At 31.6% G+C, this 72089-nt stretch overlaps 3 protein-coding genes across 3 annotated transcripts in view; all 3 read left to right on the top strand.

Annotated features, from left to right (window-relative positions):
* LOC145324544 (mechanosensitive cation channel TMEM63B-like) overlaps positions 1–23418 on the top strand; it is a 126412-nt gene extending 102994 nt beyond the window's left edge. The window contains exons 21-27 of the mRNA XM_080167128.1: positions 15940–15973; positions 16465–16518; positions 16894–16953; positions 18156–18209; positions 19353–19403; positions 19485–19562; positions 23359–23418. Of these exons, the coding sequence (XP_080023254.1) occupies positions 15940–15973; positions 16465–16518; positions 16894–16953; positions 18156–18209; positions 19353–19403; positions 19485–19562; positions 23359–23418 (391 nt within the window). The remainder of the gene's footprint in view (positions 1–15939; positions 15974–16464; positions 16519–16893; positions 16954–18155; positions 18210–19352; positions 19404–19484; positions 19563–23358) is intronic.
* A 15084-nt stretch (positions 23419–38502) lies between these two features.
* On the top strand, positions 38503–40695 carry LOC145324314 (uncharacterized). The gene is made up of 5 exons (XM_080166931.1): positions 38503–38576; positions 38899–38950; positions 39439–39481; positions 39845–39908; positions 40568–40695. Exons 1-5 carry the CDS (start codon positions 38506–38508, stop codon positions 40641–40643), a joined length of 306 nt encoding a protein of 101 aa, XP_080023057.1. The 5' UTR covers positions 38503–38505; the 3' UTR covers positions 40644–40695.
* Positions 40696–41167: 472 nt separating this feature from the next.
* On the top strand, positions 41168–43122 carry LOC145324313 (uncharacterized). Its single transcript, XM_080166930.1, has 4 exons — positions 41168–41248; positions 41886–41958; positions 42317–42384; positions 42841–43122. Exons 1-4 carry the CDS (start codon positions 41181–41183, stop codon positions 42938–42940), a joined length of 309 nt encoding a protein of 102 aa, XP_080023056.1. The 5' UTR covers positions 41168–41180; the 3' UTR covers positions 42941–43122.
* The last annotated feature ends 28967 nt before the right edge of the window (positions 43123–72089 follow it).

Here is a 72089-nt window from a genome sequence, read left to right as displayed (position 1 = left end):
AATTTTAAATGCAGTTTTAAACTACATTTGTTAATGTTTTAATATTTGTACCAATTGCCCCTTCCTTTGATATGTTCACCTTCGCTTTTGTGGATGTTGTCATCCTTGTCTTTTTGTTCTAATTATTGTAACGGTCAATGAACTAGGTCTTTGGAGAAGAAACATTTGTTTCAAATCATAATTAAATCTAGGCATGATAAAATTTCAATGAGGTTAAACTTAAATGAATATAAAATTTATTAAATTTGTTGGAACGGATATAGAATATATATGGATTTATATATTCTATATATATTTATATATAGCTATAATCCAGAACCAATGAGATTCTACACTGTAAAGGACAACCATATCAGCGGTTAACTTTATGAAATCGTTTAGTACAGACAGATAAAGATCATGTTACTTTTATATAAGGATGGCATAATTTATTAAAAGGGTGTTTTCAATAGCCACTAGAGGCCAAAGTTCAAAGTTCTAAAAGAGTAGGTATGCTAGAAAAAAAATAACTTGCTTACAATATTTAATAAATATGTAGATGTGAATGTGACCAAATATTATTTGTATTCTTTAAAGAAGTTGTATCAACTTTTTTTTTTATAGCTAGCCGGTTCTTTTAGTAAGTAGTAGATGTAAAATTTTTCATAGAATTCAGATATGCAATCGGTTTTTTTGTAGACCTCTTATTTTTAAAGTAATTTAAGTTTTTTAAAAAAATAATTAAGTCGGTTTTAAGGTACTAAAACGCAACAAAATAAAAGAAGAAAATGGCCAGTAAGAACAAAAATAGTAAGACCTTTAATTTGACACCTTACTTTTAAAATTCTGTTGAGTAATTATTGAAAAAATCTATTTTTTTAACCTCGGTATAATAAAAACTTTAGACCTAAATATTTTCTCAAACAGACATAAAAAACATGGGTTCATATATACCTTCAGAATCAGAAAAATATTACGAATCCATTGTAAGCAAAATTGAAAAAAATTAAAAAATTAAAAAATTAAAGAAATGGCCAATGATTTTTTTTGTTCAGACAACACTATTGTCTTCCCTTTTTTACCCCCTCTTTACCCCCTCTTTACCCCTTTCCCATTTTTATACTCAATTGAAGAATTAAGACGTTGCCTGTACAATATAATATGATATTTTCATATAATTCCTTTTATTGTAGTTTATATACTATATTGTAAACTTTTTTTTTCAATTTTGCTTACAATGGATTCGTAATATTTTTCTGATTCTGAAGGTATATATGAACCCATATTTTTTTATTTGTGAAATAATAAAATTAAGTTCAAAGTTTTTATTCTCGTGGGTTAAAAAAAATCGATTTTTTCAATAATTACCTGACAGAATTGAAAAAGTAAGGTGTCAAATTAAAGATCTTACTATTTTTGTTCATAATGACCATTTTCTTTCTTTTTTTTGTTGCATTTTAGTACCTTAAAATCGACTTAATTTTTTTTTTTTTAAACTTAAATTACTTAAAAAATAAGAGGTCTACAAAAAAACCGATTGCATATCTGAATTCTATGAAAAATTTTACATCTACTACTTACTAAAAGAACCGGCTAGCTATAAAAAAAATAGTTGATACACCTTCTTTGCCAAAATTTCACCTGTTTTATATAAATTAAACAAATTTTAAAACTAATTTTATAATAGTTGTTTATCGCATCGCATTATAGACAGCTTTCCTTGAATATTTAAATGAAATTTATAAGATTTAAACTAGTACCTGTAGATCCTTGGGTCCGTCCGTCCGTCTGTCTGTCTGTCCCTTAAGATCTCGGTAACCACTGAACCGATCGGATTCTACTCTTCAGGGTATATACCTATTGGTCCTGTGGTGGTTTTTAGCTATTTTCTTGGGGGGTGGGACACCCCCAACCCCCAAAAAACAAAAAAATTCCCCCCCCATTTTTTTTTTTTTTTTTGCTGAAGATTTCCTTGGTCCTTTAACGAATTTCGCCTTAATTTTTTTTATCACCTCTTGGGGCAAAGCCCCAAGAGGCTAGGGGCGAAGCCGCTAGTATTAATATAAAGTATAAAATTATAAAGTTAATAAAGATAGACATTGTAGACAGAAATGTATAGATATGTATATATTTTAATGGATGGATACAAAGATTTCTTTAAAGTCCCTAAAAAGATAGATAGAGAACATAATATGGAATTGGAAATACAATTATGCTTTATCCATTCATCTGTCAGTCTAGAGGCACATGAGGGTTGGGTTGAAATAGAAATAGACCCTCCAAAGGGTGTCCCATAGTGTAGTGGTTAGCGCACTACGCTGTGGTTGGGAGAAACCGAGTTCAAGTCCCCACATAGACTTTGCACTTGGTTGACAAATGCTGTCGCAATTTGTCAGATTATGATCACGCAACCTTCCCTAAGATGCCCTAGGGTTGTAAGGGGGGAGATTTGTAGTAAGTTAGGATTCTACAAATCAAGCAGCTCTAACCATGCTTTCCCTCATCCATGCTCCTCGTATGAAAGTGCCATTTATTAGGGTGGCTTAATATGGAACACCTGCCAAAACTCTAGGCCAGGGTGATGTAATAATTGAGTAGCTTCCCCGAGAATTGCGGGTCAGCTTGTAATGTAACATAGAATACAATCAGCTGTGCGCGAAGCTTACTTATCTAAGATTGGCCAAAGGATTCTCACTTCCAGTCTCCGTATGCATCTGAGTCCTAACTTCAGAGAATCATGGCTACAACAACAACAACAAATAGACCCTCCTCCACTTTCAATAGGGTTAGTTTAATTTAATATTAGGGCGAGGAGTAAATTAAAGTGGCACCAAAAAAATGACGTCATATGATAAAATAACCAATGAGAGGCAGATATAAACTTTACCAATGTTCAGTCAACTTTATTGTATGACGTCATTTTTTTGGTGCCACTTTACCAGGGAGTAAGGGAGGGGACAATGGGCAATTAATTCAATTTAAGAGTTTTTGAAGAAAGGCCATGAAAACCAGAATAATCCCGAAAATATGGTGGAAATTGTAAAGTGATTGTTGATTAAATCTAGAAAACCATAAACTAAGAAAAAAGTTCCAAGAAAAAAAGCAATCATTTGAAAATAAGATTACCAGTATTACAGACTGATTTAACCATTCTGTAATTAATTACTAGAAATATCTCCCTGGATCTCTTCAGATGACAGGAAAAGAGAAAAGAGATTTGGGGGCAAGTGATGTGAACATGGAAAAAAGGGGCAGGCAGGCGTGTAGCTGGATGGGCAAGTATAATACCCGCACGCCTTCCTGCCCCTTTTTATCCTGTTTATTTCCCCCACCTCCCTTCTCCATTTCCCTTTCTCATCTACTTTTAAAAAGGAGGTGGGGATGAAGGGAGTGAAATATAGTATGGGAGGGGGGCCGTGTATTTATATTTGAACTACTCTCTGTCTGCAAAACTATATATATTCAAAACTAACATAGCGAGTAACGGCGTTTCTTGCGCAAGTCCCCAAACTCAGTCAGAAATGGCTAAATTCTTGCACATTCCCTTTAAGCCAGTCCCCAAAGTCTGAGACTCCTAAAGATTGAATATTCGATCCATTGTCCCCTCCCTTACTCCCTGCACTTTACGCTGTCTCACTATTTACTTTTATATAATTGTCTACCTAATGACTAAGCTTGTTTTTTTTTATATACAAATATCAAAACGAGGCTAATACTTCACAAAATATTTCATTTTTAATGAAACGCAGAAATGTCTAATTTCAAATTAACAAAGCCTTTCATGATTAAAATATAGTTGACATAATATTAGATATTTTTTGTAGATAGAATACTTAGGGATATAAAGAGATAAGACAATTACCGTTAAATTGATGTGTATCCCCAATTATGGTACACAAATTCGGGATTAAAACGTTTATAAACTTAAAGAACCAACCAATCAACACAAATAAAAGTCCCCCAAAGTTGTTAAGTTAAAGAAAAAGAAAACGTTATCATATCACTTTGGGAATTAGTGTAGAAAACATCCCAATGTCACCATTTCCTCCCTGAAAATATTCATTTCTATACAAGTTTCAAAGGTACTTTGCTTAAAATGTAAAAAAATGGCGAGAACTATCAGTAGTTCTTAAATTACAGAGTTCTAACACAATCTTAGCCAATTTGACATGAAAAAGAAAGACCTGGCAAACAGCAAGAATTAAAATTAGACAGAGCCATAATGTCTCAATGTTTTTTGAGTTACAAATCTTGTTAAGGTGTCTATAGAAATGTTTTTACATGCTCCATCAAAAATTAAAATCATTATGAGGTCTATTTCCAAGATTTTAAGTATTTAAATTGGTTTAAATTGTGACCGATTGTTTTTTTTAACACCCTTTAGCTTTGGCTGTGTTATATTTAGAAAATATGTGATAGAAACACTAATTTCTACCTCCAGAGGAAGCTCCTCAAAATCTTGAGGGAAAATTTTTGCTTTGACTGTTATATAAGTATTATTCAAATATATTGAAAACTTATAAATTATTTTAGTTAATAATGAAATATAATTTAGTTCAAAACTTATTTATTGTTTGAAATTTGTTTCATTTTTAATAAAATTTTTGATAAACAAGGATATATTAAAAACATAGATGTAATAAAATGAAAGAAAACAAAACAGTATTATTAACATATTATATAATCTAAAACAAAATTGTCCTCAGGTTCATATTTTGTGTTTACATATTTTTGATTTAATAAAAATAAGGATGGAAACATCCATAAAAGCGAAGCACTGAAATGAAAGGACAAACTGACGTTTTTAGGATTTGATTATAGAGATGCTTCGCTTATAACTCTATACATTGTTGTAATAGGAATTAGTATTAAAAAAATCAGATGAATAGGATAATTTTAACATTAAAAAATTTGTTGTCAAAAAGTTTAAAATCAGCTTATTTTAAATGGACGTACGGACTTTCTGGTAATGATTATAGAGTTGCTGCGCTGTCTAAGTCATACCTATCTGATATAGGAATCAGCATGCAAAGTTTGAAATCAACAGGACATTTTAACCTGTTTAAATCAACGAAAAGAGCTAACTTTAACGGACGTACGGACTGATCCTAAATATAGAAAAGCTTTGCTTTTAAAAATATAATCATACGTTAATTTTAGGTACCCTATGAAATCCTTATAATAAAGTAACAGGTAGTCTGTATGTATGTATGTGTGTTTGTGTGTTAGTATGTTTGTACGTAAGGATCTCGCTAACCGCTGAACCGATCGGGTTCTCCTTAACTTTTTTTCATAAGAGATAATGACACAAGACTTTCACTTGGTGAAAATTCAGCATTGTGGGCCGCCTAGACTTTATATTTGGTGACCCTGGGGTGACGGGTTCAGTGCCCCCCACAACCACGAAGTGGGCATACTTTTGAAGATCACGTTTTTTCAGTTTTTCCCCTTAAAGGAGGGGAAAGAGTCGTTTTAGAGACTTTAAGCATCTCTTTGATGTTGAACAACTTTTTGAGGCGGACATTTCTTTATTTATGTTTCATTCGCCTCCGGCTGACCGTTTAGCCGTTATTCGCCGCCGAAGGCGTGATTTTTGGCGATTTTTGCCGTTTCCGAGGTTTTAATGAACATTTAGGAGGGGTAAGAGTTGTCCAATCAAGTTGATGATGAAGTATATTTTTGTAGGCAATTGCATTGGCTAAATTTCAAGTTAAGTAAAATTTTTTGTATGTCCAACCGGTTTTGCTCCAGCTGAATCGATTTACAGAACCCCCTAAAAACCGGAAAAACCGGGGTTTTATAAAATTCACGGCCGGTTTTGGCCGGATCCGGCTCAAATTTTGCATGGAGTCATCCTTTGATATTCCCAACAGTTGATACTTGACACAGCAAGATCCCAGAAAAGTGTGGTATATCTACCCCCCCCCCCCATTTCTCTAGCTAAGCTAAATATTGCAACCAGAATAAAATTACATACCAGATGCACATAACAATGAAACTGTTAATGCAAAAAAGTTTTAAAATCGGACCATAAACACCAAATATATGGGGAAAAATGTGAAAAATATAAAAATAGCCAAAAACCTGCAAAAAGGCAGTCTGACCACCATTGTTGTTTTTATTCAAATGACGGGAAATTTAATTTTGATATCATTATCTGAAAAAAATTTGAAAATCGGACCATAAACACCAAAGATAAGGGAAAAATTTGGAAAATATAAAAATAGCCTAAAAAGCAGTCCGACCGCCATTGATGTTTAATAGTTAATTGTGCTCCTTAGTGATTGGAATGTTGTCAAAAATTTTTAGCTCTCTATCTTTTATAGGAGCCGAGAAAATCACGTTTTCCCCAATTCATTAATTACGGACGGACGGACAGACGGACGGACGTACAGATGGACGGACGGACGGACGGACGGACAGACGGACGGACATTGTGAATTATAAAGTAGCTTCGCTACTAATAATCATTCATTAAAAAAATAGACACTACTTGGTTATACAACCATCAACCAATCAAGATATGATAAAATTACCCAACGTTTTTAAGCCAACAAATAATTTGTTTATAAATCTTTGGGTACTAGCATAAGTTTCCAATGAATATGGATTATTTACGGCTACCCAGTGCCGAGCCCTGATTAAAAGTCTGACTCCGCCCATTTATCCTATTTTAATCCTCTCTTTCACACATGTTGTTTAACATACAGGGTGTTTCAAGATAAATGTCTTTTTTTTAAAACTTGATTATGAAAGAAAAAAACAACAATTATATAATAGTTATTTCTCGCATCGCATTATGAACAGCTTATTGCGGATATAAAATGTACAATTATAAGATTAAAACCCGTGCCTTCGGCATCTCAGGGCTAAAAAAACTGGGTTTAATCCTATGATTGTACATTTTGTATTCGTAGAAAACTGGATATAATTCGATGCTAGATAGTTTTTTCTTATTGATAAGAACCGGTTACAATCCACAGGTATCGAATAAATACGAGAAAATGATTCATATTATTGGAAAACCTGTTGTGGTCCATTTATGTTTCAAATATTTGAACAAATTATGCCTTAAAAACCTTTTTTTGCCGAAATTCATCTCTGGCGAACAAATTTCTGATGAACGAATCATAGTTAGAAATCAATAGGACATTCTAACATGCCTAATTTAACGTAAAGAGCTATCCGTTATGTACGGACGGACGTATGGAACAGCCCTAATTGTAGAAAAGTTTCACTTTTATAAAATTAGCTCTCTAGCTAAACCATGATTAAAGTTTTGAACCAACGAATCGTCTTCATAAAACTTTGGAAACATGTAAAATTTAAAGTCCAATATTTTTTTTAGAATAAAATTATTTGTTGAAAAGTTTTAACACTCTTAATTTAAACCACCCAATCAAGTAATTAAAGTTTTCCAGCCAATGTAAACGATGTTGTGGTAGCCGGACAGACTGTCACTTCCTAGAGCACACTACGCTCTGGGGCTGCTGATAAAAACGCCCAGGTGGTTAATCCCCTAACCATCACATTCTTAAGCCAACCCTTTCTTCTATTGTTTGACCGCCAGAGAATGCGGTCAAAGTTTATCACCCGCCGATATGGGTAGGGAGTTGCCCCTCCCCCCCTTCATGTTCCAGATAACCTACCCTTTTCAGGGGGACGTCTACCTTACCCCCACAGGGGCCTGCCTGTCTGCTATTCACCTGGCTTGCAGCCCCCCATTTTCTCCACACCCATTTTCTACCTAACCCAATATTGTAATCTGTTTGTATATAAAGCCATTAATTTGTTATGTATAATCAGTTCTAAATAAACCTCCAAACTGTAACTACTTGAAGTACTTTATTGATAGAATCCTTAAGGCTAGGGGCTCTTTTGACCGGACTCGCTCAGTAGGGTTGAACTACTTCACCCCTACCACAATTTGGTGTCTGCGTGTTTCAATCGAGCCCCGCTAAAATAGCTGATTCTATCTCTGGCCGAGAGATTGGACCCTTTTGCAAGTAAGGGGACAGTCAACTGACAACCTGAGAAGCACTCCTGGCCGAGAGATTGGACCCTTTTCAAGCAAGGGGACAGTCAACTGACACCCAACAAGACTTCAAGAAGCCAACAAGAGAGACGGCCTTTTTAGGCAACTTTTCCATTATTTTGAACGCACAACGCAGGTATTTTTACGTGCTGCGGGTAATTTTTTGCCTGCTGAACGCACCACACGGCACCCTTAGTGACCGTCCAAGCCACTTTGCGGATTTGTCCTACACTTGCTGAACGCCTTAGCGTCTAGGCCAGCAAAGGTAGGATCCAACAGTGGGGCACTTCCGCAAATTTTGCGGGTTTTGATAAGTGTCTGACAACCTGATTCTAGGGTTTAAAGGACCAAAGGTCTAGACACAACTGTAGCTGAAAGCCTCGTCCCCAAGCAGTTACACTAGCTAACACTCCTAAAAGCTTGGAGAATGCTAGCATAGTTGTAGTCGCCTCCTGCGAGTATCGAAGGACTAAAGGTCCAGACGCAACTGTAGCTGAAAGCCTCGTTCCCGAGCAGTTACACTAGCCGACACTCCTAAAAGCAGGGAGAATGCTAGCATAGTTGCAGTCGCCTCCTGCGAGAAACAACCTAGAGGGGAGTCTTGAATAGAAACGACCACATTTGCTGCAATGTTTTGCAAATACGCTTAGGAAGGAGCATATGAACGCATTGTCGGAAGTGTGGGGCACCCTCTGCGGGTTGTAACAACTGTGCTTAGGAAGGAGCATAAGTATTGCATTACAGAGGTGTCCATCACTTGCCGCACTGTTGGGTAGTCACGATTGGGGTGATACCGCAGTGTTGGAGGTGTTGTCTATAATCAGTTCTAAATAAACCTCCAAACTGTAACTACTTGAAGTACTTTATTGATAGAATCCTTAAGGCTAGGGGCTCTTTTGACCGGACTCACTCAGTAGGGTTGAACTGCTTCACCCCTACCACAATATCACGATTTAGAAACTTTTGGTTCTGATATCTTATATTCTGAAAATATTTATGCAAATATTAACACTTTAGAGTGGCAGAAATGAATAATCAGAATATAAATGTGTACGTCTGAACAAAATTGTAAGTTAATTTGATGCCAAACTGTTTAAATGCTTAAATACAGAATATTGTTTAAGGATTTTTTTACTTTATTATAGAGATGCTTGGCTTATAACTTTGTACCTTGTTGTAATAGGAATAAGTAATAAAAAATCAGGTAAATAGGTTAATTATATCACAATAAAAAAGCGTTGCTGTTATAGGAATATCCATGCCAAGTTTGAAATCAATAGGACAATTATAAAATGTTAACATTGATGAAAACCAATTCAGACGTATAAACTGACCTACCATAATTGTAGAATAACTTAGCTTTTAAAAAAATTGGAAGAGCTCTAGCTACAACTTGATATATTAGGGGTGAATGATCTCCCCCCCCCTGATCTATCAACGCTTAACGATTTTGTAAATGGGTATGATACTTAAGTTGAGATTTTTATATCTCCCTGGCGGGCACAGGGTGCCAGTGATATGTCCACAAAAGTCCCCCTATTATCTCAGCTTCTATGAAAGTTACTGGCTAAAAAAGTTTGATAAAGAATTACCGACTGTAAGTCAGTCAAAAGCAATTTTTCTTCCTTCACCCTTTCATACAACAACCTTTGTTTTTAGGTTCTTTTCTACTTCAAATTTTAAAAAGGTGTACCTATTTGTTTTAGAAAATGTTTATATTTTGTAAATTTTATATTACAAATCTCATAAAGGCTCATTAAAAGGCTCAAGGCTAAAAATTTAAGTCTTTACACATAAAATTGCGTTCATATGAGCTATTTAAAGATTGCTGGAGACTTGGATGATCAGGGCCTGCAGGATCATATCTGGAACCTAAAACTGATTTCAACACCTATATTAGGATGTAGTTAGTATAAGTTTTGGTAAGATAAAATACTTTTTTTTAGTCAAATAATATTTCGCTCTTTACAATTACAATGTATACTGGTCTATCATTGGTTATTTGTATTGTATGTCATCATTTTTATTGGACAATATACGCTGTTTCCCTTGATGATCCAGCCAGGTTTGCCGGCATAATTGAGATATTAAACAAAATCCAAGTAGTACACATATTTAAAAATTCACTCAGTTATAGCCCTCTATCTTTTATGACCCCCCCCCCAAATCATGCCCCCCCCCCAAGCTTAGTCCTTGTGCCCACACCTTTGCTACCTTAACCCTGCCAGGCTACCCAAAACCAGGGAAAAGGGAATGATATTCTAACAAACAATTCTTAAGGAAAATTTCTTCACAACCCCCTTCACCTTTATCTTCCCTTCTTACCCACTCTCTTCAGTTACATAAAAAAACAAGGTTCTAAAGGTTTCGTGATTTTTTGTAGTATCAGTATAAGAATATCAGTGGTGTAGAAGATATTATGTGATTGTGACTAATATTTTCTACAAACACTTGTTCATGGTAATAAAAGCAAATTGAAAATTTAGAAAAATATCAGTCTCTGTTGATTATTTCAGAATAGAGGTAAGCCAATTTATATTCTACTAACTCATGTTGCTGTGATCAATAACCCCACCTCCTTAAAGGGGACTATGCACGAACAAGAGCAAGGGAATCTAAGCACCTTCCAGCATTGAACCATAGTATTTTAAAAAGGGAAGCTTTTCTTTATTTAGGGTAGGTCCGTCTGTCCGTCCATACATCCGTCCGAGACAGATAGCTTTTTTCGTTAATTTAGGCATGTTAGAATTGTCCTATCGATTTCAAACTTTGCAAAGTGATTCATGTCGTAGTTAGGTACGATTTAGAAAGCGTAGAAACTCTATAATCATTACCAGAATGTCCGTACGTCCATTTTAAACATGTTGATTTTTCTACTTTTTTAACAACAAATTTTTATATGATCTTTATGTCCGTTTGATCTGATTTTTGGTATATAGATTCCTAGGACAACAAAGTACAATATTATAAGCGAAGCAACTCTATAATCAAGTCCTAAAAATGTAAGTATATCCATAAATATTATCTTGTATCAAGCAGTTTTTCAACAAATTTACTTTTATATTCTGATTAATCAGTGTTAATTTTAGTTTGTCCTACTGTTTCAGTGCTTTGCTTTCATGTATGTTGTCATCCTTGTTTTTAGTGAATATACTAGGTTTATGTTTGATATAATTATATTGACAAAAGTTTCAACATATTTTTGTATGAAAAAAACTTTGAAATGTTAAACATTTTTTTTGGCGCAATATCATCAATTGTTTTGTTTAGTTCAAAAGACAAAATAAAATACATAGGCAAAAAATGATATGTTATAAATTGCAGAAGTACATAAATTACACTGTTTACGATATTACAAGTCACCACCAGTTTTTCTAAATAGACATTTTGCATTTAAATATTATATTTTTGTGTCAAAGCTTTTGAAACAATTGCTGATATTAAAAATATGCTTATGGTTTCAAAGATTTTCATATAAAACCATAGTTAAACTTTATTTTTTAGTCTATATAACTATATTAAGCATAAACCTAGTATATTTAATAAGAAACTACTCAGGTTCAGTGCTGGGAGATGTTAAAAATCACTTGCTCTTTTTTGTGCATAGTCCCCTTTAATCTCTAGGTGTAGCTATTTCTTTTTTAAGGGCTAAGAACCACTCCCAAAAATAAATTTAAAGAGGGATGGTTTCATCAGAAATGTCCTCCCCTTTAATTTTAGATAAATTGAAATTTTTTTTTATATAGATAATAAGGGGGGGGGGGTGTTCTGGACTTGCTAGGCACCTTGGGATAAAGCACCAAAAAAGTACCTACAAGAATTTTTATTGTAAAGTCCTTATATAAGACATGTATGTTGTGTATTTTGTTATATAATCAATTGTCATAAAATAAAAACCTTGTCATGAGTACAGAGATGTGTTCTTAAAAAAACTAGCATCACCTATTCCATCAATAACCAAATTTTATTTTGTACAAATTTATCTATAAATTTTTATAAAAGTGTTCTAAAATCATAGAAAGGTTATTAACATATGATTTTATAAAATTTTTGTAGATTTTTATATGATATTGGAGGATTTTTTACAAAAAAATCCTAATATTTTTAAAAAGAATCCACCTCAGATTTCATATAGGTATTTTTGTAATAAAACAATTTTGCAATCTATTTGCAAAGAAGTTTCAATATCAAATGTTTTTTTTTATGACAAGTAATAATTTAGTAGCTCACATATATATAAAATAGTGATCAAAAATAATGATAGTGATGCAATAATATTATAAAAACAAGTGATAATACAGGTTGTTTTAAAAGAAATTTATTTATTTTTAAACTTAATTATTCACAGAAAAAAAAACAATTTAAAAAATGCTTTTTTTAGTTGGAAGACCTGTTCTGGTCCATTTATGTTTCAAATATTTAAAATGACTATTTCAACAAATTATGCCTTAAAATCCGGGTTTTTAAAGGTCTTATTTTTGAAGATTTAGGGACCAGGAAAAATATAAAGTGCGTGCAAAAATGCATACATATTCAAAATTCAAACTGCGCAGCTTGTGTTAATATTAAAAATATTATGCATACCGTCAGAATCATCATAAGCTCTAGTTTTTGTAAATATAAGTACCATTTTTGTGCTATTTGTCATTTAGTACCTACGGCTAAAAATGTAAGAAAGGTTGAAAAAATTGTTTAAGTCAGTTAGGACATTGCACCACATAGCTTCTATACAATAAGAAGCAGATGAATGGTTCTTATAAACCCGGGAAAAAAATCTTATGAAGGTTCTATCAGTAACCATAACATTTCTAATATTAACACAAGTCGCACAGTTTGAATGTACATATTTATGCACTCACTTTAAATTTTTCATAGTCCCTCAATCTTCAAAAATAAGGCACTTCTTTTGAAATACCAGTTTTTAAGGCATGATTGGTTTAAATGGACATTTTCAAATATTTGAAAAATAGATGGACAATAACAGGTTTTCCAAATATATAAAGCATTTCTCATAATCGTTTTTTATATAAATTTTTTTTAAATACATTTCTCTTGAAACACCCTGTAGTATTTTTTTTTTATATATTTAGAGTGAGGATGAATCTAATGTTATTCTTCTTGCGAATTTTCTCCATTGGTATTACACTCGGTGTAACCAATGGACAAGGTAAATTAATATAGTTATGTCTTTTTGTAATAAATTTTAAAGTTTTACTTTATTACTATAATATTACTACAATAATTAGTTTTATGGTGGTGAAATGTTATAAAAGTTTATTATTTAAGTTTTCAGTTTTTTTTGTGCTTTTACACCAGTTTACTGATTGAGAATTTAATTATGAAAATAACATTGTTCCTTGTTGTAATAGAAAAATAGGTTTCAAATTTCCAGGAGTCATTATGCCATGTTTTCAATTGATAGGACAATTCTAATATGCCTAAATTGTGATAGGAACTATCCATTACTTACATACTTTGGGATGTATGGATAAATCAAAAATAAAATATTTAAAGAAAAAATAATGAAAAGTGTTTCCTATGATTTACCCAGTTAAACCATAATCCTTACAATAAAGTAACAGGATGTTTATTTGTTTTTCTGTGTGTCTATTTTTTTGTCTGTACTGAAGGATCTCGCAAACTGTTGAACCCATCAGGTTCTCTTTAACAGGGTAGCTTCTCATAGGTCCCAGGAAGGTTATTAACTATTTTGGGGGAGGGTAACACCACCCTCCCCAGAGAAATCGACAAAAAATTAAAAACGCTGCACTGTGGATATTTTTGCAATTAGGTAAAAACATAAATAACACCATCTATTGGTAAAAAAAATTATTAGTAAATAGCTGATTTTAAAATAGATTAAAAAGAAAAAAAATTACGTGTCCCTAGAGGCCTCTAGGAGCTAGCCGCTAGTTGTTTTATATTGTATTTCAGGATCAACATGCCCAATTTCTAAGTGAACTCCATCTGTAGTAAATAAAGTCCTGGGAAAAATCGATATAGAGGAGAAGTGTGCAAGATCCTGCAAGACCAGGACCAATTGTATATGGTGGCAATTTAAAAAGCAAACAAATGAATGCAGCATTGCCCAACTGAAAAGTAAATTCTAAAAATTAGCAAAAGATTAAATTGTAATATAATTTTTTTACTGAATACTACTTTAGATTTTTTTATACATTTTTTATTCATAATTGTTCTTTCTAGTTAATGATGACAAAAAAGTGAAATTTTCATTGAAAAATTGTGACAGCCCACCTACAACTATCTCTGGACTAGGTAGAAAAGATAAAAATTAAACTAAAAAAAGTTTATCATTAACTTTAGTTCAGCATTTGAAGTAGAAAATTTATGCCCTTGAGCAGTACAAACGAAAAACAAGTTAAAGCAGAAAAATGCTTAAAGTAAACTAGAAAATTAGAGAGAAAAAAATAGATGTTAATTTGATTTCTGTATTTAGAAAGTCTTCTGGCTGAAGTGAGAAGTATAAGTAGAGTAGTAGAAGTAAGTAGAAAAAAATATATTAAAAATTAAATAGATAACTAAGCAAAATAATGCATGAGTGCAAGAATGTGAGGGTTGATTATAGTTTTAAATACAATTGTAAAATATGACACACAGATATTTAGGCAGAGAGACATTCTATTACTTTAATTTAAGGATAAATTACTTTGTAATAATTGTTCATATTTCCTTACTTTAAAATAGCATATGTCTTCAATAAAAATATGTGGAAAAATCAAACTTTTCTAAAATTAATTTGTAATTTTCTTGCATCAAGAAACAGTTACTTTAAATACAAAATTCTAAAAGAAAATTTTTTATTTTTCAAATACAAAATTACGTTTAACAATTTTAATTATAAACTATTTCAACTTTTTAGTTACGTTTTTTTCCATTTTCAATAATTCTTGCTTTTCTTATCTTGGCTGGGGCTCAATATTTAAGATCAAAACAAACCTAGTTAATTAGGATGTTTATTTTAAATAACTTTACTGCAGCTAAATAAACTTTAGTCCTGGAACTCATATATCTTGAACAATTTGATTTTAAACTCAAAATAATATTTATATTCATTCTAGGTTCTTCAATCTGATTTGATGGAGCAAACAAACCTGACTATGGTAATTGTCTAGTGATAGAAAATTTGCCCTAAACTTTCATGCAACTTTTTTTTGGATATAGCCTATAACTTAATAATCAGTGAGATAATACTAGTTGCCACCCCCAATTAGTCCTCTAGGAGGAAACATATTAGTTGACACTCTCCATCCAATTTTAGTTACTTTGTGATAATTGTTCATATTTCCTTACTTTAAAATAGCATATGTCTTCTATAAAAATATGTGGAAAAATCAAACTTTTCTAAAATTAATTTGTAATTTTCTTTCATCAAGAAACAGTTACTGTAAATACAAAATTATAAAAGATAGTTTTTTATTTTTTAAATACAAATTTATGTTTAACAATTTTAATTATAAGCTATTTCAACTTTTTAGAATGGATTGAACAGTTTGAATGAAAAGCTGACAAATGTAGAGAATCAGAATGAGGTATTTTAATAAAAATAGTAGGATAAGATACAGAAAATTAAATTGTTCTTTCAACAATTCTTGTGTTTTAAATTCTGCATTGGTTAGCTTAAAATTACTTTAAATGTACAGGAAAAGCCAATACGTTTTTTTTTCCATTTTCAATAATTCTTCCTTTCCTTACCTTGCCTGGGGCTCAATATTTGAGATCAAAACAAACCTAGTTAATTAGGATGTTTATTTTAAACAACTTTATTGCAGCTAAATAAACTTCAGTCCTGGAACTCATATATCTTTGAACAATTTGATTTTAAACTCAAAATAATATTTTTTTTCATTCTAGGTTCTAGAATATTTGCCCAAAACTTTTTTTGAATATAGGCTAAAATTTAATACTCAGTTTGATAATGCTAGTAGCTACCTCCATATAGTTCTCTAGGAGGAAAAGTATTAGTTGACACTCTCCATCTAATTTTAGTTTCATAATCATATAGAAAAGAAATTTTCCCAAGGGCAATTTCTCTTAGAGGGTTGTGGTTCTCAAAATAATTAAAAACCTCCTATGGAACCATAAGAAGCTTCCCTTTAAGAAGAACCAAGTGGGTTGGACATATTATACTTTGATACTGACACACAGATACATAAATAAAAAGACATCTTTTTACCTTTTTATGAGAATTACCATGGAAAACATTTATCATAGATAATTTAAGATATTTCAAAAATAATTGTCTTTAGATAATTCAGCAAATCTAAACCAAACCTATAGATTTACTATTGCATATGTGTTCTATACAAAGTATTTGGATTTAACTAAACTTTTCAAATATTTGTTAGAAGAAACAGTTACTGCAAAGTTTTCATTCTTTGGTCTTAAAATATAAAATATTTTTCACAATCATAAGATATTTAACTTTTTAGAATGGATTGAACAGTTTGAATGAAAAGCTGACAAATGTAGAGAGTCAAAATCAGGTATTTATATAAAAGTAGTAAGCCAGCTGACATTATACCCATATTTGGTAATATCTTTTCGATTATCGGTAGAAATCGTTTAATTTTCCTGTAAAAAGAAATTACAAACTATTTTGGTTATTTTAATATGGATGTAACAAAAGAATTTATTTTACTCTAAATTTGCAAGTAAACTTCAACAAAAAGATCGTTATTTGTCAATTTTGATAGGTTTTAAGATATGTATAATAAAACACATAAATAAATGTTTTCAAGGGAATAAATTAATATTTTTAAAGTTTGATTTATTTTTAAATGGAAAGTATTTAAGACTTCATTTTTAAAAAAGTACTCTTAAATAACATAAATCTCTGACATATATCATATATATTCCAGCTTCTGGATGAAGTGAGAAATATAAGTAGAGCAATAGAAGATTTGAAGGAACAAAATGAGGTATATTTGATATTTGAAAAAACAATTCTAAGCTAAAATTTAATAGAAAAAGTTAACATCACAAAATGCATATGGAAAGAAAGAGGTAGTATAAGAAAGAGAGAAGAGGGTTGAATATATAAGGAAATTTCTTGTATTCATTCGAATCCAATGGATAGGAACCGGTTCTCATCCGTACAAAAAAAACTATGTCTAGCAACGTATCATATCTAGCTTTCTACGAATATAAAAATGTAAAATCATAAGATTAAAATCAGTTTTTTTAGCTGGTGCCTTCGGCACCTCAGGGCTAAAAAAGCACTTTAACTACTGAAAGACTCCACATGTAAACCCAATACCCCAAATTTTGAGCCTTCAGCTTCAATAACCAAAAAAAAGTTTATAAGCATTTCAAAATGACATTTTAGGTATATGAAAATTTAGGTATGTGAAAAGTTTTTTATTGCTCAAAATAGAAATTACAATATTAAAATACATTGCCTAAGCTTATCTTTATCAGAAACTTAAGCTGGAAATACTACAGTACTCTTGGTACAACACAAGTTAAACTAAATTTTTTTGATGATTTTGATCTTAAAAGGGGTATTTTGATTGTAAACATATATATTAAGTTACTGGCAACTTAAATTTATGACAAAAATAAGCTTCTAAATAATATTGTTTCTAGGCTACGTAATTTAATTTCTAAATTTTTATCCTAAGCAATGGAAATCTTTCAAAATTTTCATGTACATAAAATGTCATTTTGGGTATTGGGTCTACATGTGGCAGTTTGTCAGCAGTAAGAATGGTATATTTCTTGCAGGGTTCCTTTAACAGACAAACAAAAACTTCACTGCTTTAGATAATGCTTGGCTGGGTTCATAGAGTCCTCTAGGAGCACTGAAAGTAAAAGCGGAGGGGGGAGGGGAAGTTATATTGTCCATCTCTTTACAATTTTAGTTTTCAATAGAATAGTAAAAAATGATACACTGATACATAGACAGAGAGACATTCTATTACTTTAATTTAAGGATAATTTGATTTGTAATAATTGTTCATATATAGAACAATCCTTACTTTAAAATGGCATATATCTTCTATACAAATATATGGAATAATTAAACTTTTATAATATTAGTTTGTGATTTTCTTTATTTAAATACAAGAAAGGATAATTTTATGTTTAATAATTTTAATTATAAGATATTTTAATTTTTCAGAATGAATTGAACAGTTTGAATGAAAAGCTGAAAAATGTAGAAAGTCAAAATCAGGTATTTTTATAAGAGTAGTAAGCTAAGAAATAAGAAAAAAGATTGTTTTTCCAACAATTTATGTGATTTCAATTCTGCCTTGGTTAGCGTATAAATACTTAAAATGCACAGGAAAAGCCAATAAGTTTTGGCACTTATATATATCTTTGAACAATTTGATTTCGAACTCAAATTAATGTTTTTCATTCTAGGTTCTTCAATCGGATTTTATGGAGCAAACAAACCTAACCATGGTAATTGACTTGTTATATTTACTATTTAATTCGGGTATATTTAGTTGGTTTCATGACATCTTTGCATCTTTATTTATAAAGCCCCTTTAAGGTTGATGTTACTGATTTTTATCATATGGGGGATGTACAAGCCCCTTTAAAGTGGGGTTCATATTGCCTCTTGCAATAAGATGCAATGCTATTGCCCTTTCATGGACTCCTAATTGTCCTGTTTATATTGATATCACTATTAATGTGATCATAAGCTTCAGACAGAAAAACTTAACTTTTTAGCCACTTTTCCTTGGCGGCAAATTAATAATTAGACCTGATACTCAAAATACACTTTTTCGAATTTTATTCTTCTGCTGACCATTTAAGAGATCTTGAGCTTGAGACAGAAATACTTTACATTTTTTTTATTAAATCATATAAGGATATCAGAACACTATAAATGGAATAACAATGTATAAGTGTGTATGTGTGTGCATGTATAAATTCTTCTGAACCTAAAAGTAACTACAGTTATTAAACCTTCTGCCTTGATTTCTTTGTAATAAAACTTGTGTCTAAAATATAGTTTGATATGTACAACAAAATTAAATAAGGTCATGAAAGCACTATTTGTGTAGGTATGCTTAGTTTTTTACCTTTGCAGGTTGCAGGCAATTCTATTGAAAGGTTGCTTGACATAAAGGAGATATGATTTCTTTGATATACCCCCAACCACATAAAGAAATAGATTGTTTCTTAATTTTGTAAAATAACATGTTTTACCTTTGAGAATGCTTAGAAGGGTCTACATTATTTAGCCTATTATATCAATACAGTGTCAATTTTGGCATTACAGAATAAAAATGTATTGCATGGTTTTTTTTTATTTAGTTGACCAAAATTTCAAGAATTTTTTCAAGAATATATTCAATTTCAGGTTTTACATCAACAGTTTAAAAGTTTGAATGAACAAGCAAACCTGACTAAGGTATTTAATTGTTAAAATCAAATTAGGTATATTAATATGTGATTATTTTATCAAAAAAGGTGAAAATTAAATTCATTCTAGATGGAACTCCAAGAGAAGATAGATGATAAATTTGATGTTGCCTACAACGAACATGAAATGTTGAAAAATGAATCCCAGGTAAGAAAATAATTATACCTTTATAGCCATTTTTAATTTGAGTTAACATTTCTGGATTATATTTATAAACAATTTCATTCATTTTTTTCAGGTTTTGGGCAATGAACTGAAATCACTAATTATTACTACATGCAGCAGCTATGGATATTTTGATTCAAAGACTGGTAATTAATTTTGTTTATATTTAAATACATTAATTAAATTTTGATCTCCAATGGTTACATTCCTGATTAAATGTTATAATACTTAAAAATTATTCTGTGTATTGGTTCATACATTCTGATCATAAACTATTAGAATAACACAAAGATTTTAAATAATTTCTTATATAATGCTACTTGCCTATAAATGTGAACTAGATGCCAAATAATTAATACAACAAATTAATCTTTGTACAGGAACATGTTACAAATACAAAGTGTTAACAGATGCACAGAGAAACTGGAATGATAGCAGAACAGAATGTCTGAGAGCTGGAGGCGACCTAGCTAAAATAGAAACAGATGTAGAATGGCAATTTGTGAAAAAAGGTACATGACATTTTTTTAAATAGCCCATTCACCCCCTTTTTTAGTCTTAGTCTTATGTGTAATTCCTAAAAAGGCTATTATTTTAAAGCATTTTTAAAATTTTTAATAATAATGAAAAGAGCAACCCTCATAATGCTACTATATCTATAATAAAAAGTAGAATGATGTCTGTCCGTCTGCCCTTAAGTTCTCGGTAACCACTGAACTGATTGGATTCTACTCTTCAGGAAATATACCTACTGGCCCTGTGGTGGTTTTAGGCTATTTTCTTGGGGGATGGGACACCCCCAACCCCCCAATAACCAAAAAATTTCCCCACCCCCACTTTTTTTAACGATTTTTTACAAATTTTGCAAATTCGCCATTTATTTGCAAAAATTTGCAATCCATTCGTATTCTTTTTGGCTGGGTAGGTAATAGAATATTTAATTATACCCCTAGAGGATAGGAGCAAAGCTGCTAGTAGTACTATATATATTGTATTGCAAAGAAAAATCATACAATTAAAAAATTGATGTGAAAAAAACTTATTCATAGTTTATGGAATAGCAATTCTTTCTAATATGTACCTAACTCTTACAGGAATCAAAAGCCAAAGTTGGAAACGAATACAACAATTATAACATGCTTAAATCAACAATAAGATCTATCTGTACACACCAATTGACCCTAATCAAAGAAAAGCTTTGCATGTAATAAAATTAAAGCTTTAAATAGAACTAGTATCATACACATTACGCTATATAAGTTGGAAAGAATTTTAATGTATATAATAAATTTGAAATCTGCATAAAATTTTAAGGATTTTTATCAAATTATTTTTTTTATATAATTCTTTATTTAAAAGCGCAAATACAATTTAAGTTAATTAATTTTTGACCAATAGGATAGGTGGATTGGAAACTACCTGAGCTCTAATTGGGTGAATGATGTACAACACTTAAGCTTCAGAGCGCAGATAGCTTTCAATCCACCAATCACAGATGTCAAAATAATTAACTTATATTGTATTTGCGCTTTATAAAAATTATAAAAAAACACGAATGTTATAAAAAATCCCTAAAATTTTATGCAGATTTCAAATCTATTAAATACATTAAAATTCTATCCAACTTATATAGCTTAATATACATATAACAACATCATTGTAATATTATTATTTAGATATACTAAGTGGAGTTACTAAGTATGTATGGCTTGGTGGTACAGATCTTCAACAGGAAGGCACTTGGTTGTGGACAGATGGATCTCCAGGTATTAACTGTTTGGTAGTTATTAGTAACAAATAGATAAATAGAAGTTAAAAAAGAGGGTTATTTTTTTTGTAGTTCCGTAAAGTTGGATGCAAAATCTAGTCAAATGCACTCATTAGGTCAAACTGTTCTTAATTTTGATCAAATGCATAGTATAATAAAACACAAACTTAAAAACAGTTAAAAAACCTAATAAGTGGATTTGACTGAAAGCTTACAATTACACACCTCACCCGAATGCGTGTTAGGTTAGAAAAAAACCCTCCGTGGAAACGGTTTACACAGGATGTACTGAGACCTTAGGTAAGCTCAGAACATGCTTTCCCTAAATTGAGTTAGTACCTTCCCATAGTAGAAAATTTTAAAATTACTTTTGGTGATAAAATTTTACTTTTATTTTTAGACTATCTTCACCTAACCTGCTTTATTGTCTTATTTTGTCTTTCATGTTTATCATGCAAATTCGCTAACATTACAGTTGAAATGACAGATATTGGAGCTTTCTAAAATGGTCTCTAACATTTTTCTAGCTCTCATACTTTTTGAGATATCTTATTTCAAAGTATTGCTGTAAAATTATCTTTTACACAGCAAAAAGTTGAAATATAAAATTAGTTATTTTAGAGAAAATTACATGTATCTTCATGTAAATCCCTGCAGGCCCCCATTTATGTTTAAATGCATTTCAAGATAAAAGTATCCACCAGGGTATTTTGTGAAAACATTGTTGATGTTTTATGTTCATTTATTTCTTTTTATTTATATGTAATAATTTAATATTTTACTTTATAATTTAGTTAGTTTTACTGATTGGTATTCAGGGAGACCACTGAACTCGAATGCTCACAACTGTTTTTTAGTAAATTGATTTTAATAATCTTAGTACCTGAAGAGTAGAATAAGAATAAAAATTCATTTAAAAATATTGATGATGCTGTGGGTATTGGTGCAAAAAATATGACGTAACAAAAAAAATTAGCCAATGAGAGGCCGTTATTGACCAATGGTAAAATTTATAGTGGCCTCTCATTGGCTAATTTTTTTTGTTACGTCATATTTTTTGCACCAATACTCACAGCATTATATTGATCCAATCAAAAGAACTTCTTACAGAAATGTAAAATTAATGTCATTTCTGCAAAAACTTTTGGTATTGATGGATATTTCAGGATTTCTCTGGCTAGGATCATTATTTTTATAATAAATTTGCATCTTTGTTCTACTTTTTAAGACAAATGAGAGCATTGATGATTATTTTAGTTTTTTCAAATAAGTAGGTTAATGTACCCTTTTCAAAACAAAAAAAAATCATTGGCTTTAGTGATTATTACATTGACAGAATGACTTGGAAATCATCACAAAAACGCAATAAATTACAGAATAAAAATCATACTAGAATCATACAATTATATTGTAATGCATTTGTATATTACAGAATAATTTTTAACATTATCATTTCAAATACAATAAAGGCATGATTGAATGCTAGCTTTTCAAATTTTAGGCTCATTATCAGTATAGTTGGCAATATTATGACACTACCTGTAGTTCTACTGATAGATATGCTTTGTGTAAGATACAAGGTAATTATACAGATATTTAAAATAACAATTTCCTGGGTAAAAAATAATTTACTAAATTAAAGGGGGCAAGGAAGCAAATGAATTATAGCAGGAACTTTTATATAAAAAAAGAAAGCAAAATATCGGGTTAACCTTGTTATAGTCAGAACTTCTACGTGAACAAAAGAAACTGCACAAATTTTTTTGCCCTCTAGCTCAACTAAGAGATGCCTAAATATAAGACAGATAAGGTGTTTGTCCCCCCCCCCCCCTTCGATTGATGAACAACTCGTATGTAAAGGGGCTGGTCCTTTAGATTTCTTCAAAATGATTTAAATCATTTAAGATATATTTGGAACATTAAGATTAATATTCATGATTTTAAAGCAACAGTAAATGTTCTTTAATAAAAATACGTCGCACATTACTAATTTCAATCTTTACTTTTTAGTTGGAGCAATTGAATGATGATGACCTTGGTAATGATCAGTTGAGAAAATTTATTTTGTAATCTTTTTTTATTTTTCAAAATTTTAGACAAAATAAATAATTTTTGGCTCCATATTTTGACTTATTACATTTATTTTAAGATCTTTTTGCCTGAAGCTTAATTTTTGTTTGATTACTGAAACAATTGGCTTCTCTTATATGTTGGCTTAACAACTTTGGGAACTTTCATAGGATTTTGAATGGTTGGTTCATAAAGTTGATTGTCCAAACCTTTTAACCACTAATTTAAATCTACAGAAGGTGTAATTTTGTGTATTGTGGTCATAATTGCATCATGCAAAGTCATTGCAATAGTTTTTAACAAATGACCTAGAAACCTTATGATTATGTGTACAATAAATAATGTTTAGTAAATTATAGGCTTCAAGTCCCAGCTTGTACTCAACTTTCTTATAAACCACATCTTTATACAGTTCTCAAGTCACACTTCCCATAAAGTTATGTGGAAAACCTGCAAACTCCAAATTTTGAACTATTTGATAAAAAAACCTACTAAAATGCCATCTAAAATTATCTGATTTGAACATTATTTGTTTAAATAACAAACAAAATTCTGATTATAAACAATGTCTTAACCATAACACTTTGGTTAAGTGTGACTTCCGAATTTGCGGGAAGTTCTAGAGATCTTAGTCTTTCAAGGCAAAACCCCCAATACCAGGAACCATCAAGTTCAACAGCAGGTTTGAGTATAGATTTATTGACACAAACTATTTCAAAGTCCTGAAATTACAAGATCAATTAATAAACAGAATATAATAATACTCGTTAACTTAAAACTTTGAGCACTAAAAAAATCTTTTTTTCTTATGGTTAAAGAATCTTTGGGTACTTTGGCTTTAAAGGAAAATTATTTGGTTTATAGACCATTGTTAAATCCATAAATATAAGCACATAAAAATTACTAAAACATAATATTTGAATCATAATAAAGTTTCATGTGTAGCTGGCTAGAGCCTTAAAACTTAATAAATCCGTCCTATATACCATACAATTTATATATAAAATGAAGAAAAAACTACCTGAAGTTCTTATGGTTTAAGCACCTGGCATACTAGGGTTATTCACTCACTCTGAGACCAATGTTAGGCCCGACTCAATTCTCCGAATGTCTTTATCCACACACATATAAATCAGAAGTAACGTGGAGACACCAAAACATAAACAATATTCAAATGCCGCGACTCTTTAGGAAAGTTAAACAAAGACGACATTTTTTCTGGACTGGAATTATGGAATAAGGAAATTAATTTTGATCTTGATAAACACAAAGCTTCCTCGAAAAGAGGTTAAGACAAACAAATTTAAGATTAATATTAGTGTTGTTTATTTTTTAAAAGTAAAAGTGAAATTCTAAAAAAACTCTGTCAGTCCGCCGCTGTTTATACCACTGTATCATCAATGGAGACATCAATTTATTAACCATTGTTTTATACCTTTAGATCCCTGGCTATATATATTGTACAGGATTTCTCCTTTCTACGACAATCAGGAATAATAATATTTGTTGGACAATGAATGTAATATATACGTGGATAATATGACAGGGAAAAATTGTCTTATATTTAGATTAATATCATAGACATCATTTATTGGTCTAGTTCATTCATCCAGAATGAGGGGGATATTTTAGCCAGCTGCAAGTTTTACTTTATTGGAGTGCATTAAAATCTGGTGTAAGATCCAATTAATAATAGATCTATTACCTCAATGGTAAAATTATTATAACAACAAGGATGACAACATCCATAAGAGCAAACCTTTCATCAAATTTTATATAAGTGAAGCATTTCTATAATTAGGTTTGTCCGTCCGTCTATAACAGTTAGCTCTTTTTGTTTATTTAGAATGTTAGAATTGTCCTATAGATTTCAAACTTTGCATGATGATTCCTATAACAGTACAATCTAGGAAGCATAGGAGCTATATAATTAAGTCCTATAAATTTGATTATAGCCCTAAGCAGTGTATCCTGTATTTAAGCAGTTACGAATTTGTTTAGACTTATTCAAGTCTGACACTATACAAGAGTTAACGTTTGTTTGTCCTACTATTTGAGATAATCGCTTTTATGGATGTTGTCATCCTTGTTCTGTAGCAAAGTGCCTCTATAATTAATGTTTTCTTGTAAAGTAATGAAGCTACTATATAATTCAGTATCCAGAACAAAATTGCAGAAAATTTTTGTGTAGTCAAGCTCTTTATCGTCAAATTTCTTGAAAAAAACAAGGATTACAACATCCATAAAAGCAAAGCTCTAAAATAAGATGTAATGACAAACAAACATTAACAATATACATTGGCATACTTTCTTTTTAGGATTTGATTATAGAAATGCTTTGCTCATATTAGTTTACCTTGTTTTCTCAGGAAACATTATTCCGAAATCAGATAAATATAATATATCTTTTAAAAAGTTGTTGTCAAAAAAGTTTAACAAAAGACAGTGTGTTTTAAATGGACTTATGGACTTTCTGGCAACGATTATGGATTTGCCACGTTTCTTAAATAGTACCTTACTTTTATAGGTAGCATCAAGCAAAAGTTAAATAAATGATTCTTGCATGTCTGAATTAACGAAAAGAGCTATTTATTACAAGAAAAAAATTAGGCATTTTTTGTTTTCTATTTGTATTTGTTTATTTTGAATATTTTTGTCTGAAGCTCAAAATTTTGCTGAACCGATTGAGTTCTCCATTTTAGGTAGGCATCACATAGGTCCTCGGATGTTTTTAGGCTTTTTTATTTTTCTATTGGAGTCTTTGGATGGTTTCAGGCTATTGTCTGTCATTCACTAAGCCTTCTAATACAGAGCCCATAGAAGCTTGGGGCGCATCCGCTGGTATAAATATATAGTATAACCTATCAGAGATCTAAAGGGATAACACAATTGCCGATAAATTCAGATTTACATCCCCAAGATGATACAAAAATACCCCTTTTGCAGATTAAAATTGTTGGTTGAAACGTTTGAACACCTAACTTAATAAATGAAATTTACGGAAGTCCCCAAAGTTGTTAAACTAACGAATAAAAAAAACGTAAATATAAAACTTTGGGTACTATGAAAATTAGTGTAGTAATGTTGTCCCTGTCCCTGCAGCAAGATTCCTGTTCCCACATTTTGTATCCAGCTTCAGTTATTGTTAGATCTTTGCTTCATACGGACCTGTCCTGCAAGATCTCTGTAGCCACGAATATTGTATGGTGGCTGCGTTTTAACTCCACATGCTTCGTTAACACTTTATCTATTTTCCTGCTATAGTAGCAGTCCTTTTACCACTGTGCGTTGGTAGCATGTCCATCCCTTCCATCATTAATTAACCTAAATAATAATCTGTTTGCTATTTTTAAAGTATAAATATAATTCTTTTAAATGAACAAATTGCATTTAATTACTAATTTAAGAAGAAAGTCAGCTCTATGATTTAAGTTTGTCCGTCAGACGTCGTCACAAGACATTAGTATATTTGACAGAATGAGTAGTTAAATCATCCATATGTTAAGTAACAACCAACCATTTGATTCCACGACCTTTCACTATAGGTCCTAACTTCCCCAAGGATTTCCATATTGTGTTAAACTCTGACTCTAATACAGGCAAATAGAACAGGGAGGGAGGGGACATTGGGCTGTTTATTGCATTAGTATCCAAACTTTTATAATAGTGTTGGCTTAACTACTTTGGGGACTTTTATTTAATTTTGATTGAAAGGTTCAAGTGGTTAAGTGTCCAAGCGTTTTAATTACTTATTGTAATCTATAAAAAGGGTAATTTTGTGTATTATCATAGGCATAGAGAAAAAAATAAAAGAGAGGAATCGAAGCAACTAGAAGACGAAAATAGGCAGTGGGCCTAGAGGCCTACTCAGCGCTGTTGCCGCGCTAAAATTTATTGCTATTCCACTACTTTTCAAATGGGAGGATTAAAAATTATTAAAAAAAATATTTTTTTACTTTTTACTATTTCCATATTTAGGGCAAGAATATTAGATTAGATATTTTCGTTTTAATGTTTTAATTAAAAATTACATAGAATTTTATTTTTATTTAAAAAAATTTGTTCATGAAAGATGAATCCTTCTATTTCTAAAAAGGGGGAAATTTTTTTCATAATGAACATTCAGCTGATTCTGACCGCCCACGGCTGTTTGCTAAATATCGCTTTTCTTTTTATTCACATTATTATTTATGATTGACTTACAAAAAGCCCTGGGCGGTTTTTGATTTTCGTCTGCTTCTAAATTTAGGGATGGGGAAGTAGTATTTTACCATGAAAAAGGGGTGAGTATTCATCCTCTTATCCTTTTTCCTTATGATCATAGGGTACTTACAAAATTTATTGGTCATTGTCTTATCCCTTGAGATCCCTGCATATGGACAAAGTAAAAATTAGAGAAGATGGTTATTAAGCAATAAAATCTAATATGTTGTATCCTTTTATATAAAGTAGTAAGCTTTTTCTGTCTGTAGTGAAGGATCTCACATTAAGAGTTCTTTGACTCTTCTAGGGGGCGTAGCCGCTAGTATCTTAAATAGCAGAGGAGAAAATTACATTTCTGATAGATGTTGACATTATTGAGTAGCTTGGATTGCTACAAACATTTTTATATAAAATTTATATTTTTGAGAAAAAAAATCTTACAAACTTTTTAAAAAAATTTTTGAAATAATTTTGATATCTCAGAAAATTAAACGTAGAAGGTTGTTTAGTTATAAAATGTGCTGCTTCATAAAATACTTTCTTTTTGGTTTTCTAAACTTTTTTATACAGGTAAAATATAATAATTGGTGTATTTCCTCAAAGAGTTTATTCGAGCACTTAAACCCACAGTCAATTAGTAGTTTTTCGGAGAGAGAGAGACCAATGAGCTGTTAATAACACTAGTTCCCAAAGTTTGTCATAACATTTTCTTATTCGTTGACTTAATAACTTTGGGGACTTGACTGAATTTTGATAGGTTGGTTTATTAAGTTGAGTGTTAAAATGTTTCAACGAATAATTGTAATCTACAGAGGGTGTAATTTTGTGTCTATTATAATTTGGGATGTACATCAATTTATCGGGCATTGCCTGATCCCTTTAAATACCTGGTAGTTTTTCATTTTATTATTATTAACTTTACAAAAAAAATAATTTTGGAAAATTCCGAATTATTTTTATGATTACGAATGGCTCATGTTGGGGATAGTTTGTCATTTATTTCTGTAGGTCAAGTTAGTTTGAGTTATATTGCGTACTTGGTAGCCTTGTTGGGTATAGGTTTCGTGATTTTTTTTTGCTTCATCACTTAGTTGATAAAATATAAGCTGATTCTCAACAGTCATTTTAAAAATGTATGATATAATTGTAAGTATAATACAGTTTATCAAACCTAATCGGTCAGGGGAGGAGGGCCTTTTTTTAGAGTTACCTGGGTATTACAAAATATTTTATAAATCTTTGTACAGGAAGAATACCTATTTAATGATCTTATTTTTGTAGCCATAATATCTTCATAGGTTTGTCTGTCAGTCTGTTTTCTCAGTTGTTATTAGAGATATTACTTCTTAATTCTTTCACTTGCAAATGTCTGTCTTGCTTCTTATCTATCTGTCTGTGTGCCCGTATGTCTGTCTGTCTGTCTGTCTGTCTGTCTGTGTGCCTGTATGTCTGTCTGTCTGTCTATCGTCTGTGTGCCCGTATGTCTGTCTGTCTGTGTGCCTGTATGTCTGCATAATAAATCTATTGTCTGCATATCTGGAAACCACACACAAATTTTTATAATTCTATCTATATCATTATAACCGTGCATGTTATAGTCATAACTTCTCTATAACATAACCAGCAGCTTCGCCCCTAGTCTCTAAGGGCTTTTTCCCTAAGAGGTAATTAACTGGGTTTGATCTGTTTCTTTGAAGCACATTAAAATGCATTTTTAAAAATTTTTTTGGGGGGTTGTGGGGATTTGGATTTCTCACCCTCCAAAAAAATAGTATATAACCAGCAAGATCTTAAGTTTCAGACAGACATACAGACGGACAGACATCAGGCTACTCTGTATTAAATGCCTTAAAAACCTGTTTTTACAAAGTAATTCACACAGTAAAAATTCCAAGGTCATTGTTTGATTACTTTTAGAGTTGCTACGCTCTCTAAATTGTACCTAACTGTTACAGAAATCATTATGTCTAGTTTGAAATTTATAGAACAATTTTAACATGCTTTAATGAGCGATAATTAAAATTAAAAATATCCTAAAATTTTTGTGAAAAATCAATTAATTAATTTATAATAAATAAATTCTAAGTAAAATATAATTCTACTTTAAAATATTTTGCTTCATAGAATACTTTGTTATATCTTTCTAGTGGATACTATTGGATCTATATTTTCTGGAATGGTATATCTACCTCTTCATTAAAGTAAATTAATTTGATAAAGAACATGATTGGCAACATCCATAAAGGCGTAGGATAAACGAATTGAGAGTGTCAGAATTGAATCAGATTAATATAAATGAATAAGTTGAAATAAAATTGAAAGCAAATTTGTTGCAAAACTGAATAAAAACAAGATACATTTAAGGACATACTTACATTTTAGGATTTGATTATAGAGATGTTTAACTTATATCATCGCACCTTATCCATTGCTTTTATAAAGTTTTTATTATAAAGGTTGCATTATTTTTTTATTAAAAAATATATCAAATAAAATTCTTTTTAATGAGGGGGAGTTAATGTCCCCCTCCATTTTAATCTTATATACTTTTAGGGATCTTAAGGGATAAAACAATTTACGATAAATTGATGTATATCAGCTGCAATGATTATAAACAATATAACCCCTTTTTATATTTAAATTATCTAGTGGAAAGTTCTTAAACCAGCAAATAAGAGATTTGTTTATAAAAACTTTGGGCGCTGCGGCTAAGCAGGCAAGGGGGCCGAGCACTGCGGCTAGGCAGGCTAGGGAGCCGATCGCTGCAGCCAGAGTTCATAGTTCTGTCAGGGGGGGGGGGGGACTCAAATTTTCAAAATTGAAAAAAAAATTCTAAGAGGATATTACCTGACGATCATATTCAATTTTTTTGTTCAAAAATTTGGAGTTACAATACAAGCTAACCATAAACTTTTGCTTACATTTATAGAATGGACAAATGTTCAAAGTTAGTTATAGCAGAGATGTTGAATTGCAACAACTTAAAAGATAGAAGATATTTAATGTGCAAAAATTAAAAGAAAAACTTTCAAAGTGGGGTTTATGTATTTTAAATCATTACCAATAGACTTGCGGAAAAACACTATATAGAATATATGCGCATATGTAAAAGTAATCTTTACTTTTAGATTTCAGCTGTCTATCTTTAAAATCAGACGAGAAAATCACATCTTACCCACAGCGTTTTGGACAGACAGACTGACGGACTAAGAGAATTATAAATAAAAGCACCATGGCTCTGCAGCTACAACAATCACCCTCATAGTGAAAAAGCAGCACAAGTTAATTTAGCCACATCACCTATAGCTTCTTTTAAAAACGCCCCCCCCCCCTTTCCATTCTTAGGCAGATTTACCATTGACAAGTAAATTTAAATCACCTATAGCTTCTTTTAAAAACGCCCCCCCCCGTTCGCGTTCGGCATCTCGGGGCTAAAAAACTGGTTTTAATCTTATAATTGTACATTTTATATCCGCGGAAAGCCGTTTATAATACGATGCGAGAAATAACTATTCTTATACTTTTATACACTTACCTTTGATATAAATTTATATGACATGTTATTTTTGTGAAAGAATGATATATAAAAAAAAAACAATTAATAATTCATTTTAACTCTTTTACAGAGAAACACTAGAATTAGATCAGGAATATGTATAACCAACAAGCGAAAAAAATCTAAAATTATATTTGGGGGGCAAATGGAGAGGTCGTCAATTTTACGATGTGTTGCCCCCCAACGATAGCTGAAAAACACGTATAGGTTTCGTGATTTTTTTCGAAATAATTTCATTGTTGGTATAAGCTGAAATTAGATACCTAAATTTAAAAATCTTTTAATTAAAAGGACAATTATGAAATACAAAAATATATCAGAATGCTTTAAATAGACGTACGGACTTTCTGGTTACTTTAGAGTTGCTACGCTTCCTGAATCGTAATTAGTCGTTAAAGAAATTATCATACAAAGTTTAAAATCGATAGGATAATGATAAGATCTATCCGTTACGGACGGAGCAATCCTACTTATAGAAAAAACATCGCTTTTTTAAAATCTAAAATTCGGGCTTGATTGGTCTAAAACTTTATTTGTCTAATATTTTATTATAGAAAGAAATTTTGCTTTCCTTCAACATTCAAACAATATTATTAGTTGGTTTCAGGAGGCCCAATAAACAATTAATATTTACAGAGTAACAAGGACAATTATGTCTAAAATTCGTTTCTTCTTGAGTGAAGCTTTCTTAAGTGAAGCTTTCCCTGTGTATCATTGGACCCTGAGTAAATATTCCAGATCATTTATAGGCTATCTTATACTGATTAACATGGTGTGCGGGCATGATATGTTTGGCCGTTTGGCAGCAAGCATACTTTAAAGTTCATAGACTTTTGAAGAAAATTATTACCAGGAACATCTTACGGTTAACTGCACAAAATCCAAAAGAAGGCGTCTTAACTTTTATTTTTATAGCTAGTCGGTGTTTTTAGTAAGTAGTAGATGTAAAATTTTCCATAGAACTTAGATATGCAATCGTTTTTTTTGTGGACCTCTTATTATTAAAGTAATTTAAGTTTTAAAAAAAATTAAGTTGGTTTTAAGGTACTAAAACGCAACAATGGATTCGTAATATTTTTCTGATTATAAAGGTATATATGAACCCATATTTGTTATGCCTGTGTTAGGATATATTTATGTTCAAAGTTTTGATTAAACCGAGGTTTTAAAAAATCGATTTTTTCAATAATTACCTTACAGAATTTTAAAAGTAAGGTGTCAAATTAAAGATCTTACTATTTTTGTTCATACTGGCCATTTTCTTCTTTTATTTGTTGCGTTTTAGTACCTTAAAACCGACTTAATTATTTTTTTTTAAAACTTAAATTACTTAAAAAATAGGAGGTCTACAAAAAAAAAGATTTCATATCTAAATTCTATGTTAAATTTTACATCTACTACTACTAGATAAAGTAATATATCATGACTGACTTAAGGTGAATGCATGGTATTAAACAAACGTAGTCAGGACTGACATATTATGTACATATCACTGATTTACTTAGAGGAGGGAGGGCACATTGGACTATCAACTATGCCGGTCACCAAAGTTTAATGTGCACATTTTCTCAGCATTAATTGGCTTTAAAAGGTTGGGCACTTTCATTAAAACTTGATTGGTTGGGTCAAATTGGTGGTGCTCAAACTTTTGCACCAGTAACCCTATTATATAAAGTAGCAAGGATCTTTTGTCTGAAGCATAAGATCACGGAAAATACTGGACCGAATAGGTTATCTTTGGGTGGTTTTAAGCTATTTACCTAACCTACCCCGTCCTTCTCTAGATTCTAGGGGCGCAATCGCTAGTTTTGATGTACAGAAATTGTAATTTTATTTGGGATTAAACTTTAATCTAATTTCATTGTACTTGCAGAGTAGCTTTGCTATTTAAAACCAATTAGTAAACAGATTTAATTGAAATAATCATGAAATGAGAGACACATTGCGTTTAGTATATCTATAGGAATGTAAATATTTTAAAAGTTGCAACCTATTTTTACATTGTTACAACCAACTATTTACTGATATGTACTTATGAGTGTTGGGCTAATGGATATGGGATATACGTGGATATATTGACAGGGGAAAATTTGTTGTCAATTTAGCTTGCTCATTCGGACCTCATTTATTGGTCAGTTTGTATATCCAGTAGGTTGGGGGGGGGGGATGGGATGGGAGAAAGGGAATGGATTGGGGGAATCGTCATTTTAGCCAGCTGAGAGTATTACTTTATCAGAGTACTTAACAATCTTGTGCAACATCCAAGTAATAATATATAGATTGTTAAGCTAGATTTATTCGTTCACAGCAAATTTGTTTAAGCCCTTTCAAAGAAATATTGACTGCTTCCCTTGTATCTAGGGCCTAAAAATAGTCTAGAAATATCCCAAGACAAAAATCAACTCTGGACCAATGTGAAGCCTCAAAAAACAACTTTGTTAGCGAGAACCTAACAAACAAATATAATTTTTTTTATGTTAAGATAGAAGGACTCATGCCATAAAGCATCCACTAAGATCTGTTAAACACTAGTAAAATGTAGGTTTTTTTAGCCAAAAAGATGAATACTCAGGAAATTCGACCTGTTATCATTTATTTATACCTAAATAGAGAGCCCCACGTCTTTGTTTAAATCATAAGTGCATAGCCTAATTTTTTTCATATTTTTTATATTTTATACCTAATAAAACCCTCTATTTTCCAAAAATCTAACATCATTTCAACAAGTTTTATTCATTTATTTTATATGAAGTTCTTTTAAATCCACAATAATATTTGTTTTGTATAGAAATACATTTAATAAACTAAGATGGCATTCAAAATTTTAAAAAAATTTCAAAGTATATGAAGATTTTAACTAAATTATAATAGCAATTCAGATCCTCATACTGGAATAGGTCACTAGGACAAACAAACATTAACACTTACAGAAAAATCATAATATATATAAATGTCTAAAAGCTGAAACAAAATTGAGTAAATTTGTTGAAAATCTTGACGTAAGGACATTCTGGTAACAACATTACAGTTGCTACGGTTTCTAAGTTATACCTACCAAAGCTAAACTACTACAGGAATCACCATGGAAAGTTTGAAATCGATAAGACAATTCTAACATGTCTAAATTAACGGGAAAAAGCTCTGGACGGACCGACCCTAATTATAGAAAAGTTTCACTTTTAATAAACACATCACTTTAAATTTATAATTCATAATTACAAATATGTTTTACAATAATTACAAAGACAGGTTGGTTCCTTCAGATTTATAAAATCTAAGCCTTCCTTTGCACCAGATTTTACAAGCTTAATTTTCACTATATCTTGGCAATTCTTGTCTTCTTCCACAAGCTACACAAATTATTTTTCGAGCTTTTAAATGATCTATTGCAAAATATGGTAGTTTGATATTAATGAATCAACCACACTAAGTATGAATTTTATTACTAATAAGCTTCCCGGATTTTTCATTTTTTGACTCGTAGATTTTTTTTTATAAATTACTTATGTTAAAAACATGAATTTATACCTTTTTCCAAGAAAAAAATATACTCAAGTTCGAATGCATTTTATTTTTTAGGCTATGCACTTATGATTTAAACAAAGACGTGGGGCCCTCTATATAGGTATAAATAATTGATATCAGGTCGAATTTCCAGAGTATTCTTCTTTTTGACTAAAAAACCTATATTTTACTAGTGTAAACGGCTTGAATGAGCTATTATATTTTGTGTATTTTTCTACTTATCCAATTATGGTTTCATCGTTTAGGGGAGTGGGAAAAAAAATCCCCACTTAAAACCCTACTGCCACTCTCTATTTTTTTCTCACCAAGGAAAAAGTATTTTCAACCTATTTTATAAATTAGTAGATTCTGATTTAAGATTTTCACATCTTTTTTCTCATCTTTCTCTCTCTCTCTTCTCTTTCTTTCTAGCTCTCTTAATGAAGACTCAATTATTTATCCATCAGAATTTACTTATGAGAGAGAGAGTTATTTTCTTATAGTTACAAGAATCTTACGGATAGTGCATCTTTAGAGTAAAACAATAGAGGGGGAAGGGATGAAATAACTGTATATCCCCTTCCCGTGGACCCTGTGCAAACTTTCATTGGGTCTTTGAATATCAACTAATAGTGTTGGAAAAATTAACGCAGCCAAACAGAAAGCAATTTGCTAGCAGACGAAAAAGGTCTCCAACACTGGATCTAGGTAGATGTATATATTGATACATTTATTATCTTAAGATAAAATAGTTGTTCACCCTGTCAATTAATTGTTTTGTTATTAGTCAATATAACATACATATAAGTTGTAAAGTCATTAGAATGTCGATTTGTCGATGTTATTATAATGCAAAAAGTAGTCAGCTTTTTTGTCTGTAGCGAAGGATCAGAAATTCTTTTTTGTAAATGATCATTTTGACCAGAGGCGGTGGAATACTTTTTTTTTCTTCACATGTGATATCCCTGTTGACATTGAGATTTTGAGTTGTACGGAGAAATAAATCATTTACACCCACTTACACACAATTTAGTCAGGGATTTTAAGGGATAAGACAATAGATGATAAGTTTATTCCCCAATTATGATAAACAAAATTATCCCTTCTATAGATAAAGTTTATTGGTGAACACTGCTGGTTTGTACCACTCTATCAAGATACAACAAGTATTGAAGCTGACGAATGAGAGAACGTTTCTGTCAAAACTTTATTCTTATAGAGTTCCATCTCCCTCCCTCCTTGTATTTAAGTAGTGTAGCCACTCTATGAATAAGGTTCTTCTTACATTTACTGTAATATTTTGAATTTATCCTATTATATAAAGTAGTAAGTCTTTTTTGTCTGAAGCTTAATTTTTCTAAACTGATTGAGGTAAGCTTAACATAAGTCCCGGGGTTAAGCTTTTCCATAAGTCTTTGGATGATTTTAGGATCTAGCATGCCGAAATGTATTAACCTTTTTGCTTCAAAATTTTATTTCAACCTATGTTTTTCCACAAATTTCATTTTTTGCAAAAATTTTATTAATAATGCAACAGAAAGTTGTTTATATTTTCAAAAAGTTCATGTTAATCATTTTGGATGCTATTATATCGACATAAAACTAATATCAACAGTGCAGGAATAAACTGATCTAATTATTTATTTAATTTTATCCATATATTAAGTCAGCAATACATTTTTTAGGATAAAGCTTTGCTTTGGGAAATTCTACATATAATCCAAAAACTGTGTTCGCTCGTATTATGGGATTCAACCTATTTATCATACATAAGAATCTTGATCTGTTAGGATTCCTCTTTAAGTTTATTAGGTCGTATTGGCCATCTATTACAAGACAAAGCAACAGCATATTAAGAACTTAAGAGGGGTATGCAGGAGAAGTATCAGGTGGTTTGATATACCAACATTTTGTACAATTATGCTCAAGAAAGGATATAGACAGAGGCACAAGAACTGGAAACGATTCGCTGTCAAAAAATATTTCGTAAAAAATAAAATATTGTGGAAATTGTGACATTTATAAAATACTGCTCTTCACTGCGATAGCTGTCAGGGAGGCAGGGGACATTCGACTGTTTATTACACTAGTCCCCAAAGTTTTATCATAACGTTTTCCTATTCGATGACTTTGGACTTTAATGAATGTTAATTGATTGGTGTCCATTCGAGTCAACCACTAATTGTATTCTACAGGAGGTGTTTTTTTTTGTGTAGCATTATTAATGGTAATTCACATCAATTCTTCGGCCATTGTCTTATCCCTTTTAATCCCTGCTATAGCTGTAGTATTAATAATTAATTTGAAAATGATGTTTTTCTTTCAATAATAACTGCGTTGTTGTACGTTTACTGGATTTAATAAACACGGAGACAGTAATTTGATTGTACTTTAATGGATTAATGCTATAATGAACCACAATTTGATGAAATCAATTTCTTCAAAAGTTTGGACATTGCCATTTTGAACCATCCAATCAATATTTAATAAAAGACATTAACATTTTTATTGTAGTGTATTAGAAAGGATATATACTAGACAGGAATAAGGTATAACCAACAAGCGAAAATAATCTAAAATAATATTTGGGGGGCAAATGGAGAGGTCATCAATTTTACAATGTGTTGCCCCCAAACGACAGCTGAAAAAGACGTATAAGTTTCGTGATTTTATTCCGAATTAATTTCGTTATTGGTATAACTGTATTATACTATATAGAAATATACAAAACTTTTGGTACCAGTATAATTCACAGTCCACTGTCCTCTTCCTCAATGTTCATTAAAAAAGATTTATTGTGTTATTGTATTATTATATTATCTTATGATATTATAGATTGTCTTATCAAATATTTAGTAATAATAAGTTTAAAAATTAAAAAATTAAAAGCAATACAGCTGTTTATTTGTGTGTGTTTGCACTGGTCTATGTAGGTGTTTGTGTGTTTGTACAAGACAATACGTGAGTGATTGGGAATGCATAGACAAGCGATGTACTTTTAAAACAAGAAATCTAACTCGTAAAATTTTCATATTATTCCTGAATAACATTTTACTGTTATTTTAAAATCCCAAAAGTAATTATTAACTTGTTGCTGCTGCGTTTTATATCGACAATTTTAATGATGTTTTATCCATATACATAATATACATACATATAATATTGGATATATTTTATTAATAGAGAATATTTGACGGGTTTGTCATTTAGTTTGGAAAATGCCATCCTTTGTGTCATTTAATATTTTCACAACGTTTTCATATTTTGCAAAATAAGTGTAGTGTTAGAGTCATATCAAGAGACATTAAAAATAAAACATACTTCTGTTATTTCCTGTATGTTATGATACAGGTAACCACTGCGTAATGCATGCTAGATACGTTGAAAGTAAAACATACTGCTTATATGTCTTGTACTTAATGGTATAGATAAGAGTTGGAAACATGCCTTAGCCCATAAACAGGAGCAACTCATTACCCTGACCTAACATTATGTTATTTAATGACATCATCTATGTTAACAATACAGAATTGGTATTGGCTAATATTTTATCGAATTTATAGCATGAAATAAAAGTGATAATTATAATTATCGACAAGCTATTTAATAAATATTTAGCATTAGTTATTCCTGTGAAATTGAATGATACCATTTAAGAGAAGGTCTTTATGGTGCCTATCAAAAAATGAAGTCATACAATGCAAATGACAAATGATAGGCCAATACACAGACCAAATTACCAACAGCAGGCCAGTATACATCATAATTGACCAATAGTAGGCCAGTATGACGGCACTATAAAAAGACTCCATTTCAGAATTACAATGTCTGCCGTAGAACCATCTAACAACAAAGAAATGGCTAAAGAAGCTACAGAGAAAGAATCTGATAATGGGTAATCCTTATATAAAAGTAACATGATGTCTATCTGTCAATGTGTATATGTGTGTGTGTGTGGCAAAGAATCTACTTTACAGTGAAGCTTTATATAGGTCCAGGGAAGGTCTATATTTTGGGGGATCAGATACCTTCACCCTTCCAAGAGAAATTTATTCATCTTTTTCGTGTTATGTCTATTCTTTTTTAATGCTATTCTCTATCTATCCAGAAGCATCCAGTTGGAGGGGTGTTCACACCATCTCAAATAAGAAGTTAGGCTTGACATTCTTTTTCGATATTTTCACCTTCTCAAAGCCCCCCAAGTGTTTTGTTTCTAGGAATCTGGAGATACCGAAAATGTTTGTTCTATCCGTGGATAACTGTCCTACAGTAAGTTTACAATTTTATTAGCGTAGCTGCTCTATACATAAATATCATTAGTCTTTGATAAGAATGCATAATACTTGGCAGATGCAACAAAGGGACGAGGGCTTAGGCGGTCAGTTTACCGGGGGGTCCATTTTAGAAGGTTTAAATCATCTTATCACAATAGGATAATGTGGGAGCGAGGTATGCTGTTTATAGGGCGTGTTCCACACATTACTACATATTACTGAAAGACCGACGGACAAAGTAAATTACACACTGAATGCTTATTCGTTGAGGGAATGACACAAATAAATTCTGCCATCTATCATGAATAGCAGCTGAGAAAAACACATTTCCCTCATTATAGGCTTTGTTACTAAAAAGAATAAAAAAGTATTCCAAATAATGTTTCTTAAATTAGTATAAATGATTAGATTTTTATATTTTTACTGTAAATACTAACTGTTGCTGCGCTACTAATGATGAATAATTATCCTTGTTTATTTTAGACCGAGTTCCAGGACTTGACCAGCACTTTGGTTTTAGACCCAGGTAAATTTTCATAAAAATGAAGAAAAATACGTTGATTTATAGCTGCAACCTGTAACTTCATGACTTTCTTCTTACTCTAAAAAAAGGCGCTTTCCCTCATAGTACCTATCGAGCTCTGCAACCTTCTCTCTTACTTTACTTATGGCTTTGGGATTTTAGGTTGAAAAATTTAGACGCTGAAAGTTTGAACCAATGAATCAATATTTGAAAAATACCCAAAGTTTTTAAGTTAATGGATGATAGAGCATACTTAGAAACCCTTGAGTACCAGTATAATTTACAGTCCAAAGTTCCCTCTCTCCTTGATAGTTACTGAGAACCCCTAATAGTTAAACCTACCCTAAAATTTATATTTTCTACTAGAAAAATCTGGAGTACCATCAAAAGCTCCAGAGAAGTATCAGGAAAAATATCTACAAAAGAGCAGGTTACATTTATTTTTATAATAAAAACTTTGCTTCCCTCACTCTGAAGGTATATATGTGTAAAAATCAAATATGCAGATCTTAATTATTTGTTTGAATGAAATGTGCATAGTTTGACTGAGAATGGGAAGGAAATAGCTTAAAACCCTACCCTTAAGACTTAAATCTGAGAATGAAATAGCCTAAAACCATCACAGGACCTAAATGAAGCCTCCCTAAAATATAAAACCCAATCGGTTCAGTAGTTATTGATATCTTTAGCTACACAGACAAAAAAAGCTTATTAATTTATGTAAAAGGATTTAATAGTTTAAGTTAGATTGTTCCATCCCAGTAAAGTTGCAGGAAAGGACAGGATAAAGAATTATTTCCCAAAAGAAATTTTACAGGATCAATAAACAGAATTATTAGATAATTATGGATTATTAGGCTAAAATTGTACAAAAAACAACAGTATAGGGGCGTAGATTGATTTCTTTCCTCAGAAGCTTTACAAAGTGTCTTTTATGACGTCACAAGGCTGATTTTTGAGACACTTTGTAAAGCTTCTTTTCTTCATACTTAAATGGAAATGGAACAACTACGAAAATTTTGTCTGCTTATATTGGAGTAGGATAACAAAACAAATATTTTAAATAATATTTATTTATTTTTATTTTAGTACAACCTCGAGACCAGTATCTGCCAAGTCTCTTTACTCTCAGGAACACTTTACTTACAGGGATCTAAAAGGATAAGACAATGGCCGATAAATTAATGTACATTCCCAATGATAATGACAAATTACCCCTTCTGTAAATTAAAATTAGTAATTGAAACGTTTGGACACTCAACTTAGTGGACCAACCAATCAAAAGTAAAAAAATAAAAGCACCCAAAGTTGTTAAGCCAAAGAATAAGAAAATGTTGTTCTAAAACTTTGGGGACTAGTGTATAAACAGCCCAATGTCCCTCTCACTCCCTGTAATTTTCATAATCATGATAATAAGTGGATATGATAAATGATAGGAAATCACTTAGTCTTTAAAAGAATACATATTTTTTTGTAGCATGAGTGACAAACTGACGTACCAATCAACTTGTATACTTGATTTTTCTTGGAAACGGGGGTAAAAAATTATCTATCTTAAATAACAACTGACAAAATCAAATTACCCCCTAGCGTTACGGACTGACGAATTGCAGTTATAGAGCAGCTTCACTTCTAAACTTATCTTTATTTTCTTCACTTGCAAAAAGTATGTTTTTTTTTGTATCAGGATGTTTATTACAATATGCCCCACCCTCCACAGGAGACTAATATCCCCCCACCACTGAACCCTAGCAAGAGGGAGAGACTCAAGTAAGTATCATAATGGATATAATATACGTGGATACGTTGCTACCTTAGTCCTCGTTTATTGGTCATTACTTTCCTCCAATGGTTGTTGTAAATGGGGTTGATGGGGGTTTCTTTATATAAGCCAGCAGGATAATGGTTAAAAATTACAAAAAGGGAAAGATTGAATATTAGATAAACATGAAATTAAATTGCTTAAAGAATATATTGACAGGTAGACAAAAGACCGATTGATAAACAATCAAATGCCTTGGTTAAATCTAAAAAATATTGAAAAGTGTCAATAAACTGACTCGAATTGAGAATTATGTATATAATGTTCATTATATAAAAGTAACAGGATTTCTGTTTGTCGTTAATTATCTCTATAACGGCTGGACCGAATTGGCATCCTTTTTTTTTAGAGAAGCTTCTTATACGTCCTGGAAAGTTTTATAAATATTACGGTGGAGGGTACTTACAACCTCCCAAGATAAATCACCCATGGGAAAAAATCCCCCACCGACAACTTTGTTTACCTTTTCTTTTTAAAACTACAATTGAAAGTGAACTCGAGGGTCGACAAACCCCCCAAAGGCACGAATGAAATAAAACCAGGACAAACATATACAAAGGCGGTGACAATGGATCATAATTAAAGGTATCTAGCTGACCTGTATGCAGCGAAACAAACCAACCCAGAACAAAGTATCAAGGACAACAAGATTGCAAGGGTAAGCCTTTTTTATAAAACAAGGATGATACATTCTAATGATAAAAATAAACCTCTTTTTGATAGAAAATTACACAATTTTTTGTTTTTCAAAACATTGTTCTTATGTGATATATCCAAGATATCGCTTAAAGTATGGCTTGCGCCATTTCATCAAATGTTTTGTTAATTCATAAAAAAAACTCGGAACTAGAACATGTTTAAACATTTTAGGTTATAAATGAAAAATTGTCATTTTACACCAAAATATGTATCGGACACTTTGAAAAAATAGATTTCAAAAAGTTTGGGGTTTGAGAATATCTTATTTTATTGGTTGTTGACAAAATCAAATTAAAAAAAATCATTATGTATTTTAGATTGTTTTGAAGATAAACGTATTGTTGGTGATATTCTTGGTCATTTTGGCTCTCATCTTTGTATACATGTTGGTTTTAAGTAGCGAAGCTACTCTTTATTTCACAGTATCTGCCCGTCCATCCGTCGTTTCTTTTAATCTACCAATGAATGACCAGTATATAAATGACTTGGTCCGTTACTCTGGGAGACATGATATTTTAATGGATGAATTCTTCTTTACTTGGCTGCTATCATAAATAGATAGCTGAAATTCCACGAAAGATTTTCTTACAAATGAGCATATAACCCACTTTTTATGTCAGTCTGTCGATCTTTTTGACAAATCTACATTAAATTACTGCGGGGGGCACTAACCCTGCGGGGCAACATTACCCAACATAACCTAACTTAACTTTACCTAAAGAAATAAACATACAAACTAAAACTAATCCCAGCAATTTATTTCAAAATAAGGGGGAGGGGGTGCTCCACAAGTCAATTCCAGGTAAATTACCGACAAACTCATCAATATACATTTATTAAGCTCGTACATGAAAGAGGATGAAATATCTGGCCGATTGTTGCGCCGACTGAAGGACCAAAAACCGATCAACCCCAATGGTAACCAGGAATCGAACCAGTGATCACTGAAATCAACCCTCAAGTGGGAATTGTATATTTATTGCACCAACATTTTAGATCCTCCGGGATCTTATCCCTACCGGGAGTCTAACAGTAGCACTTTAACACCTTCACTAATCAATTTAACCTAACCTAACCAATTGAATTGCAAAAAGTTTCATATAGTTAAAATATTTATTAAAGTGTATGAAATTCTCACATAACGCTATATGAAATTATGACTTTCTCAGCTGCTATTACAGATAGATATTTGAAATTTTTTAGTAATTGTGTCTACTCTAAAACTAACTTTTAAAAAACTTCTTTATTTGACGGAAATATTATTTTCCTAGTTGCTATAAAACACAGAAATCCCTTTAGTTTTAACCATCTCAGTTAGAGTGGGCACTTACTCTAACCTAACCAAACCTATCTTAAACCATCATAGGTTTTTTTTAATGCTTAATCACTGCTGTTGGGGGGCTTATTTATATATTCAATCTAGACTTCATTTAACCTGTATAGAAATACTTAATCAATTTAATATTTCAGACACTCCGTTTGTCTACTCCGACGTTTGTCACTCCTGCGTTTGTCCTGGAACCCTTGAACATGTAATGTAAATTATAATTTTACTTAAACATTAGAAGATTTAAATGATTTAAAACACAATAGGCTAAATACTGTAAATATTTTTAGGCTACAGAGGACGTTCAAGCCTTTTATTTTTATTTTGAGGGGGTAAAATGATGAGTTCAAAAGTTTTTTAATTTTCTAATGTATTTTTTAAAAAAATGGAGGGGGAAAATCAAGGGTTTCAATTTTAAATGTAAAAATAAAGAAAAATGTAAGAAATCCAAACTCATAGGCTAGTCTAGGAGCTAGAGTAGCCTTAGCCATACAAAAATATAGAGGGACATAAAAGACTTATAAATCCTAAATCCTAGACTAGCCTAAGAAATTTTATAGGATTTAGCTTAATATTCTATTTTTTCACTGGATAAGTTAAGTATGTAATAAATACATGTTATATCTATCTCTTACTGTAAACTTACATATCTCACAATAAATATAATTTTTATATCAAAATTTAAAAAAAGTTTTTTAAAGCCTAGGTGTGTCAGTCCGTGCGTTTAAATATTCATTCCCATATAAACAACCCCTTAAATAGTGTATGTAAATATTCATTCCATTGCAAAAAACGCGATCTTTGGTTTGTTTAAATGTCCATTTATTTAGCATTTTTCAAGAATGTCAAGCGTGGGAAAATTTTTAGAATGTGGGAACCATTTATTTTTATTTAAATGGTACATATGATTTTCATTTAAATTCATTTTTTGGACCCGTGAGAAAATTTTTTTAACGTGAGAACCATTTAATTTTCATTGAATTTCATGGGAAAAAACGGGAGAAAAAATATGTTTTAGTATAAAGAAATGTTCTATCAGTTTCAAACCTTTTTCATTCGATAGATCATACTGACTTTGGAAAAACTGTCAGACCGATTTTTGAAATTCAATCTGTGGAAAAAGATATTCAAGTTTTAATTTTTTGTTTTGAAAAAATTATTTTACATGTATTGACGCCATCTTGGATTATGATAATTTTTTTTTGTTAGAAGATTTTTTTTAAAAAATATTTTACAAAAATTAACTTTTTACAATAAAAAAAATCTTTGAACTTAAATGGACCAATAATTCAAAGATTTTTTCTCTTTGATTTGGAAGATTTTTTATGATTTTTATTTTTAATGTCAAATAAAAACACAACAGTGAAAAAAATGAAAATTAAATGAAAAAACGTTTTATGATTTTATTCAAGAAATTATTTGCTAACATCACCTTTTTGTTGCAATAGAATGTTATTTAAGCAAACACAATTTAGCATAAATGGATATTTAAATCCCTCGGTATTAAATGATGAGCTAACGCTCGATCATTTAATACATTGGGATTTAAATATCCATTTATGCTAAATTTTGTTTGCTTAAATAACTCATTTATTTCCCGGAGGTAACCCTTTATTTCCCCGAGGTAGTCATTTTTAGAAGATTTTCAAATTTTTTTGGAAGATTTTTGAATTTTTATTAATTATTAAAAGAAACTTGATATCAGGGATAAAAATGATCATAGCCGGGAAATAAATGAAAATTAAAAACCAAAATTAAACCACATTTTAGCATAAAATAAATAAATGATGACCTATCGGTCCATCATTTATTCCCTCGGGTAAGAAATATTCATTCCTAAACAAAAAACTGTAAAGGAATACCCCATTTATAGGTATTTTAGAAACTTGAATAGTTTTGATAAAACAGATAACTAAATCAGTGTTGCAGGTATTGCGATCTTATAGGACAAACAAACAACTAATTTAGGTATATGATTTAAATATTTTTTATCACGCAACCTTTGTAATTTTGATAAATAAAATGTAATTCTTATTTGAAAGTAGTAGGTAGTTTGTGTTTGTATGTGTGTGTGTGTAGCAAAGGATCTCGCTAACCGCTAAAGTGAAGCTACTTATAGGTGCAGGGAAGGTTTATAACTATTTTAAGGTAGGGTACCACCAACGCTTAGAGAGAAGGCAGCAAAAACCAAATCTAATTTTTACGTATTATTAGTTTCGCCAAAAATTAATTTCCAAAACTGAATTTGATATTATGCCAGTCAGAACTACTTTTAATAAAAGCCATAAGTCGCCATAAACCAACAAAATTGCATCTCGATAAATGTCAATGTCGCCTTTGACAGGGTATATTATACAATAATGGAATTAGAATATACGTGGATATTATGACAGGTAAAAAATTTTCGTCAATTTAGGTTGCTAAGTTGGAACAAATTTTTTTGTCAGTTCGTTAATAAAGAAGGAGAGAAGGCTAAAGGATAAAGACCGACTGGATGGTAGGTATCATTATTTTAGCCCGATGCGAGTTTCACTTGAACATGAAAATCTGGTGTAACATCCAAGTAATAATATATGATTGTCAATGAATTTTAATTACGGAATGGTTATTAGATCTTTTCATGAAAATACCCTTTCTCGAATTTCATTCTTCTGCTAACCTAAAAAGTTACTTTAGGGGCCTAGAAATACATGTACAAAATTTCAGCTCTTTATCTCTACTGGCGACCTAGCGCCAGGCATGTAAAATATCAACAGATAACGGCAGCACGGCGTTTTTAATAATATCTCAGTAATGTGCAGGTTTTAAGCTCTTCTGCATATTTCAATTTAAACACATAAGGCCAAAGATATTATATCCAAAAAATCTTTTGTCAAAGTCTACTCTACACCTAGCGCCAGTCAGTTTTCTAAAATCATGCATTTTATACCTGTGAAAAATGAAATCGCCAGCGCTAGGTGTAGAGTAGACTTTGACAAAAGATTTTTGGGATATCATATCTTAGGCCTTATGTGTTTAAGTTGAAATATGCAGAACACCTAAATTCACCTTCCAAGCCATTCTCTAAGCATTTTAATTTTTTTTATGAAATAACGGGATTTCAAAACTGCCTTTTGAAAAGGCCTAAAAAATATCTTTCTTTGTCCCTTTTTTCACTGTTTATAGTTACAACTTATTAAGATATTATTCTCAGTTAGAAAAAAATTGGCGCTTCCAGCACCAAAACCGGCATAAACAGGCAGTTAAACTTCTGTACCCCTACTTAACCCCCTAACAGACCCACCCTCTATCTCGGCTCCTGTTACAGATAGAGACGTAAAACTTTTTTCTGGTGGTTCATGTAATTAGAAAAAATTACTTTTTCTAGTCATAGCAGTCAGACCGCTCTTTATCCGCTTTTTTTCGGCCAGCTGCTAAATATTAAAACTGCTGTAGAGCAGCCAATCTTAAAGATAAGAAAACCAAATTTTATGAAGAACTATTATTTTTTATAACAAAAAAATACCTTTTCTGACCATCGCCGAAAAACGAAAAATAACGGAAACCGCCAATTTTGGCGGTAAAGCGGTGGTTGGCAGTTAAATAATATTTTTATCTGTTTATAGTTACAGTTTATTAAGATATTATTCTCAGTTTTAAAAAAATTGGCGCTTCAAGCACCAAACCTGGCAAAAACAGGCAGTTAAACTTCTGTACCCCTACTTAACCCCCTAACAGACCCTCCCCTCTATCTCGGCTCCTGTTATAGATAGAGACGTAAAACTTATTTCTGGTGGTTCATGTGTATTTTTATAGAAAATTACTTTTTCTAGTCTTAGCGGTCAGACCGCTCCTTATCCGCTTTTTAGTGGCCAGCCGCTAAATATTAAAACTGCTGTAGAGCAGCCAATTTTAAAGCTAAGAAAACCAAATTTTACAACGAACTATTTTTTTTATAACAAAAAAAATACCTTTTCTGACCATCGCTGAAAAAATGACAAATAATGGAATCCGCCAAGTTTGGCGGTAAAACGGTGGTTGGCGGCGCTAATTAATATTTTTATCTGTTTATGATCATAATAAAATACTTCATACAAAAATTGGCTGATTAAGGTCTGGAAAGGGGCAACACAGTTAATTTTTGAAGATAATGTAATTGATTTTTATTTTAGTCAGATCCAGACGCAGACAATTAAAAAAATTAACATTTAGAAATATTATCAATTTGTCTACAAAGGGTTAAAAACAAAATCAAAATATACAAATCTAATTATTAAAAACATCAAGATGATCTTTTCCATCCTATTACATATTATCTTTCTTATTTTCCTTTTCAAATGCATGATGTATTTTAAAAATTTAGCTGTTGATAGAAAGATTCTGGATCATGGAAAGAAAACGAAGTTGCCGGTGATTCTTATGTGCTAGTATGCGTAAAATGACTTTAGAAATGTCTTCTAATTTTTGTTGAAAGGTGGATACAATAAGTGAAGGACCTATTTATATAGTATCTAACAAAAAAAAAGTTTATAATCAGTGATAGTGAGAAAAATTGTGTCTATGGTTGTCTTTATATAAACTTTTGTGAAATATTTAATATTGATATAGTGTAAAAAATAATTGTAGTAATATTACCTCCCCTTCAAGGGCGTCCAATGTGTTTATTAGGCGGGGGGGGGGAGGATATTTTCATCTAGGGGGGATAACAGGATGTCTGTTTTTATGTCTCTCTGTTTGTACTGAAGGCTCTCACTAACTGCTGAACTGATATGGTTCCCCATAACAGGGTAGCTTCTCTTAGTGCCGCTAACCGTTTTACCGCCTAAATTGGCGGTTTCCGTTATTTGTCGTTTTTTGGCGATGGTCAGAAAAAGTATTTTTTTTGTTATGAAAAACAATAGCTCATTATAAAATTTGGTTTTCCTAGCTTTAAAATTGGCCACTCTACAGCTTTTTTAATATTTAGCAGCTGGCTGCTAAAAAGCGGATACGGAGCAGTCTGACCAGCTATGACTAGAAAGAGTAATTTTCTCTAAAAATACACTGAACCAACAGAAAAAAAATTTACGTCTCTATCTGTAACAGGAGCCGAGATAGAGGGAGGTCTGTTAGGGGGTTAAGTAGCTGTACAGAAGTTTAACTGCCTGTTTTTGCCGGTTTCGGTGCTGGAGGCGGCAATTTTTTTTTAACTGAGAATAATATCTTAAAAAGTTGTAACTATAAACAGATAAATATATTATTTAGCGCCGCCAACCGCCGTTTTGGCGGTTTCCATTATTTGTCGTTTTTTGGTGATGGTCAGAAAGGTATTTTTTTGGTTACAAAAAATAGTAGTTCATCATAAAATTTGGTTTTCTAAGCTTTAAAATTGGCCGCTCTACAGCTGTTTAAATATTTAGCGGCTGGCCGCTAAAAAGCAGATAAGGAGCGGTCTGACTGCTATGACTAGAAAAAGTAATTTTCTCTAAAATTACACATGAACCACCAGAAATAAGTTTTACGTCTCTATCTGTAACAGGAGCCGAGATAGAGGGGTGTCTGTTAGGGGGTTAAGTAGGGGTACAGAAGTTTAACTGCCTGATTTTGCCGGTTTCGGTGCTGGAGGCGGCAATTTTTTTTTAACTGAGAATAATATCTTAAAAAGTTGTAACTATAAACAGATAAATATATTATTTAGCGCCGCCAACCGCCGTTTTACTGCCAATTTTGGCGGTTTCCGTTATTTTTCATTTTTTGGCGATGGTCAGAAAAGGAATTTTTTTGTTATAAAAAATAATAGTTCGTCATAAAATTTGGTTTTCTTATCTTTAAAATTGGCTGCTCTACAGCAGTTTTAATATTTAGCAGCTGGCCGAAAAAAAGCGGATAAGGAGCGGTCTGACCGCTATGACTAGAAAAAGTAATTTTTTCTAATTACATGAACCACCAGAAAAAAGTTTTACGTCTCTATCTGTAACAGGAGCTGAGATAGAGGGGGGGTCTGTTAGGGGGTTAAGTAGGGGTACAGAAGTTTAACTGCCTGTTTTTGCCGGTTTTGGTGCTGGAAGTGCCAATTTTTTTTTAACTGAGAATAATATCTTAATATGTTGTAACTATAAACAGTGAAAAAAGGGACAAAAAAAGATATTTTTTAGGCCTTTTCAAAAGGCAGTTTTGAAATCCCGTTATTTCATAAAAAGATTTAAAATGCTTAGAGAATGGCTTGGAAGGTGAATTTAGGTGTTCTGCATATTTCAACTTAAACAAATAAGGCCTAAGATATGATAACCCAAAAATCTTTTGTCAAAGTCTACTCTACACCTAGCGCTGGCGATTTCATTTTTCACAGGTATAAAATGCATGATTTTAGAAAACTGACTGGCGCTAGGTGTAGAGTAGACTTTGACAAAAGATTTTTAGGATATAATATCTTTGGCCTTATGTGTTTAAATTGAAATATGCAGAAGAGCTTAAAACTTGCACATTACTGAGATATTATTAAAACCGCCGTGCTACCGTTATCTGTTGATATTTTACATGCCTGGCGCTAGGTCGCCAGTAGAGATAAAGAGCTTAAATTTTGTACATGTATTTCTAGGCCCCTAAAGTAACTTTTTAGGTTAGCAGAAGAATGAAATTCGAGAAAGGGTATTTTCATGAAAAGATCTAATGGTTATGCTCCTTAGTAAAGAATAAGGGCGTAGCCTGGATGTTTATGATTAATACTGCGGGTTAGCAAATAAGGGGGTCAGTTATTCAAAAAATAAAAATGAGGAATATAAAAAGGTTAAAAAACAAAAAGAACAAACTGACCGACAAGAGAAGTTATCAAGTAAATAGTTATGGATCAAAAGAATGTTCATAAGAAATTTCAGAAGTCTATCTCACAGAACGGCCCTATAATCTAAGTTCCTCTATATAAACTAATTGTTTAGGGAATTCTTCCATAAATTTTTTATATATAAGAGCAGATGGGATGGTTTTAGGCTATATTAAAAATTAAGCCTTATTGGTGGTTTAAGGCTAATTTAAGCTGCTCCTTCCCTAGATGCTATGGGATAATCCGCTAGTGTTTCATAAGGTTTAATACTATGTTTTATGAAATAATTGTCTCAAGAAAATAGTTTCAGACGCTTTATATATATGCGTGTAAATTAAAGCTTAGCCCTTTGAAGTTTTAAGTCGTGAAGCTTCTCTATAATTAGTCATGTCTGACGTATTTATAACTTTAGATCATGGTAGGTTAGGTTATATTGGGTCTCTGGTAGACCCGAAGGCTAGGGTTCAACAGGCGCTATATGAGAAAGCACATTTTTTCCTTAAAAGTGTTGTTAGATTGCAATTACTAATCATGGATATAGTTATCCTTGCTTTTTGTTATGAAATATATTATAATTTTCTCTTAAAACATGCTAAACATTTTCATAATATTACTAATCCTATTACATAAAGTAGTAAGGTTTTTTGGTCTGTACCTTAAGATCTAAGAAACTAATAAACCGATTGAGTTCATTCCGAGAAGCTTAACATAGGTCTCGGGTTGGTTTTATGCTCTTTTTCTGCCCTGCATGCCCCTTGATGCCAGGGGCGCTTTTGCTGGTATTAGATAAAAGGACGATTAATGTAAAGGTAGCAGGGATCTTTAGGGATAAGACAATGGATGATACAAAAATGTACATCCTCAATTATAATAAAATACAATATTCTTTTCGTAGATTAAAATTATTGGTGGAAAAGTTTGGACACTGTTATCCAATTAAGATGTAATTAAAGTCCCAAAAGTTTTTATTTTATTTTACAATCAATAAATGAATTCAATGTGGGGTGGGGTGAAGTGTTAAACTCATTCCTAGGCAGAGTCCCTAGTTTAAAATGAATTTGAATCAAAATATTAGATTGAAGGCATATCTTAGTTGTAAAGTGGCTACACTGTCATATCTTTTTAGTAGCTATGGGGGAAATTTGATTTTCTCTTCTGCTATTAAGGATAGACAGCTAAAATTTGTAGTGAAAATTCCTATGACATGTGCGTATCTAATCTATGCATTGTTTTGACCGCCTGTCCGTCGGTCATGCTTCAAAATATGTGAACATTATTTTTTAAGGTTTCTGGATTCTCTTGAAGTTTTTGCGTATTTTCTGCTTTGTCTGTTTGTCCATTCCATGATTTGTGCTTCGCTACTTTTGGATTATTTTTCTGTGATACTGTATTAACTCTATGGTATACATAACGTATTACGTATATTTTAAATGAATATTCATTGGTTTATGTTTTAAATTAATATATTATAGTAATATTATTAGAGTACTTATATATAATGCAAAGTAAAAATATGTGTGACCGTCCGTCTGAAGTTTAAGATCTCAGTAACCGCTGAACCATCTACCATGAAACTGTCAGGAAATCCCCTAGGGATTAGGGGCGAAGCCACTAGTTTATCAAATAATAATAGTGGCTTAGTTTTAGCCTCCAGTGGCATTGTCCTTAGTTGGGTTTGTAGAGGGGTAAATTCTATCCCTCCAACTATTTTGTGTTCTTCTTTAAGGGTTATACAATTGTTCTAAGGGCCATACCTCTTGAAATGAATAAAAAAATAGGTGAAAACATGTTTATGAAGCTGTTAGCAAGATCTTATAGTACAGACAAAAAGACATGCTTCACCTTTCACTGTATTTTCCTTGTTTTTTGGTGGATTTATAGATTTTTGAAAATGTCTTTCATAGTTCTAAAATTGATCTAAAATGTTAAATTATTTTTTAGCGGTGCTAATTAACTTAACTAGTGGCTGCGCCCATAGTATCTAGGGGCTCCGTATATCAGTAAGGGATAGGAAGTAGAATAGACTAAAACCATACTAAGATCTTAATCATAGACAAAAAATCCCATAACCATCCCAAGGCCTATGTTAAGCTTTTATAAAATAAAGAACCCAATCGGTTCAGTTTTTATAAAATTATTAAGCTTCAGAAAAAAAACTTTTACTTCTTTATATAATAGGATAGGAGTAGTGGCTGCGCCCCTTGCATCAAGTAGCTCTACATTAAAAGGAATAGAGAAGGCCAGAAAAACAGCCTAATACAATCCATTCTCTTAAATATGAAAGTCAAAAACCCTTATACTAGCCGTTGACATATATTATTAAGCTTCAATTAAATGGAGAACTGTAGTTATCGAAATCTTAAGCTACAAACAACAAAACCTTACTACTTTATATTTTAGAATAATTTTTCTTATTTTTAAGATTATTTCGTAATCAAACTTGTTCATTAAAATCATCGAACAGCCAATAAATTTGTGTAGTTACTTATTTTTTGGGTTGACACTATCTATACCAATTACAAAGATATCACTGCCATGGGGTTCTCACAAAACGGTAAAAAATCAATTCAACTTTGAAAATGCTACTTGAAGGACACTTGTTAGAATATAGAGGTACATTGATACTAATAGCAGATAACCTTTTGATTGTACGACCTTTTATTGAAAATTCTAACCAATTTGGGCAATGAGTTGCACCTGTAGTGAGCTAAGGCATTCTCCACAATCTTACTATAACGTGGATTACAATTACGTCTTCATTTATGACGTTTCTTTACTTAACTCACCTAGAGATCTAAAGAGATAAGACAATGGTCGATAAATTGATGTATATACCCAATGATGATCCACAAAATTTCCCCTTCTGTACATTAAAGTTAGTGGTTGAAACGTTTGAAAACTCAACTTAATGAATCAACCAATCAAAGTTCAAAGTCCCCAAAGTTGTAAAGCCATCGCATAAAAAAACGTTGTTATAAAACTTTGGGGACTAGTGTAATAAACAGCCCATTGCCCACTCTCTCTCTGTAACTCACCTCTGGATTGTACCATACAATCATGGGTCACTCTAGTCCCCTAAGACTTTTCAGTACTTTTTATAACGCACCGATCCAGTAGTTCTTGAGATATAAATGGACACGAAATTCTGTTTTATTCCTGATGATTTAAAATTGCTGAATTGTCTGGACACCGTTTTTAAAGAGATATGATTGTGACCAAACCATAATAGTAGTATATTCAGGGAGGAAGGGCACTTGGAGCTGTTTATTACACTAGTCCCCAAAGTTTTATAATAACGTTTTCTTAATCGTTGGCTCAACAACTTTAGTTGAATTTTGATCAACTGGTTCATTAAGTTTAGTGTCCAATCGTTTCAACAATTATAATCTACAGAAGGAGAAATTTTGTGCATTATAATTGGGGATGTACATCAATTTATTGGCCATTGTCTTATCCCTTTATATCCCTGAGTAGTATTACCATTTTAGTAGCAACCTCAGGGGTAGGGGAGTAGTAATAATAGAATTCAGACGTTTTTGCAGGACGTGAAATATTACTATCAGTTAATCTATAATACAAAGTAGAACGATGTCTGTCTGTTAGTGTGTTTGTTTGTCTGTTTGTTTGTTTGTAGCGAAGGATCTCGCTAACCGCTGAACCGATAGGGTTCTCCTTTACAGGGTAGCTTCTCATAGGTCCCGGGAAGGTTTATAACTATTTTCTTGGGGGTTGGGACACCCCCAACCCCCAAAAAATGAAAAGTACCCCCCCAAAAATTTTGTTTGTGTTTTTAAAACTAAAATTAAAATAGTGGGGTCGACTACCCCCCCCCCCCAAAAAAAAAAAAAAAAAATATATATTTCTCCCCCATAATTTACTGTCAGTCAACAAACGAATCATCACAAGAAAATTGTTTAATATTAAAAAAAAACAGATTACAACTCCCTTATGCATGAGCTTACTAAAAAAACAATATAAATCATTCTGTCTTTCGATATTTATACCCTAAAAACTCATAAAGTATTCTTAAAAATAATTAGTAGAACTTTATTTCTCGTATTCATTTGAATCCGGTGGATAGGAACCGGTTCTCATCCATACGAAAAAACTATGTCTGGCATCGTATTATATCCAGCTTTCTACGAATATAAAAATGTACAATCATAAGATTAAAACCAGTTTTTTAGCCGGTGCCTTCGGCTCCTCGGGGCTAAAAAAAACTAGTTTTAATCTCATAATTGTACTTTCTATATCCACGGAAAGCCGTTTATAATACGATGCGAGAAATAACTATTATTAAAATCATTTTAACATTTTGAAAGATTTTTTGTTAGAGATATTAGAAGATTGAAAAAACTATTGATAAGTAGCGAAGCACAAAAAAAGTCATGGAATGGGCAAAAGACAAAGTTTGTTATAGGAGCAGATAATCAGTTCTCATAACAATGGGAAAAAGGGAGACAAAACAATGAATAGATTAGGTTAGGATTTGTTACAGGAGTTTCACTAAAAATTTCAGCTGTCTATCTTTTACAGTATCCATGAAAATCACATTTCCTCAATTTTAATATTGTTTAGAATACTCCCCCAAAAAATATTCAGACGACTTTTTTTTTGTCTAAAGATGAAAACGAGACGTGTTTTTTATTTACATCTTTCTGCCTCTGTTTTAATATTGTAGCTTCTCTGAGGGTAAGTTGGTGTGTCAGATTAAACCTTTTGAATTAAAAGCTACTCTAAAACAGTGGCGTGCACAGGGTTTTTCCGGTGATGATAAATTTCTCAAATCCTACAACAAGTCTTTGGACAGCTGACCCTAGAGTTGCAATGTTTTTAAAAGAATATATTCAGATACGATTTCTCTTGAATGGGGGGAAGGGGGGAAGCGGGTGAGAGTAATCTTCTACAAAAAAAAACTTTATGGACATATTGATCCTTGTTATCTATCTGTATTTTTGATCTGAATAAAGATATACATTAATTGGGAGTGTGAATCAAATTTTCTTCTCTTAGAAAACAAAGTTACTACTTCAGTTGATGATACAATTATATGATGAAAAGTTTAAAGAAAGTTCCTTTCACAATCCAACATTTTCAAAAAAGTGTTAAATTAACCTATGACAGAATGTGACTTTCTTTCTGCTGGATAAAAACCGGTATCACATGTATAATTGGCTTTTAAAAAATTTGTCCATTAAAATCTTGTTGACATGGTCCTTCTGCACTTAGAGGCCAACAAAATGTAATTAATCTCCAATAGTTTTTCATTTTCTTTTCCGCGGATAACTGTCTTTGGTATCGATTTTATAGCATATTATGCATTATTTCATCATGACCAAGCAATAAAACCTTAAATAATGTTTTAAAGAAACTAAAATTGTTTTCATAATTCCAACTGAAAAATTGAAAGCTAGACTTGTAATTGTTGAATATAAATAAACTTTATTGTCTCATTTTTGGTTTTTGTCTCCAAAATTAGTTTTTTTTGTGTTAAAAAAGTGGTTTTACTGCTTACTTTAAAAAAGAAAAAAAAAACAAGGATAACAACATAAGTAATTAATGAAGGTCAAAAGATATAAAGAATATACCAAAACATTAAATTTTCATAAGAAATATTAAATTTCTATCTTATTTAACAGCTGAGTAAATAACAAATTTACTAGGTAGAAACAAAAATAGAAACAAACAGAGCATTAACAATGGATAAAGATGATTCAAGTTAATCCACAGATTATGACGTCAAGGATAGAATAACCAATGAGAGGCCAGCATAAATTTTACCATTGGTCAATTACAGTGTATACTGGCCCTCATTGGCTATTATATCGTATGAAGTCATAATCTGTGGAGGGACTTTAACCATTTTTACAATGGATGAATGGATAATGGATAATGTAAATTGTATGGTCCCCAAAATTTTATTAAAAATTCCTTCCTTTGTTAGACTAAAACTTTTGGGAACTTCTAGGTATGTCTTTATTGGGTATCATATACTAGCAGTGTCTAAACTTTTCCACCACTAATCTTAATATTCAGAAGGGTTCTTTAAAAAGACCTATTTTTTCCGTCCATTGTCTTATCCCTAGAAATATATTTCTGATAAAATAAGTTTTTAAACATTATTTTTTAATTAAAATTTTTATGAAATCAATAAAGAAAATAATGCTCAAAAGTGAAAAGTAACTTAAAATGGTAGTTGACAGGTATTGTAAATAAATCACAAAATGTGACAAACCAAATTAAATTTTATGGAATGTATATTTTAAATTTGTCCAATAAACAAGAAATTTAAACTATTTCGCAGTATGTAAGACATTATAAATGCATATAAAAATTATTAAAAGTGATTCAAAATTGCAAATGTTGTAAGAAACCTATCTTCAACAGTAGAATTGAAAATTAAGAGAGAAAGGGGGGGGGGGTTCACTGTAGATTAAAAGGATTTTGTCTATTAACTCATTAATTGATAAAGAGATAAAATCAGTGAGCCCTTTTTTGTAGTTCCATCTAAAAATGCCAACAATTTTAAAGTTGTCACATAAATATTTATCAAAAAAAAGGTGCCCTCACAATGAAGTAGATTTTTAATATCGCAGCTACATACATAGGGTATGCTCTTATATCTGTATATTAGTTTACATGCTAGCGGCTGCGCATCTAGAATCTAGGGGCTCTGTATTCAAGGGGCTAGAAAAATAGCTTAAACCACTCAAAGAATTATATCTGTAAATGAAATAGCATAAAATCATCATGGGACCACTATAAAATTTACCTTAAAAAGAGAACCCAATAAGTTCAGTAGTTATTGAAATCTTAAGTCACAGATATAAAAAACCTTACTACTTTACAGATAAGAATGAATTAAGGGATAATACAATGGACAATAAATTGGTGTATGTACACCCCTAACTAAGATAAACAAAATTACCCATCTTGCAGATTGAAATTATTAATGAAAAGTTATTACACTGAACATATTTAAGCCAGCGAATGAGGTTGTTGATAAAACTTTGGATAAACAGTATATTTTACAATCCAATGTTTCCCCCCCTTCCTGGTTTTCTCTCATTTATTCCTATCGCATCTAACATCAAAAGCACAATAAATTGAAATATCGTTGTGGAGGGTTGAAATTTTTTTTGGAAGTATGGTGGTACCTTGACTCCCCTGAACCTATAAGAAGTTATAATGTAAAGTTGAACCATATCATTTCAGCGGTGATATCAGAAACAAACTCACAGACAGACAGATATCCTGTTTTTTGTATAAAAAGATAATACTTACAAAATGAGTAGTGCTTTCATTTCTATCAAAAAAGATTACCCTATTTAGATTCATAAAAATAGAGACAGTCGCATTTTATAGTTTATCTGTAATTTAAAAAAAAGCTAAATTAGACTGACCTTTTATTTAAGAACGTCCAAGGGGGGCCGAAGAGTGTAATAATGAAATCTAATAAATTAATAAATTCCCCCCCGCGCAACTCCCTCGTAACAAACTTTTTCCAAAGTTGGGGCAAACTATTATCGCCCAATTTTTTACTCCCCCTCCAATTAACGCCTAGGATAATGTAATTTTCTTGGTTTTCCGAAAAAGATATTTCTTTTTAACCTACTTTATCTCATATTTTTATATTTTATGTATATTAAGATTTAATTTTTTTATGCAGAGTGTCCTCTGAAGTATTTCTAATTTCTTACTCTCCACATTATCTTTGTGTACATATAAGCCCATATCTTAATGTGATCTCAAAGGATTAAACAATGGCCGATAAATTGATGTTTATCCCCAATGATGATACACAAAATTACCCCTTCTGTAGATAAAAGCTAGTGGTTGAGACGTTTGAATACTCAACTTAATTTACTAGCCTATCAAAATTCACTGAGGTCCCCAAATGTTGTTAAGCCAAAGAATAAGAAATAGTTATTTCTCGCATCGTATTATAAACGGCTTTCCGCGGATATAGAATGTACAGTTATAAGATTAAAACTAGTTTTTTTAGCCCTGAGGTGCCAAAGGCACCGTCTAAAAAAACTGGTTTTAATCTTATGATTGTACATTTTTATATTCGTAGAAAGCTGGATATAATACGATGCTAGACATAGTTTTTTCGTATGGATGAGAACCGGTTCCTATCCACCGGATTCGAATGAATACGAGAAACATTGTTATAAAACTTTGGGGACTAGTGCAATAAATAGCCCATTGTCCCCCCTCTCTCTCTGTCATATCTAAATGTGATCTTGTATTTATTTAATTCACTGCCATTTTAGAAAATAAAGACTTTATTATTCATTACATGTGACATGTGAACAGAGATAGGTTAATGGATGATATATTAATCCCCCAAATTTGAATGTGTGTACTTTTTCAGTGGGTACATTTTTTCTTGGAGAGAGTCGCAACCCAACCACCCCTGGATCATTGAAAAAATTCATTAAAGTTTTTTGTTTCGATTGGTTTGACCGTTTGCGAGTTTTTACAAATAAACTAGCACATTAACTAATTATGAGGGGGTAGAACCGACCAATCCAATATTTTTCCGGTTGGAATGAAATATACTTGTTTTGTTAAAAAAGGGTATTATACCTCACCCAATTTCTTTTAAGCACAAATATGCACCCCCAAGGACGTTCAATGTGGTGGGGGAAGGGGTGATTTCCCTCCTCCCTCCATCTTAAATATTTTTTTTTTTTGGGGGGGGGGGGTCGTATGCACTCCAAAAATTTTGAAATTTACCCTCCCCCCCCTTTAAATGTAATGTAAATAAATCCAGGAAGGGAGGGGACATTTGCCTGTTTATTACACTAGTCCCCAAAGTTTTCTTATTCGTTGGCTTAACAATTTTGGGAATTTTTATTGAATTTTGATTATTTTGTTAATTAAGTTCAGTGTTTAAACGTTTTAACCATTAACTGTAATCTACTGAAGGGGTAATTTTGTTTATCATTATGGGAATGTATATCAATTTATCGGCTATCATCTTATCCCTTTAGATCCCTGAACTAAATCTAACTATTTAGTAAGAAATTTTAAGTATTACATGTAAGTCAATAAACACTTGAGAGTCAAAAACCATTTCCGCAGTCTTCTTTTTGTCATAATTTCATCAATTTGGAAATTTACTAATACAGCACCAACTGTCTCCGTTTAATACATTAATAGCGGCTGCGTCCCTAACTTCTAGAGGCTCTATATTCTTAGCTATAGGACATAGCTGAAAAATGACCTAAAACCATCCCAAGATTAAATCTAATAATAGAATAGCCTAAAACCTTTCCAAGACCTATAGAAACTTCCTTGAAAGAGAGAACTTAAAATGTTCATTTTTTATCGCAATCTTTAGCCACAGACAAATAATTCTTACTACTTTATATCTTAGAATAATTATTTACATTTTTGCGGAAACCATGGCCACACTACACTTTAAATGTATGTAATATATGCTTTAGAAATTTTCTTCAATTAATCCTTATAATAAAGTAACAGGATGATTGTTTGTCTGTACCACTGGATCTCGCTAACCGCTGAAACGCTATGGTTCTCTGTTCTCCTTTACGCGATAGCTTCTCATAGGTCCTGGGAAATTTTGGAGAAATCGCCCCTAGAAAAAAATATTCTCCCGATGCTGTGAGTATTGGTTTAAAAAATATGACGTAACAAAAAAAATAGCCAATGAGAGGCCGTTATTGACCAATGGCGGCATGCGTAGTGGACTCTCATTGGCTAATTTTTTTTGTTACGTCATATTTTTTAAACCAATACTCACAGCATCTATTCTCCCCTATTTTTTTAAAAAAAACTGAAATTAAAAATAGGGGGAGGTGGGTGGATCTTAGCCCCTCCCCCCCAAAAAAAAAATCTCACGAAAAGGGTGCATTGGAGCTATCCTCCCTAGAAATAGATTAAAACCTGCACAGGCTAATACAGGCTTTTATGATAGAAAACACAATCGGTCCAGCAGAAAAAGAGATCATAGCTGATTAAACTTCATTCGAATAAAATGTCTCTGTTAGGAAAACAAAATTAAATAGCCAGTTGTCCTCTCCCTCCCTGATATTGACTATGTAAATAATTTAAGACTCATAAGTGGTCACACTTAACATGCCAAATTAGAAGTTTACTTACACTATATGTAGGTATATTCTTACACAAGTGCCTGACGTTGCACCCCTAGCATTAGGGGTCTCTATATTCGAGTTAGAGGCCAGTAAAATAGCCTAGAACCCTCCGGCGAGATCTTAGTACGGACAAACAAAAACTATTACTTTATATACTAGAACTAGCGGCTACGCCACCTAGTATCTATAGGCTCTGTATTCGAAAGGGTAGCGAGGAGCTAGAAAAAAAGCTGAAAAACAACCCAATAATTAAATCTCAAAGCAGCTTTCAGAAAAAACGAGAATACATGTACTCTAGAAAAGTGATACTCGCAGCTAGCTAAACTAACGATAACCCCCTCCATTCCCTTTACCCAATCCCCTCCCCTCCTACTGGGTGAACGAACTGTCCAATAAATGATGTCCATATTAGCAACCTAAATTGACGACAAATTGTTCCCTAGTATTATAAACAGCCAAAATTCCCTACAGCCTGAGATTTTGTACATTTCAAAAAGAAGAATTGATTTATCTTCCATTTACATATCCCCAATTCAACGCTAGAGACGAAAACAAGATCCATTGAAATTATGAAATATTCTAAATGTTATTTTCCTCGGAATTTTGGTCATGTAGATATCCCTCCCTCCCCCCCATATAGCCTCTCTCAACATTAACAGATGCGTTGCATCTATACATTATTAAATGTTCATAGAAAATCTTTGAAGAACATTTTAACAAATTATCCCATTGTAAAAATAAAAAATTATATTAAATTTCTTTTTGTTACCCCCTAGAGGCCACAAGGGACACTTGAGGGGAGGGCAAGTCTACTATTTACTTTTTGATTTAGAAAGAAAACTTTTTTTTGCCCCCATCCCCCCCAAAGGAAATGAGACAATTTCTCTCGGTAGGGTAGAGGTTCCCTTCTAACAAAATTGTTAAAAACCTTCCCATTACCTATACGAAGCTTAACTTCACTCTAAGGAGAACCATGTAAGTCGAGCAGTTAGCGAGATTGTAATTTACAAACAACACACACACATAGACATCCTGCTACTGTTATATTAGAATACTAAAAAGTAGAATTAATTTTTCTGTTGTTTTTTTTTGGGGGGGGGGGGGGGATAAGAAAGGCAGCGACGAAAATTTGGTAAAAATTTTGTTACTTATTTAAGTTAAGTTAGGTTAATTATCAAGAAAATTTTGAAAAAAAAAATAAATGGTTTCAGAGGGATACTATCCCTTTCACGCAATAATCAACCCTCATTCACCACCCCCAATATACTTTATGAGAGGGTTGGGATAGCACGCTCTCGAAATTTAGTACATATTTGTTCTTGGTTTAGTATGGTCTCCCCCTCATTGTTTTGGTTTCTCAATATTTAAAGATGATCTCAGCTAAAGACACGGATAAATTTTCTGTAATACAAAGCAATACGATGTCTGTCCGTCCGTCCGTCTTAAGCTTAGGACAAAGCCCAAATTGTGTTAAAATTGTGTCAAAAATAATTCATGTGACGTAATAAAATGAGGGAGATAAGAGGAGAAGTGGGAAAGAAAACCCCTAAAAAAGAGATGGATAATCCCTCATTTGTATTACGTCACATGGATCATTTTTGACACAATTTTAACACAATTTAGGTTTAGGATCTCAGTAACCACTGAACTGATTGAGCTCTTCAGAAATATAGATACTGGTACTTTTTAAAGCAATTTACTAAAGGGTCAGGATACCCTCACTACCCCCTCCCCCCCAAAAAATACAAAAATACTCTCCCCTAATTATAAAAAAAGACAAATATATGGGGTATTAAGTAATGTAACTTTCCTTGATTTCTCCTTTCATCACCGCCTAGAAGATAGAGGCAAAGCCACTTGTCTCTCAAAATTGGGTTTAATCTTAATGGATGAGAAAATGAACAGAGAGCATCCCCAATGATGATAAACAAAATTACCCCTATTGTAGATTAAAATTATTGGTTGACAAGTTAGAAAAATACAAGTAGGAACCAACCAATCAAGATTTGATAAAAGCAATTAAAGTATTTAAGCCAACGAATGAGAAAAAGTGTTTTTCGGTTCCAGTATACTTTTTGGAAGAATATGCATTTGTTTTGCCATTGACCTCTCCCCATCCCCGCACATCACTGGCTGAGCAATGGCTATGGCAAGAAGGGCAAAATTAAAGACCAAAGTTGGAAAATTAAAGATTGAAACCACCAATGGATCATATTTATCATGCAACAATGATTCAGTAATTCCTTTTTAAGTCTGAATGCAGGATAAATGAAGTATTTGGTCACTATTTATGTGTAGGAGGGAACCATTAAGGGAGTGAATATGTGGCTAAGAGCAAACATGAGCTGCCAACTTTGATTAGACTAAGTTTTTGCTCAAAACAAACAGGTTGCCAACATCATTTTGTAAATACCAAAATTGGGTTGCCATAAATTTTTATGTACATTCAATGCTACCTATCAAGTTAGGTAAATACTTATACAAGATGAGGACTGTCAATTTATTTTGGGTCAGATTTTTTGTCAAAAAAGGAGTTGCCCAAATCAGAGATTCAATTGAAAAAGAACTATATTCAAATAAAATTTTCATAAAAACAAGGATTTCAACCCTTAATGGTTGGGAGGGAGGAGGGGGGCTCTCTCTTTGATTTTTTCTTTTGCATTTTCGGTTTGAGAAAGATAGAGGGCCATAACTGAGTGCCTTTTAAATATTGTAATGACACATAACTGTGAGTTGGAAATATTTGAATATCTTCTTTCTGGCTGGCATAGGATGCAAGCAAACCTGGCAGGGTCATCCATGTAAAAAGTAAACATATTTTTTTTAACTTAAACAAAGCATTTTATGTGAACATTTTATATATCCAGGTCTCTAGAAATTTTTAAAAAGCTACTGTGACTGCAATTTTTTACTTAGAGACTTCAAACATAAGCCTTTCTGACATGTCTACATAATATATTAGAATTTCATAAAGATCCATCGCCATTTTCCTGCTGACCACCATCTGCTAAATACAGCTGCTGCCACCAAAACTTTTTAAAAACTGTTTTAAAATTTTTAATATAAAATTTACCTAAAGAAACACATTTTCCGGAAAAATTGTTCTTCTAGCTTCAAAAATAAGAAAATTACAGACATTTAAACTTTGAATTTAAAAAGAACCTAAACACCAAACATTAACCCTAATTGAGTATCATAAATTGTCAGAACTTAAAAAGCAAAAGATTGATTTATAAGTCTAAACAAAATTGAACATAATTTTTTTGCAAAATTGCTTAAATACAAGATATTGTATAGGACATTCTGAATTCATTCATTTTCAGGATTTGATTTGATTAAAGAGATGCTTCACTATATAAGCAATAAGGCTTTCACAAAGAGAAAATTATGTTTACCCTTTAAGAAAAAGATACAATTCAAACTATGACATCCAAGATATTTAAGAACAATTTTCATGGAAAAATTCAGGAAAGAAAGCTTTTTGGAACAGACTTTGTATGTTGTCATGCTACTATTACTTACATTTAATAAAATTGAGTTGCCAACCTTGTTATATTATTTACATTGAACATATATTGAGTTGGCAACCCTTTATACTCTAACAAGGACGATTTTCCAATGTTTATTCAAAAAAATAAGGTTGTAATTCATGGTGAACAGGATAGGAGGTAGCATTTAAATCGTATATATATTGCCCAAGCTCAAAGGTGATTCAATGGTGAAATATCAGGCTGGGTATATACTTTACATCTTAATAAATATCAAGTTGGCAACCCTATATAATTTACATACAAATAAATATTGAGTTGGCAACCCTATATAATTTACATATAAATGAATATTTAGTTGGCAACCCTATATAATTTACATATGAATAATATTGAGTTGGCAACCCGATATAATTTACATATAAATAAATATTGAGTTGGCAACCCAATATTTATCTTACAGGTGTTATAAGCAAAGATAGTAAAATTGGTTTCTAATATTGATAAGTGTCTATAACATTAAAATTAACCTCCATTCCACCTAAAAACGTTGCTGTAACATTATATCATTGAATATTTATAAAACCAATACAAAAGACCTACAAAATCGCATTTATAGATTAGTGAACCACCATTACAATCTTCTCCCTTTTAAATTTTCTCAAATTTTCCAGCCTTGCCAATACAAAGCCTTACAGAATCTTACTTAACCGATCCTAACTTTAACACGACTAGTGTGTTTCAATAAAAATCATGCAATTACATTGTTTCTTTTGTGTGGAATTTTATTATTTCTAAAGCATGTCAGTAACGAAGCAGATATTTAACTTATTTTGAAAATTTGAGCAAGATATTTTTTTGATGGAATTGATTCTAACTTTCAAATTCAGGGGGGGTTTAACTTTTTTACCTTAACACCCCCCTTTTTGTTATTAAGGGGTGTATCTTGGAGTTGTAGGTGTAGGGGATTGACACATAGTGGTTGAGTAGTGGGGGATACACCCTCCTTGTGCACTCCTCTGATTTCAAATGAATACAATAAATGTGTACTTTTGCTAGATAACATATCAAACCTAATTAACTCATGAAGCTGTGTTTAGTGCCCTAGGAAAATGAGGATAGATGTCACAGCTTTTGGCCTACTTATTCTATTGTTGTCATAGTAGAGGAAAAGAGAAAGGGAAGGGGGAAAGAAATCCCCTACAAAAGAGATGGGGTATAGGGTATTTCCTGTCGTCAATAGAATAGGCTGGCCAAAAGCAGTGACATCTATCCCTATTTTTCTAGGGCACTATAGACAGTTACTTAACTCATTATTGCTGCGCTAATTACGGTCGTTATTGGTATTTTTTTTGCAAAATAATTGCAATTTACAAATTATTAGTATTATGCAAATATGGTCAAAGCAATAAGAATAAAATAATGAAAAACCAAAACAAAGATGACAACATCCATAATTAGCAAGAAAAAAAAATATTAAAAGATATCAAGAAAACATAGATACCTATGGTCTGATATAAAATATGAAAGTAGCAAAAAAATATGCTTTTAAGCAGTCTGACCGTCATGGATAAATTATGCTTAAATATGCTCCAAAATGATTGGAATATTAACGAAATGTTTCAACAGTCGATTTTGAATAGGAGCCGAGAAAATCACATTTCCCCCCAAAATTTTACAGACATTTGTAAACTATGGAGTAACTTCGATACTTATAGTCATCATAAACTATTATTAGTTTGGTAAACAAGGACGTTTACGGTTGTAGCACACAAAGATAATATAATATCATGCCTTTCATTTGCAGAGTATCTATTCTCATGGAGGTTACAAAGATAATATAAGGTAAATGGGCCAAAAAGATATCTAGAAATCACTAAAAAGGTGAATTAAATTAATTTAAGGCCTATAGAATATTTCAAATCGCCTAGATACATACATGGGCGGCTAAAAAGCAGCCAAATAGCACTCTGACTGACATTATATAAAATACAAAAGAATACATGATGTATATGGGAATAATTACAAAAAATCTGAATTCTTTTCGTCTAAACAGCTGAGAAAATCTTACATTTGGTAAGTAACTTAGAACTATGGACAAAACTAGGTTAAAGAGTAGCTTCGCTATTAAAACGCATGCATATTTGTTGGATTGCTGGAACACATGTAAATATTTATGTAAATAGCTACGTGGGGTTGATAATGTGTATAATATCTAAATCAGCGGTTACATTTTATTTGAACACCACCCGTAGGCACAAGTATGGCTCGGCAGACGCGCGTCAGCCGCGTGTAAGCCTTAGTAAAATCGTCAAACTTTAACTTTAAAATTCATCCGTATGTCTATTGTCTAAACCTTTAACTAAACAGACTGCGCGGATGAGATTCGGCTGCCGAGCCCTTGGTTCAAGGACGTCCTACTTTTATGTTAAAAGCTTTAGGTTTTTTTTTACCCCCCTTACAACAAATTATACCTTAAGTGAGGATTGCCTATAAGTTAAGATTTATTCAATCACCTCATAAGGGCGAGGCTGCTGTCCATGGCACCTTTACTTCAGGTCCAAAAACCCAGGATAACTAAGGAGAACCATATCACTCTCCTTTTCTGCCCAAACACCCAGGGTGTTAGGTTATGTAACACCTAGCGCTAGATTGAAGAACCAACTGAAGCCTGGTAATAAATTCTGGGCCCAACTCTTAATATTTGTTTAACAAGTTAACAAGTTATATAACTGTATGTCCCCGTGAAGCCTTTACAAAGCTTAGTTGCAATAAATAAAAAGAGAGCAATTTGGTAGCAGACGAGAAAGTTCTCCAACAGTGGATCCAGGTCGGAAGCTACATCTATATTTATAAATTTATTCTATTAATGTCTTACATCTGACAGAGCAACAGAGTAACAATAATTCAAGTTAAATATAAATTTTTTTCTTAATGAAATCAACAAACAATATTTGAACCTAAACCAAATATGGCAATGGCTAATTTTACGTAATCATTTTTATCGAATTGGCGAAACTAAGTATGTCTTTTTATGGATTATTGTTTGATTTTATTTGCAATTTCACATAGTGTACTTTAACAATGATGTTAACATACATAAATCAAAATCTCTTGTAGAATGTCAGAACTTAATAATAAGAAAAATAATTTGAAAGTCTAAATAAAAGTGTACATAAATTTGTTACTAAATTGCGTTAATATATGATGCAGTAAAAGGACATACTGTCATATTTAGGATTTAATAAGAGATACATCGCTTTTATCATTGTACTTGTTGTTCTGTGAATCATTATTTTAAAATTCAGATGAATAGGATAATTATTTCATACAATTTTTTGTTGTCAAAATCTGTATATTTTAAATAGACGTATGGACTTTCTGATAACGATTATAGAAGTGCTACGCTTTATAAATCGTACTTAACTGTTATAGGAATCATCATGCAAAGTTTTAAGATTTATATTTTAAATATTTATTTAATTTTTGCAGTATATATACACAATGTATCGATCTTTCTCAATTAGGTCTTACAAACAAGCATTGTCTAAGTAAGGTTTTCCATTAATAATTTTAATGTACAACAGGGTTAATTATATTCAGCATATTAAAATCCAAATATTTGGGGGTTTATTTTTTAATTTTGATCCATTTCTACGCAAAAATGTGTCCAATTTTTCCACTACTAATTTTCATCTACGAGGGTTATTCATGTATCTTATTTTAAGGTAAATAATTTGTCGTCCATTGTCCCATCCCTCAATTTCATTTCTGTCTTTGTAGGACCTTTGCTTTGTAATTTATATGCACGGATAACCTAGGGATGGGGGGAGGAGAACATTGAGCTGTTTATTTCACTAGTCCCTAAAGATTTATAATAACGTTTTCGTATTCATTGGCTCAACAACTTTGAGGACTTTTGATGAATTTTGATTAGTTGATTTATTTAGTTGAGTGTCCAAACCATTTAGCCACTAATTGCAATCTAAAGAGTGGGTAACTTTGTGTATCATCATTGGGGATGTACATCAATTTATCGGCCATTGTCTTATCCCTTTAGATTCCTGCGGATAACCTAGATTGAAGGTATCATTTTCGTGAGAGATTTTGCGTAGAGAACATAAATTTGGAAAAATCGTACAGGAAATTCGTATTCATAATCCTAAAAAAGTGGGGTTGTTTCAAGGGCGTCCGAGTCTTTTTCATTTGAGGGGGGGGGGGGGGGATTTCAAAAAAAAATTTTTTTTGGGGGGGTAATCTTTATATCATATAGGTAAGGACATCCAAGCTTTTTGATTTTTAGGATGGTAAACATACAAACTTCAAAATTTTGGTTTTTATTTATTCTCCTTCAAAAAGGTGGGGTCTGTTCCCCTTATCCCCCCTATGTAAACGCTCTTTTGGAGTGAAAGGAAGTGCAAATTACCATGGTGTTCATACATTTACAATTAAAATAAAAAGGAAAATAATAATTAATTAATAATAGAATTGTGGGGAAAAGGCTAAATTATCTTATAACATTCAATAATCCTGTTCAGAAAATAATATCTCTTATAATTAAGTTAACAATATTTTGGGGTATTACAACAATTTTAGGGACTAAAAAACTAAAAGCTAGAGGCAAAGTTTTATTTTCCATATTTTCATTTCTTATTCAAATACATCTTGTAAAAAGTTTCAATTATTTGGACAAAAACAGTATCCTCTGAACTGAGAATACAATTATTTTTAGCTGTAATGTATAAACATTAAACACCAAATGTCAAATGTAGTATTGAAATATGAATATAAGTTTTTCACACATTTCTGCAAATTAATTACATAGCAAATATTTATGTATCCTAGTACTGGAAACATAATATAAAAAGTTAAGAAATGTATCTATTATATTAACATACTAGCTGCTTCTTCTCTAGCCTCTAGGGTATGTTTGGGGATGTCAACCCTAAAACCTTCCCTGGACTTATGTAAAGCTTCCTTAAAATGAAGAACTCAATTGGATCAGCACTTATTGAGATCTTAAGCTTCAGCCAAAAAAAGGCTAAAGGCTAGTAGATTTCATAATCATAAAATAACAATAATTTAATTTGCTAAAATATATAAACACTCATATATACCTAGATACAGGATGTAGTCACAGAATTAGTTTATTACCCTATTTTTATAAATGTTTAATCAAGGATACCAATGTAAAAGTTAACAAAATACATAATTCTTTACAAAAACACACACAAACACACTTACATAATATTCTCTTAGGTTAGGCAAATTTAGTGTTAGAGGAGTTTCACAGGGATAGTACATTATGGGAATAGAGAACTGTAGGATAAAAGCCTATTGCAAGTGCTAGAAATGATTTTTTTTCCCCCAAATAAGAAACAATGGTGAATGATGAGATATGTAGGTATGAGTTAAAGCACCCAAACTTTTTTTTTTATCTTTTCATTTAATCCAATTAAGTTGCACTTTAAAAAAGGTGTTGTATTAAATTTTATACCTGTTAGTATCAATCCTTAAAAAAATTATATTATATGCATCTGTTTGTAATTCTACCATACTCACAGAGTTCAGGGATAAGTAAATGTAAAAAAAAATTTCTTAAAAATTGATTTCAAGCTTTAAACATAGAAATTTGCATAGTAAAGAAAATGTTGATTATGTTATTATTTGTTGTGATTATGTTACTATTTGTTGGCATATACTTGTTTAATGTACTCTGAGATACTTTTACCTTTTTTTAAGACTTATAAAAAAAAATATATATATAGATTGAACATTAAAAAACCTTAAAATTACCTTTAAATAATAGATTTATTCTTTAATTAAAATTGAAATTTACTGTAGTAATTTATTTCAATATTTTTGATCAATTTGCGTATCATATTATTTGAACTATCATGAATAGATCACGACGAAAAAACTTTCGAACGAAATTTCTATACGTTCGAAAATCCCAGTGATCACCATAACCTAATAAGGTATTTAAACCAAAATATAAATATTTTCCATTTTTCCCATGTTTAAGAATTATAGGTGCTCTCACAATTCAGCCAATGATAAAGTTTTCTTAGTAGCTAAGCTACTCAGGTCTCTAAAGGGATAAGACAATGGCCGACAAATTGATGTACATTCCCAATTATGATACTTAAAATTATCCCTTCTGTAGATTAAAATTAGTTTGAATACTCAACTTAATGAATCAACCAATCAAAATCCACTAAAGTCCCCAAAGTTGTTAAGCCAACGAATAAGAGTAATCATAGAACTTTGGGGACTAGTATAATAAACAGCCTCTCTCTCTCTGGAAGCTACAACAAAATAAAACTATAGTAGATTACATTGGTTTAAAGGTGTTTCAAGTGTCTGACCTTAAAGGGAGCCTCACACTAACAGCTGATAATTTTAAACTTTTTTAAACACCCACGATTCCCTGGAAAACAGCCAAAATCCACCTTTAACTAAATTAATTCAAAGAGAGAGGTAACAATGGGCAGTTTATTACACTAGTCCCCAAAGTTTACAATAACGTTTTCTTATTCATTGGCTTAACAACTTTTGATTTGTTTTTAATTAAAATGAAGGGGTAATTTTGTGTATCACAATTAGGGATGTACATTAATTTATAGGCGATTGCCTTATCCCTTTAAATCCCTGAAATTAATCCTAACCCACACTTATATATTGGCTGTCTGTAAAAATTAGCAACATTATAAAAACACTGTTATTCAAAATTAGCCAAGGGGTGAATAATTGGGTGGTGGCTTATGTTTAGACTTATATGTTTAGAAGTAAAGCTACTCTATAATTACATTTCATGTACAACTGTTTAATATTTTATATACGTCAGTTGGAGATAGACTATTATTAATGATAACTGGAAGGGCTCTGAAATTCTAAATTTCAACATTTTTCTAAACTCTGACTGGAGGTTGTGAGGGGGGAGTTGCAAATTTATTTTTGGGAGGTGGAGGATCTCGACTTCCAACTCCTCCATCTAAAGCCAATAGCCTAATAAAACTTACCAATAAATGGTATAACGAAGGACCCAGCCTTTTATAGGATGCATCTTATTTTCGTATAAACCTCTTTTTAATACTTTATTATTTTTCTCTGCTTTTGAATATAAACTTACTTGTTTTACTAGTACTGTGATTTCTAAAACTATTCCGTTACAGTATTGTGACAGTTTAATAACAGACCAACGAAGGTATAATTTCTTGTATAAAATTACAATAAAAAACTCCCGAGAACCCTTCTTAATAAGATTGTGATAATATTTATAAGGTCTCACTAGGAATTACTTAGAAGTGTTTTAAGTTTTTAACAAAACAACTAACAGACAACCAACTCTTTTTATTCCATAAATCATTCCTGAGAGTCATTATATAGGAATTTTTATTAGTTTATGGCCAAGGCATTCCACTTACTCTTACTTTCAATAAAGCGCAACTAACGTGTTTTGGGGCTGAGAATTATCTTTGCTACATTAAATGAACAACTATATGATCATATTCATAGAACTCACTAAGGCTTTGATCAATTATTTAGCCCATAGGCGTAGGTCATGTCATATTTAGTAAACATCGTGGTCTATCTATTTATCTATCTATTTATCTATCTATCTATCTATCTATCTATCTATCTATCTATCTATCTATCTATCTATCTATCTATCTATCTATCTGTCTATCTATCTATCTATCTATCTATCTATCTATCTATCTATCTATCTATCTATCTATCTATCTATCTATCTATCTATCTATCTATCTATCTATCTATCTATCTGTCTATCTATCTATCTATCTATCTATCTAACTATCCATCTATCTATCAATCCATGTATCGATCTATCTATATACATACATAAATTTCTATCTATCCATTTCAGACTCAGAGTTTAACAATTAAAAGCCTAAAGCATTAACAAATTTTATGATGGCGTTTATACAAAAAATCTAATATTTTAAGCCAAAATAAGACTATGCTTTTCCAATGCTTCTCCTTGTCAAAAGCAAACCCTAGGTCTCAAGACCTTGTTGTGTGGATTCCCCTGAAATCCTATGTTATTTGATAGCTATGCGGAATAAGGTACCTTTTAATAAGCTGCGCTTCTTATTTTTTATTTTATTATTATTTTATTTAGACATGCCAGAATTGTCCTATCAATTTTAAACATGTAGATTCCTATGACAGATCGGTACAATTTAAAAAGTGTAACATCTCTAAAATCTTTACCGTACATCCATTTAGAACATGCTGATTTTTTTACTTTTTGATAACAATTTTTCATGTGGTATAATTATCCTATTCATCTGATTTTTGGAATACTGATTCCTAGGACAACACAGTCAATGTTGTAAGCGAAGCTTC

The sequence above is a fragment of the Acartia tonsa genome, chromosome 7, assembly GCF_053477335.1.
Source record: "Acartia tonsa isolate MP-2025a chromosome 7, ASM5347733v1, whole genome shotgun sequence".
In the NCBI taxonomy this organism is placed as follows: Eukaryota; Metazoa; Arthropoda; class Copepoda; order Calanoida; family Acartiidae; genus Acartia; species Acartia tonsa.
Note: the sequence above shows the minus strand (reverse complement) of the source record. Positions and strands in the feature narration are given on the sequence as shown.

Excerpts from the sequence above, each read along its gene's own strand:
- LOC145324314 (XM_080166931.1), top strand. The coding sequence starts at position 38,506 with ATGTCTGCCGTAGAACCATCTAACAACAAAGAAATGGCTAAAGAAGCT. Across the intron at positions 39,482-39,844 it reads CACTTTGGTTTTAGACCCAG|AAAAATCTGGAGTACCATCA; the intron begins GTAAATTTTCAT and ends ATTTTCTACTAG. Across the intron at positions 39,909-40,567 it reads AAATATCTACAAAAGAGCAG|TACAACCTCGAGACCAGTAT; the intron begins GTTACATTTATT and ends TTTTTATTTTAG.
- LOC145324313 (XM_080166930.1), top strand. The coding sequence starts at position 41,181 with ATGCCCCACCCTCCACAGGAGACTAATATCCCCCCACCACTGAACCCT. Across the intron at positions 41,959-42,316 it reads AGGACAACAAGATTGCAAGG|ATTGTTTTGAAGATAAACGT; the intron begins GTAAGCCTTTTT and ends TATGTATTTTAG. Across the intron at positions 42,385-42,840 it reads GCTCTCATCTTTGTATACAT|CTCGTACATGAAAGAGGATG; the intron begins GTTGGTTTTAAG and ends ACATTTATTAAG.